This window comes from Clinocottus analis, unplaced genomic scaffold, assembly GCF_023055335.1.
Source record: "Clinocottus analis isolate CAN_PGR_092001 unplaced genomic scaffold, fCliAna1.0.p SCAF_11, whole genome shotgun sequence".
NCBI lineage: Eukaryota > Metazoa > Chordata > Actinopteri > Perciformes > Cottidae > Clinocottus > Clinocottus analis.
In genome coordinates, this window is record NW_027175832.1 from 2,401,721 (window position 1) to 2,453,724 (window position 52,004).

Sequence of the window (52,004 nt, forward strand, 5' to 3'; positions counted from 1 at the left end):
GCAGCCGTATTCACATGTCAGCCTTCACAGAACAGATAATAATATGATGAGAAGTAGTTTAGGAGTAAGAGGCTTCGCTCTCTGTGGCCACGTCCAGATCATGGTTTTCACAAAAAAAAAACTTCACAGGATGGAAGTTCACAAAAGTGCTGCTTTTCTCCTCTTGTCGTTTCCTGCCACCTCCTTCCTGTATTTCCACTGGTGAAAAAGTTCCTCTAAAGTGCATGGATGAGGTAAATGGAATTCTTCTTCTTCTTCTTCTTCTAAAAAAAAAAGGTTTGTATCCATCTCCAGCTCAGACTGGAACCATTGTGTGTTGCATGTGCTGCATTTGAGACAACATCTCCTGCTGCACACTCGCAATTACTATGTCCTGGTGCGACGGCGTCATTATTCCAAGTCTGTCCATCTCCCTGCGGGTGCAGAGACGAAGCAATATGAATGCATGACATACACTTATGTTCAAACACACATCCACAACTTGCAGTGTTCTTTCCCCCTCCACACGTACGTTACGAGCTTTTTTGGGGGTTCGGTGTCGGCTCAACAACACACGCACAACCGTTAAACCACCAACCTAACAATTATTAGACAACCCCGTCTACCAATTAAGCTGGAACCATATTATCAAGTTGTCTTTGTCGCCAGAGCCTGATACAGTCTTTGTTATCCAGAACTATTTAAACACATAAAAGAGTAAAGCATCAAAGCAAAAGCGACGTGAAGAAGAAACCACAACCCTGAGCATGCTCAGTGGCATGGGAACGGAGCTGCAAAAGCTGTTTTACATTAAATTTCAAGAGGCATATTCATTATAATACATGGATATGTCGTCCTTATGGCTCTTTTATGTGTTTTTAACAGATTTCAGATGACATGAGACTTTATTTAAATAACCGAAGACAATTACTCATTAATTAAGGGCAGGATGCTGGTTCTGGTTTCTCTCTGTAGTCCTATTGACCAATCAAGTTGGAGCAATCTTTGGTTGAACGCGAGTCAACACACAGACCGCGTAATCCTCGGGACCCCAACGGCTGTCGTCTGACTATGATTTAGCTTTTTATTGGGTTATAATTATCTCATAAAGTGGCTATATATGAGACAAACAGGTCAAACTTGACGTCTCTCAACTCCAACTGCAGTCTCGCATCTCAAGTTGCTCATCAGATGCTGAAGAGGCTTCGGTTCTGAGATTTGCTCATTGAATGAAGCAATTAGAATATATTCATGAAGAGGTATCTTTACAAATTGTCAAGGATTCAGTGGATCGTTGGATCTGATGTCAACAGGCGCTGTTACCTTTAGACGTGTTCGAATCAAATTTACAAACTACCAGCGTGTCCATGTGGGGTCTTGAGGGTTAAATTTGGGCTGCAGGTGAGGGTCCCAAGTGGGTTTATCCGCAGTTTCCACGGTGGCCTCACCTGTGTTTGGATTATTCTCCATGTAATAAACATATAATGGTGTATGAAGTCTTGGAAAAGTCAAAAAATTAGCAACAAAATTCATTTTATTGCATTAGTATGTCTCATGAAGTGTCAAATTCTCCCTCTGGACACCTTGATGGCCAAAAATGCCTCATTGACTTCCATGAAAACCACTTTTTTTTTTTAATCTCACTGTCTTTGCAGTACAAAACCATGAAAAATACTAATGCAATCAAATCAATAATCCAACTTGAAACCCATATGGTGAAACACAGGTACATGTAAACCTGAAGGGCCCCACATGGACGCGCTGTTTGTTTGAACATACTGAAAATAACATGGCTGCAAACACAAAAGACACCAAAACACAGTCAACGTTTTGCTCTTTTATGTATGCAAATAAATCTGTGTGTGCTCCAGGTGTCTCCTATTCTGACTGTAACACCAGATAAAATGTCTCTTTGCTTTAACTTGAGCATGACTGTTGAGTAAAAGGTTATTCTGTCCATGCAGCTTGTGTGTGTGTGTGTTTTTTTTGCACTGGAAATGTGACGAACAAATGCCAAAAGTCCATTTTCACATGAAGGTGCACTTACTGGTGTGTGAGAGCCAGGAGGCTGTCGAGGCCGGTGTAGCCGGCCGCCGCCAGAGTGTCTCTGTACCTCTCCAACCCGATGGACCGCAGCCACTCACACACCGACCACGCCGGCACACACACCTCCGGCAGCACTGACACACACACCTCTGATCCCACACCTGACTCCAGCATAGTGGCTGCGTGTCTGTGGAAAAAAAAACCCACACAGAGCGAGAGGTTTGGTGGTGGCGAAGTACGAACAAAGGAGCGTGAATTATCGCGGTGAAAATGTAAATGCAAATGCTAAATTCAGATTTAATGCATATGTATTCCATGTGTCGGTGTCTGGGTTTTTAAAACGTACCTGTCCCCTCCGGTCCGGCGCAGAGTGCCAGGGTTACGGATGAGTTTATCCAGCATGTTGAGGATCTGGCTGAAGGTGGGTCTCTCGGCCCGCTCTCTCTCCCAGCAGTCCAGCATGAGCTGGTGCAGAACCACAGGACAGTCCATGGGGGCCGGCAGGCGGTAGCCCTCTTCTATCGCTTTAATCACCTAAAGGAAGGGCAAGCGAAAGGTTTTCACTTTCATTTTTACCCCAAAAACCTTGGTTCCAGTTATAACCCTTGTGTGGTGTTCGGGTTTTCATTTTTCATTGAAATAATATTATTTTTTCAAACTCAGACTTATTGACCTTGGCTTATTTTCTGGATGAACAAATACCAGACAACATGTACACCCCCTCCCCCTCCGAATTTATACTACACACAGGGTGTTCGGGCTCATAAAAGTGTGGAAATTGTGTATCTGAATTAAATTATGAACCATATTTGCTGTTTCTATTGCTAGAAAACATCTGTTGAGTATTTTAACATCAAATTGTTTTGATTTTGTTGAATTAAAAACGCAAAAATACAGCGGGTCCAACAGACCCACAACACCTGCTGAGTAACAACAAAATGAACACAATACAAGGGTTAAAACTGAAACCATCCAAAACAAGAGAAGACTCTTAAACAAACTGAGATTATACCACTTTATACCGATACTGCACCTTATAACACACATATTGTTACAGTAAATTGTGTTTGTATACAATAAATCATTAGTGAAGGAAATTTATTTAAAATACGCGGCAACAGACTTCAAGCAAACTGCCACTTTGAAAAGCTCCTGCCAGTTAAAATTGACAGAAGGAAAGCAAAACCTTTCACCGAAGATTTATTGCTTTTCTGTTGTCTTCCAACATCTTTCCAGAGCTGTGTCACCAACACATTTATTTTAATTTGTTGCAGCTGTGAGCAGCTCCACTACTTCCTTTGTACATTATCCTGAGGGACAGTGCTGTTCATCGGGGGCCTCCGACGTCTGACACTGTGGCCCCAGAACGGAGTCAAAAACAATATGAATGCAACTTTATGAATAAAATATGAACAATATGAATAAAACCATGTTTTATGTTCTGGACCTACTATTTGGGGGCTTTGAGGGATGTGAACAGGAATATTTATTGTTGCCGTGAAGTCAGTGAGTCGTCGTTTTTTATCCTGTATTTGATTTTCATATTGGACCGTTGCCAGATGTGTAATTGCCTCCATGAGCTTTGAGTGCCGCTCAGCCAACATTTTGACTTTTTTTGACTGGAACGACGTCATATTAAAACATGCCTTCCTATGAAATAAAGAACTGTGTGACAGCCATGGAGTTGTATAAGAGAATAAGTTGCATTTATCTGTATTTTCCCCCGCGTGTTTCACCAAAACACATCAGCTAAAACAGACAGAGGAGCGTCTCAGCGTTTGCTGATTTGCTCAGAAGAAAAAGAAAGTAAATAAGATGGATAGAGCGTAAAGGGAAAGTTTTCTACGACTACAACCGAGCGGCAGATGAAATCAATCATGTCTGAAGAGTTCCATATGCCAGACTGTCTGTTTGACCTACTCAAACTTAACAAGCTCTGATAGCAAAGTGATTGCAAATTTGAGCTGAAATAGGATTTGTGTCTCAGATCTAAAAACTGTTCAGAATAACTGAATCACCCCGAAATTTAAATATAGCGTGTGTGCGCTGCTCGGCTGAAGGATAACACTAAGCAGCGTTTTTCCAAGTCAATTTTAATCAAGAGTAAATATTCCTCGTCCAAAAAATATCTCGTGACTGAATAACAAACATATTGGCTTTCTGCTCTTTTTGCGGATTAAGGCGAAAAAAAATCAATTTTCAGAGGTCGAGCTTCTGGGTCATTTTCCTCCGGTCCTCTCCGAAGATGTCCTCTAGAAGTGGTCGTTCATTTATCTGTTTAAATGTAGTTGATTTAAATCCAGTCGCTAGACTGTATAGGAGTGAAAGTTTAATTTGACTTTGATTCATCACAGCTCATGAATTACGTTTAAGGAAAATTAAAATTGATTGTAATGTCGCTCGATTGTTTTTTAGACCAGGAAGTTGCCGAGTTGTATTTTAATGTGTCTTATCCGTCTCTTTTTGGTCATCTTCCCAGTCAGTTATGATGACATCGTACTCGTTGCCAAAAATCTAGCTTCACAACAGCGCATGAGGGGCAACCACGAACCCGCAGACAGCTTTCAAGCAGCTTTTTGGAAATGAAAAGATCAATCTTTCAGTTATTACCGAAACCGACGTTCAGCTTTTATTATTGCATTAAGCGTTTGGCTTTGGAGTGATTTCGCTCACTCTTTTTGCCTTTGAGGCAACTGGTATGTGTAAGAGTGACTCACGTCCTGGTTGTTCATGTCCCAGTAGGGTCTCTCTCCGTATGAAACCACCTCCCACATGACGATGCCGTAGCTCCACACGTCGCTGGCCGTCGTGAACTTCCTGTAGGCGATGGCCTCTGGAGCCGTCCATCTGATGGGGATCTTCCCTCCGGGGGACAGATAAGTCCCAGTGGCTTCCTGAAAGAGCAGCAAAGGTGACATGTTTTAGGGAATAATAGTCACGTTTACACATTTTAGTTGTAAAACAAATGTTAAAGGAACTGAAAAACTGTTTCCATATCATGTATATATATATATATATATATATATATATATATATATATATATATATATATATATATATATATATATATATACACATATATATATAATTATGATATATATTTATTTTTTATTGTATAAATATAATATTTATATTTATTTATATATTTATTATTATTAAATATAATATATATATATATGCATATATTATATATAATAAATATAAAATAATATAATATAAATATAAAATAATATTTTTATATATATATATATGTATATATATGTATATATATATATATATATATATATATATATATATATATATATATATATATATATATATATATATATATATCAATCAAGATTAGGCAAATGAGTGCACTGACATATAAAGAAATAAACCTTCGCTGCTGCATCGTGTTTACTGCTGCACATCAGATGTAAGTCTGTAAATCATCTGTTGAGTGTGTTACTCTCATATATTTGTGCTTTCAGAAAATCAGAAAAATAAAACCTTTTCCCTCATAAATGGCGCCGCTGCTGCTCTGCATCTCTCTTCCACCTCCCACCTCCACATCCAGTCAGCCTGCACTCGTTTCTTCACAGTGTCTCACCCTTGTGGTGTAGGCCGCCTCCGGGTCGTCCTCCAGAACTCGACTCAGGCCGAAGTCGGACACCTTACACACCAGGTTGCTGTTGACCAGGATGTTTCGAGCCGCCAGGTCCCGGTGAACGTAGCTCATGTCCGACAGGTACTTCATCCCCGAGGCGATGCCGCGCAGCATGCCGACCAGCTGGATCACCGTGAACTGGCCGTCGTGTTTCTGGGGAGGTTAGGATGACAGAGAAAAGAGGACGGGTTGACACAGGCATCGAGTGAGCGCATGTTAGATGTGAAAGGGTACAATTTCAGTCCAGTGGGGAGAGAAATGCCACGATTTAGTGAAATAAAAATGCCTGTACCCGAAGAAGAGCGTCCAGGGATCCATTTTCCATGTATTCTGTGATGATCATCAATGGTTTACCTAAGTAAAGACATATTTCATTACAACATGTACACAACCCATGTACTACGACGACTACGAGGTCACAGGTTCTGTCGACAACTCACATCTCGTCACCACGCCCTCCAGCCTGATGATGTTGGGGTGGTCGAACTGGCCCATGATGGAGGCTTCGGACAGGAAGTCCCGCCTCTGCTTGTCGGAGTATCCCGCCTTCAGACTCTTGATGGCCACGTAGATCTCCCTCTTACCCTGAACACGCAGCCGCCCGCTGCACACCTCCCCAAACTCTCCTGCACACACAGCGGTGTCAGCGCCACGGAAGCATCTGTGTGTGTGTGTGTGTGTGTGTGTGTGCCAGGCTTACCCATGCCAATAACTCTCTCAATGTGAATACTGCTAACATCAATCTCCTTGGCAAACTCGTGGATGGCCTGATCGGGGTCTTCGTAGGTGAACGGGTCCACGTAGATTTTCACTCCTGCCATGAAGGAGATGTTTGAGAGGAGAGGAAACAAAGGAGGAGGAGGAAGCGAGATGCGGAGAAGGAGACGAGATGTGAGTTGTGTAACTGCTGCTGCATATGTTATGTAAATATCTTTGGCAGGATGTGTAAGATATGTGAAGGTGGATCCAAGAGAAAAAGAGCATCCATCTGTCTCTCTGTTTTCAGTATATGTGTGTTTGAAGTACCTGGGTTAAGATGTTTCTCCTCCTCTGAGTCCTGCTTTGTTTTACTGTACTTGCTCCTCCTGGTGAGACATAAGAAGTGATGGACATTAAACGCACAATTATAGAGAAGACACTGAAGTATGTCGGAAAATACAATTTCATTTCACTAGTCACGTGTTTTTGTTACAGTAACGAGAACTGACAAAAGTGTCAAATATTGCTTTTTTCACACACAAACACACACTATTATTCCCCCCCCCTTCCAGTAGCGCTGTGCATTTATTGGGCTTTTCCGGATTTGCTGCAAGAGAAAGAGCGATGACAATGAGAACAGAGAGCAACGGGCTGCAGGAAAGACAGAGCGAGGAGATGAAAGCATTCAGGGGAGAGAGGAGGAGGGGCGATGCCTCAGGTAGCCAAAGATAAAAGGTGTTTTCCATTAAACAAAGAAACTGTCAAAAACACCTTTGTGGGTGAGCAGGTGTGTGTGCGTATGTGTGTTTGTGGGCACTCGCACATGCTTGTGTGTGTGTGTGTGTGTGTGTGTGCACGTCAGCGGAAGCTGACAGACAAGCTGCGCTGCTGAAGAGACAGTAATGACAAGTCAGGGACAAAGGGATTATCACTGTCTCCACTCTAATCCCCTTTAAAAGCTTCAGGTAACACACACACATCATTTAGCCACACACTAGCAGGGGAGTTGTGTGTGTTGTTTGTGTGCATCGTGTGATAGTTTGCTTTAAAAGCGGTAGTTAAGGTAGAGACGGCGCTTATTTTGATGTCAGTGAAGTCCTGATGGGAAAGCTCCAAACCAACCTATAGGTGCGCCTGCATGCCAGTATGGATGCCTGTATGTGCCTGTGTGTGTGTGTGTGTGTGTGTGTGTGAGAGAGGGAGAGAGAGTGCGTGCTTACCTGCGGCTAATGATGAAGACAGCTGCAGATATCAGCAGTAAAATCCCAACCCCACTGACAGACAGCAGCAGGAAGGCTGAGTTAACTCCTTCTCCAATCAGGGGGAAAGGATCTAAACAGAGGAAAGGACGCAAAGGTCATCAACAGAAAAGTTCTGTCAAACTAAACTTCTAAAATGTTTAAATATGAGCGTCCCAATACCTGAATTGGTGGCGAATTCAAACGGGGCGCTGAACTCTCCGTACCCGGCCGCCGTGCGAGCGCGAACGTGGAACACGTACACGGTGAGGGGGTTGAGACCTGTGACATCCACGCTGCGAGAGAAGGTCCTCATTATGCGGTAGGACCTCTCTTTCTGATCCTGATTAGACGGGACAAAAACAGGTGTGGGAGGGGGTGAGGGCGGGTGGGATGGGGGGGGGGGGGGCTCTTTTCAATGCTCGACTGCACATCCCTCGTCAACATCAGCGAAACACAAACGGCGTGCCGGCGGCGTATTGGCATTCCAGACGGCCGCCGGCTCGGCCGCGTTAACCTGCGGGCGCCTCACCTTTTCGTAGAACTTGACCTCGTATTCCAGGATGACCCCGTTGGGTCGATCCGGCTGTTGCCACGACAGCGACAGACTGTGCCGGGTGACGTCGGTGGCTAAGATGGACGACACCGGAGAGGGAGCTGGGAGAGAGGGAGGGAGAGATGTGCAGGTGTGACGAGGGGGAGGATAGTCCGACTTTGCAGAATTCTGCACATTCAATTCAATCCACACATGCACGATTTTCCTCGGAGGGCTTTACAGTCTGTTCACATGACATCTCTGTCCCCGGGACCTCACATCGGATCAGGAAAAACTCCCCAAACAAAGATAGTAAAACCCCTTTTCCAGGGGAAAAAAGGGAAGGAACCTTCAGGAGAGCAACAGAGGAGGATCCCTCTCCCCGGATGGACAGAAGCAATAGATGTCATGTGACCAGATTGAGCAACGTTACATGAATATGACAGAAACTACTCAGATAATGAGTAGTATACGTATGGTACACAATCAAATTAGCCACATTTACAATGTCACAGCCCAGGATACAGTTCAAAAGATGTGTATGGTGCCGGTTTGTCAACAGTCCCATTCACCCGGTGCACCTCAGAACTGACCTAAATCTCATTGCTTCCCATCCCGCAGAGACGAGCCTCACTCATCATTGAAACGTTTCCGATTCTCCACTTTCTCTCCTTTTTCCTCCCATCCTCCCTTCCTTCCTTCGTGGTGTCTATCCTCCTCTCTGGCTGCTCATACAACACAGCGCCATATGGCGGTGCAGGTTGGACTTGACATAGTCAGTTCTCGTGCTGAGCACACAAAGTTATTTCCCCCGGGGGAACCTGGAACGAAGCAGGTGTGGTGTTTTTTTTTTCCTAAATGCCTTCGAGAAGACTTAAAGCAATGACAGTTGAGATGTAACAGCGTGCGAAAAAAAACAAAAACTAAATGGGGAGCGTTTGTGAGGAAGCGCCACACACACACACACACACACACACACACACACACACACACACACACACACACCAGCTGACGCCTTCACAACTTGAAAATCGGGGTGATTTTTCACACACTTCCGTCGTCAAAAGCTAATCAGGAAACCCCGCCATCGCGCTAATGGCCGCTCTGAGTCCACGCTGTTGTCAGTGGCCTGTTCCTCAAATCTATCATTTCCAACGCGCTCCCCCCTATTTGTATTTAAGTCGGTGATTTACATTTCCCAGAATGCCTTCTGACATCCACTTAAGAACACCCCCTGTAATTATTTCAGCTGTTTTTTTGGTGTAGGAGGACAGAGTAATAACTATGGCAACTATGAGTGATAGTAAGAGTTTCCAGCTGAAAAGAAGCTCGATTCATTAGCGCTGATGCTGTTGTTCATGGAGAAGTAGTACATTTGCGATACATGGTATTTTTTATACAGTATTACAATATGGCCATGGCTTTTATGTGGTATTCAGATTTTATGCAAATGAGCAGCAACTATATTTAAATGTTCTGCTTTTCTAATCTAATTTAGACCGTTTTTCTTCATTAAATGTATTTGAAATGTTTATTATTTAGTCATTATCTCTAAAAATGTACTTTAAGTCAGAACCGAAGACATAGCCAAAGCGCTGTTAAGATGCACTGAAAATATATTTGGAGAAATACGTATTAAAAATGCATTTCTTTAATCATTTTGAATGGGAAAAAAAACACCAATAGCTGTTTTCAGCAGTGTTTATGGTGGAGAGTTGTTTGTAGCTCCATACAAAGGATGTTCATAACATGCTTCCACAGTTTCAAACATTACCCATGGGGCTTTGCTTCCCTGGAGGCATGCAGTGAACAGCAGTTGGTATCGTGCTGACCCACTTTATGGACAACATTTTGTGTTGCTGCAATAATATGAAGGAAAAAACCCCCTCATTTCTATCACACTCACCAGCTTGGTTGGTGGTGACAGTGACGGACACACTCTGGGCCGCCCCTGCACCGCTGGCCTGGGAGACCCCGTTGCGTGCGTGGACGATGAAGGTGTAGTGCGTGTGGGCCCGGAGCTCGCTCACCACCACCCGGGTGGCCTTCAGGCCGGTTCGCTCGGGAGAGAAGAGCACATCGGCGCCGCAGGGCGGGCAGAGCTGAGCGCCGGAGCCGGAGACGGCGCCCGGGCCCGAGCCGAGTCTCGGGTAATCTCCGGGCGCCGGCCCGCTCTGGTAGACGCCCCTCCCCGACTGGACTTCAGGTCCCACGATCCCCTGGTCCGACTGCATCTCCTGGCCGCCGTGCTGGGCCTCGGGCTGGGAGGCGCTGCGGTTCCTGGGGGCGTGGCCGCGGCTCGCCGTTTGGCAAATGAGGCACTCGAGGCTGTAGCTGGTGTCGCTCCGGCCTCCCAGCCGGCGAGGGGGGGCCCACTCCAACACCACCGAGGTCTCGTTCACCACGGAGATGAGCTGCTGCGGGGACGACGGCGGCTCTGAGAGGGAACAAAACCAACCGGGTTTACGTTCTGTCCACACACCACTGCAGGGTGTGTGTGTGTGTGTGTGTGTGTGTGTGTGTGTGTGTGTGTGTGTGTGTGTGTGTGTGTTGGCACGAGTTGGAATGTAGACATCTGGCATCACACTGGAAACCATACTGTTCAGAGATGTTTTTGATGGCTGGTGTTTTTCTTCTGTGGTATTCCTTTTTTGTGTGTCTTGTGTTTGAGGGACAGGGTGTGTGTGTGTGTGTGTGTGTGTGTGTGTGTGTGTTTCATTTTTCCCAGGCCAAGGAAACCATGCGCTGTATATAGACATAATTAAGTTTATGACACACAGACCGAGGCCTCCGAGTCTGTAACACAGGACCGACTCAGCGACTTGGAGAGGACATTTATTTACTCCTCCATGTCTTAACGTTCAGACAGGATGTAGAAGGTTTTGTCATAAGCAACGGGATCATGAGACAGGCGTGGCACTCCGACACGTTTGCGTATCCCTCTGTTTGGTCGAGACAGAGATGCTGGGAGACAATGCTTTTTATTTGCAAGCGATGCTCACACATATTGTCTGCGTTTGTGTGGTCTTGCTAGTGTTTGTGTTTCTCTCTGTGTGTGTGTGTGTGTGTGTGTGTGTGTGTTCTTACGGGTGCAGGCCATGGAGGGAGGATCGGCGTCAGCGCGGAAGAATGCCGAGTGGCAGTCGCAGACGGTCGCCCCGTCTCTCAGCGAGTGGCTGTGTGGAGGACACTTTGAGCATCCAGCGTCTGAAGACCTGGCCTTGTAGAAACCAACAGAGCAGGCTGCAGAGAGACAGACACACAGATTCAAGACTTTAAATTCACAACACTGCTTATAGCAAGATACACCAGCACCAGAAAATGTCAATAACAACAGGTTACGAGAGTAGTTACTTGTTAAACGAGAGTTACCTCATTTAAGTAAGGACCATTTTGAATAGAAAATGTATGCAAGAGTGCAGAACACACTTGTTTAAAGGTGACCTGTGGGGAACCGTGGTCACCAGTGTTGCTTTGGAGCAATGCTTTAATGACGATGTCTCAGTTTTACCTGTATTTTATTATCAACTATCATATGCACATAGGCGACAAAGCAATGTTTGCCTGAGCTGAAATGATTACGGGCTCTAGACATGTAGATATTTTATATTATATATGATCTAAACGCCGTACATGTCGGACAAAGAACATTAGCTGCTGCTATTTTTATGGAACAAATGGTTCATCAGGTCGGCTGACCTTTGACCCTTAACACAGACTTTGTGGTCTTCCACATTGACAGCTTCACTATATAGTAGATATATAACATGAAGGGGACGGGCACGATGATTTCTTTATATCTTTGATTTCGATAAGCAAAGAAAGAAACACCAGAAAGAGCACTCGCTGATCCACTCCCACTCACAGAAACCAGAAACACTGAACATCCAACTGAACACATCAAAACTAAAAAACGCCAGCACAAATATTACTGACATTTAAATATATGGAGGAGAAACAGAGGAAGAGAGAGAGACAGGGGAGTGGGGGAGAAGGGAGGATGAAGCAAAATCTTCTCTCTGTATACCAAGGAATTCATGCATTGACAGAGCAACAATGCAATAAATGAGTGCCTAATTATACCGCTTGACATCAACTGGTGAAGCAAAGAGATGGCTGGTTAGCGACATTTTTTTTTCCCTCTCTTTAAATTCAGTTAAATTGTTCCCGCTGCAATCATTTTTTTTTCAACACCTTCTTTTTCATCATCACACCCTATTCACTGTACTTCCTCGATCCCAGTGGAATCCCAGTCCGCTCCTTTTTTCCCTCCAACCATTTCACATTTCCAAGGGAGATGAAGACGTCCCAGTGGGAGTGGAAAGGAATGTGGGAATGATGTGTGTGTGTGTGTGTGTTTGAGTGTCTCAGAGTGCTTTATGACACTCTCATCAGTGGATGAGAGGGAGGAAGTCTCCTCTGTAATCTCCTCACACCGACAATCCTGCCCCATCTGCGTGAGCCGCCATAGATTTGCTCTTTCACACACTCGGTTGCCCTCCCTTTCACATTTTTCACAACCTCCCTCACTCCCTCCCTGCACACTTCCTCCTCGACCTCTACTTATCCGTCTCTCTATCTCGGATAACTCCCTCACTCCTTCTGCATCTCTGAATATCCCTCTTTTGAAGTCCACTCGCACAGCTTTTTACGGCTGGATATTGATACCAATTTAAAAATGAGACCGCACACACACGCGGCTGACAGCTAGAAAGTCCAAAAAAAAACAACCCGTGAATTAATAAGCGTGTTTCTAGCTGATGAGGCTTGCTTTCATTTGCTGAATGACTTATCATAATGTGTCACCTGATATAATCAAGTGTGAGATCAAGCTAAGTATTATCACTCTCCTGCTGTTGTGCACAAGCCTTTGTTTTTAATCATCCTCGTGGGTAAGTAAGTAAGCCATGGGATGGGAAAGGGAGGGAGTTAAAGGGAGAAAGACAGCAAAGTATTTGACCTCCTGAGGACTTAAGGGTTGATTATAGGCCTAAACAAGACTCTGCCAGGGGGGGTAGCACGCCGCCTTTGTCTCCTCTATCCTTGTCTCCAACACAGAGGACGGAAGAGAAAGAAAGGAGGAAGAATTGGACGCCATAAACTTCCTTCAGCACCCTCACATGTCTCCATTCTCTGTTGTGTGTCGCCTTTTGTGTCTTTTTTAGCGCTGGTTTTTCGAGGAAGGGAGGGAGGGAGGTGTGTGAGAGCGCCGCTGACCTGGAATAAGAGCTCATGAGAGCGTCATTAACCCGACATTAACCCTACGCTGCGCCGAGATCCGCGCAGGAGCCCGGACCAATAAACCGGGAGGGATTTGGACAAACGCGCGCCGCGATAAGAATACGTGCGTCCACATTGTGCCCGTTAGCGGCTTTTTGTGTGTGTGTGTGTGTGTGTGTGTGTGTGTGTCTGCTTTGTGTGACGAGTGCGAGAAAGTGACAGCGTGTAAAGGATGGAGGGAAGGGTTGCCCGGGACAGACGAGCGAGAGAAATAGACTGACAAGGAGCGAGAAATAAAGAGGTGAAGATAGAAAAGAGAGAGCGAGCGAAAAAGAGAGGAGGAGGGAGAGAAGCGGGAGGGGGAAGGTGCCCTTTGATTACTATCAGCATTGTCGGCATTTGCATACGCATTCATCTGCTACCTCAAATGCAAATGCGCCGCGCATGAAATCCGACTAAGAGCTTTGTCGGCACACTGTATGCGGCGGGTGTGTGCGTGTATTCTCCTTGACCCCGTGTTATCTGTCAGCATCCCTTGTTCTTTCGCAGCAGAGGGGTGTAGATGGAGGAAGTACCCCCCCACCCACCCCAACCGCCCCACAGTGACACCTGTCGTTGTGATGGATGGAGGGAGGGACCGATTGACGGATTGATGGACTGTCACAGAAGAAGGAGGGACACTATTAATCACGGGGGTCACGGCCTGTTAATTAAAAAACCCAGAGAAAATGCCCGGAGATAAGATGTGATTCTTATCCTTTCACTACGCTGTATGTCTTCATTGAGAGGACAGACAGATCCCCCTCTGAAACTCACATTCCTACACAGCTTTTGCATCATCATTTCATCGCGCGCGGCCACTCATATCACTTTAAAAACCGTAGGAATGTGCTCGCAGCTTTAAGTTTTCACAAATTTTAACAGTCACGAAAAACTGGCGGGCTTGAGGAAAAAGCGTGTATGGATTTGTGTGTGCCTGCCCGAAGCCAACAGTGGGGACATTAGCATGTGAAAAGGGCTCTGCAACAATAGCCCCCCCACCACCACCAGCAGCACCACCCACCACCACCACCACCACCACCACCCCGGACTGTGGAGTTGGAGAAGAGAAAGGAGGGATAATGAGAGCAAGACAGAGAGACAGCGAGGGAGAGTGGTGCTTGTCCCGCTGCCAGAGAGCTACAGACGGACTGGTGGAGCTGGCAAACCTCCACTCCATTAACCAACCTGGGAGAAGGAGACAATAGAGACGCACACAGAGAGACACGCACACAGATAGACGCACACAGAGACACGCACACACACCGATTGTGCCGGTGGAATGCAAACCATTTCCCCCCCACCTGCGCTTCAGTCGCTTCAAACATTCACTCGTGCCATTTCTTCGCCTACTTTGTCACCTGCATACACACACACACACACATGTACACTTGTACACACAACACACGAACACACACACACACGTCCTCCCTCTCTGTTTGCCCCGCCACACTCTAGGCATTTCTGGGCAGCCCTCCAAACTGTGAGTATATGGGAGGGAGGGCTTTGTTCGGGCAGAAAATCAGAGATACAGTACCCACACATTTACATGGGTGCGCACACACACACACACACACACACACACACACACACACACACACACAATCAGCAATCCAACATGACCACAGTCCAGAAATGCGATGCAATAATTAGAGGGACTGAATGCAGCGATTACGGAGTCTTTCTATCATCCGCTCATGCACTCTTTCTCTCTTTCTCTCTTTCTCTCTCTCCGTCGTCTCTCTTTGAGCGAGGCTTTCTCTCTCTCTGACACTCTCTCTCTTCTCCCTCTTTTCATCCCTCCTGCCGCGAACGCTTTCTGCCGTTGACGAGACGCTGCAGGTGCGTTGGAAAAGAAGCACGGCCGTGAAATCTCTCTGGATGCAGGGAACACACACACACACACACACACACACACACACACACACACACGCACACGCACACACACACAGAGCAACAGTCCAACCCTCCCAGAATCAAAAAAAAAAAGGGAGGCCTGCTCAGAGAGACGGTGAAACAAAAAGCAGAAGGCTCCTCTTTCATTACGCCTCTCCGGCCGTTCACATTTCAAATTCCCTCCGTTGTTCCTCCTCCTCTTCTTCTTCTTCTCTCTCCTCCCTCGTTTCCGATCCTCCCAGACGGATCGCAGCTGTCAAACTTTTGACGTCTTCATCTACCTCGGTCATGACCCTGCACTCTGTAGCTAAACTCTCTCTGTATGAGTATGTGTGTGTGTGTGTGTGTGTGGCTGTCAGTCAGAGTTCTTGACGTCTTCATCGGGCTCAGTCGTGACCTCGGTCTTCACCGCGGGTTGAGAAAAGAAGGGGGGAGTTCCCTCTCTCTTGTGTTTCTCCCCTGGTCCCCTTTGCACCCGCTGGCGGACCCCCAGCGGGGGAGGGGCGGCGCTGCATTGATGCCTTCTGCTGTCAGCGGCCTTCTTTCAATCCCTCCTCTTGCCCCCCATTCAACGTCTAATCCCTTCTTCCTCTCCGCAGCTCGTCCTCTCTTCCTCTCCACCCCCCGTTGTTGCTGCGTGTCGACGGTGAAAATGAACTTTTCACGTTTGCACCGCGTTCGTGAAGTCGAGTCTCGTTTCAGTTTAATTCAACCGGACTTTTGGAGGAAGAAAAGCAGAAGCGAAGGGGCAGCGAGTCCACATGTCTACGCAGAAGCAAACGGTGGCTGTGGCACTTAGCATGATTAAAATAAATAATGCTACATTTTGCTGGAAATACATGTAAGCTGCACGATGTACTCTAATGCACCATGTTGTGGTTTTTCACCGAGAAGGTCTGGGTTTGCTTTTTGAGTTTTTCTATAATTTTGAGGTAAATCATAGATGGTATAGTTTGGGGAAATACATTTATAAAAAAGAGAAGAATGACGCCACGCTCATATATGTCTGTTAAATGTGAAACCAGGAGAAGGTTAGCTTCGATTAGCTTAGCTTAGTTTGGGGAGGCAGCTAGCCCTGCTTTACTTAAATAACCTGCTAAGAAACACATCATATCTAATGTGTTTCATATGTACCAAAAATAAATTAAAGACACAACAAGTTGCTGTTACAAAGGGTGTTATTGACAGCACTGTTTCTCGGCCCAGAAGCTGTCATTTCTTGCATCTTTTCACGAAAGCAAATGACTAGTTCACAAATATTGCTAGCTACTTGGTGCATAAACTGAGGCTATACATGATTTATTCTCCTCTGCATCGTCGAGTGTGAACCTACAGACACTCAGAGTCTCTGTCCAGCTATAACTAGCTGTGCAGCTTCTGTCTGTAACACTGACCGAGTGAAGTGAAGGCTTGTGAGTCTCGAAGATCCAGAAACCTTTTGACAGATCATCTAAATCTGAAGCCTGACGCCTTGTCCCTCCATCCCCGCTCTGCCCTCCTTCTCTTTCTCTCTGCGAGTGTTTCAAACTTAAAATGGAAGAGGTGTTACGGGCGTCCATCCAATACTGCAGGGTCAGAGTTTTTCCTCTCGCCGATGGAGCAGCAGCGTTCGCTATTCATCCAGACTTTGATAGATTTCCACTGAGGCAGCTGAGGCCCGGCCAATAAGCTGACAGCGAGAGAGAGAGGGGAGACAGAAAAGAGAGCCGGCAGATAGATAGATGGCACTTCACATCTGCTGGAGGTTCAACGGAGTCAAGGGGCTCTCCTAAATCTCGTCGAGGAGGAACATCTTTCAGCCTTCAGGGACCACCCCGAAAACCTCCTCTTCTTTTCAGGGCGAACAAATGAGGCGAGCGGACTAAAGGTTTTAGTGAACATTTGTCACACACAATTTTGGCTACAGCTCTTCTTATTGCACTTTTTTTTCTCTTTCCCCTCCCTGTCTTTAACACCAACTGGCACTGACCGCATTGCTCTCTTTATGTCCATCTTTTTGCCTTTCTCTCTCTCTTCTCTTCTCCTTGAGTTACGGGTCTGTTTGTTATACAATTAGCCTGCTGGGATAGGCTTCATAAATAAAATGGAGGCCGCAGATCAGTCGCTCTTGTCGCTATGTATCTGCATGTGTGTGTGTGTGTGGGAACATCTTGTGTGTCCGTTGTGTATCAGACTGAGCAAGAGGACTGCAGCCATGTTGTAAAAGTCTTCCCTAGTTTTCTCACACAAAACGCTCACATTTAGTCGTCTCCACTATCACAACAAGTCGCTTTCCAAACATCACACGTCATCGACGCCGCGTGTGTGTCGGTGAGGGGTGTGCGGTGTGAACAGCTTGCATATTTGTTACCGTAAAAGTTCAGACCAGATTTGTAAGTGATAGAATGACATTTTGCTCCAGATGGCCGTTGTTGTGTCAGGACACCGCACACTGAGACCTGAACGCTGAAAGTCTCCTTATCATGGCAGGCGTTTAAAAGAAAATAAAAACCTCTTCACTTCTCCGATTTATATGCGATGAACTCATTGTATTGAGGATATTGTATTTCATGGTTTAACGACTTATTTAAACCGATAGGGGTTACTTTTCTAAATAATCTGAGAGTACAGAGTCTACAGCACAATGTTATCCAGATTTTGGACAGAACAATTGTAATATTTGTTGGTCCTGTCTCCTTCAATCTGAACAGATTAATATTTTAAAGGATTGATATATGATACAAACTATTCTCAGGACTGTGAGAAAAGAGGCTGCAGTCAGACGATAGTTAGCTTAGCACAAAAACTGGAAACAGCTAGTCGAGCCTTTCCTTAAAGCTCACTTACATTGCATATTGTTTGATCCATACAATAACAATGTGTGTCAATGATTGTGGGTTTATGGGGTGGTGTCAGACTATTTCTTGTCCACCAGTGAAGTGTCCACAAGATATAACGTGTTCATTTGTGACCTTTAGAGGTTTTAGTCGGTGGTATAATGTGTAACTTTTGGACAGAGCTGTTTCCCCAAGTTCATATTGAACGGATAGATGTCAGAATCAAAATCAGTTTATTACCAAGTATGTTTGCACATACAAGGCATTTGGCTTGTGATTGGTGCATAGCAATACAGCACGTTGCACTAGTAGAACAAACAAACAAACAAATTAAGAGCATGTTAAAATAGGTCTGTAATTAAAGCATCGAGTGTATATTTAACGTGAAGAGATGATTAGCATGATTAATCATCTCATTGAAGTCTGCAAGAACGCAAATAACTGGCTTTTCCAAACGAAAAAAACGAGATCTGCAAAAAATACAAATGCCAACTCTATTGAAATATGTTTCACCGTTTAAAAAAAGGTACAGAGAAAATGTTACAAGTCAATATGTGTATTGCAAATTCGAGCATAGTCTTTTTCAAACCATAATGAGTGACTCAACTCACTATCATTTTGTAAAAGGTGGAAAAAAAAACTGCACTAGTTCCTTTAGGAAGACAACTATTCTAAAAATAATCTCTGTAAAAAACAATCCAACCAATAATCAAGAAGGTTTTAATTACTACACAAACCGCGTCGCTGTCACCGCGTTCTATTGTTAGCGAATAGCTCGTCAGCTCGAGCTCTCGACATGGTTGCTCGTGGGCACATGGGTCGAAGAGGTGGCATCACAAGAGGAGTGGAGAGCTTTCAGGCTCCAAAAATGGATCAGTCGGACCGCGACAAAAACCAAACAACGGCACATTTTGGCAGAGCTTCACTTACCTTTACACGTGCCGCCCTTCTCTTGATACCCCGGGTTGCAGAGACACCCGCCGATGGGAACCAACCACTCTCCGTCGGCGCCGCAGTACATTTTAGGCTCGTCTCTCTCCTCCGATTGGTTGACGCAGGACCCCCTGACCTCCACCAGGGAAGACGTGTCGGCCCCGGTGACGGTGTCGGGAAACGTCGCCAGGTTGCGAACGGTGAGCGGACACGTTTTGTAGAAAACTCGGACGGACACCAGAGCGATGCAGGCGCCGACATCCTGGAAGGCCAGGTAGAAACCCTTCCGGGTCGCGACCTTCACGTCGCGCACCTCGGTGTTCAGTTTCATGACGCGGTCGCCGACGTCCACCTGGGTGGAAAGAGAAGCCGCGTTTTAATGACACGCAGCAAACCGCGTCGGCCCGTATTCGTTCAATTTGCTCGTCCGACTTGAAGTGGGAGTTGCTGTTGAACCACGGCTGATCTCCACTTTTCTTTTCTTGGCATTTGGCTCTCAGCCAGATTGACTTGTATTGACCGCAAAGGCAAAAAGAAGCATTAATGCCAAGAATGCCAAAATCAGAAGTGATTTTTTTGGGGGGAGGTCGAGGCAAAAGCAGCCAGCCGGCATTTTCTAAGACAGCAGAATGGACATCCAGGATAAAAGTCCTTGTAAAACAAATACAAAATTACTGCTAAGTGCTGCATGTTGTTTGTTTTTTTTCTCTCGAGATAAGAGCAAATTAAAGTGAGTGGAGGAGGCAAGATAAAGAACTCAAAGTCTGACTCAGTTGTTCGGTGTTACCTGGGTGAAGCTCTCATCCGCTGCCACGGTGTCCACCTTAATGAAGCTGCTCTCTTTGATGTAGCTCTCTCTGTCTTCGTTAGACTCGTGGTAGTAGAGATTGAATGTCTCCTACGAGACAAAAGGGACAGAAATAAAGTGAGACCGAGGCATCTATTTATCATCATCAGCGCTCATCTTTTCTCTTAATATGATAATGAGTCAAAGGGAGAGGGAGGGGGGGGTGTTTGAATAACCAGCAGCTGTAATATATAATCAAGCACCATTAGCAGCGGCCTGTCCATTCACTAATTAGCATAAAAGTGAACGCGTAAGTATTTAACGTGAATCCTTGACGTCATCTGATTTTGTGACAACTTTCTGTCGCGCACGAACCAAACAATGATCCCCGTGCTGTGTCAAGACACCGTAAGTGAGTTTCCTGGTACCTTGCAAGTGCCGGTGACCCCCGGCAAGCTGTTGCAGTCCCTCAGGGTGAACTTGACTTCAACGTAGACCCGCTGAGCGCCGGACCGAGGGATCCAGTCGGTCCTCAACCAGTTGTTTTGATTGGGCTCCAAGACGTTGCACACCTGGTACGTTCTGATGGGGATGTTCTTCTCGTCCATTATACTCACCTCTTCCCACTGCACACACAACATACATGCACATATTATTATTTAAGCCCCTTAATGACTTACTTCACTTTAAAGGCCACCACTTTAAAAGATGTTCCATTAATATCAGCTGCAGTGATATAACCCGGGTTACAAACAATAGATGTAGATGTTGTGGAGAGGACGGGGATGTGGAGGCAGCTTGTGTTTAAAAGGTTGCTGACTCCAAAGTTTCCCTTGTCAGAGTTTCTGACAAGTGCACCAACCGGTAAGGAGGCGAAAAGAAACAGTCCCTGGTGTGCAACTGCAAATGATGATGCAATTTTGGCTAAAAAAGTAAACAGGGCTAAGTGTGATTTTTACAACAACTCTGTAAGAGGTGCTTCTCATTCTGCACTGAGCTGATGACATAATGTGTGTTTCACTCTAAAGTTAGCTGCACGCTTACAGAAGCTGTTACCATCAAAACAAACATGCTCCCTGTGGAGAACATAGATTGTTTTTCGCACCGTTTGACGATATATTTGAGGTAAAAAAAAAAGAACATTGAAAACGTCCCTTCTGCAAAAATTCCGCAGCGAACAGCGGTGGAGATTTGTGGCGACTCCAAGGTTTTTAAAGGCGCATTTCCATACAAGATGCGCACGCTCAACCTTCACTGCGCCATCCATCTCAATGCAGCCGACTGTTTGCCTTGTACTGTGACCCCTCAGATGACCGCTTAGCCGCCCAACTCCAAATTGGCTTTGTATCGCCGCTGAATAATAATCTGCTCCAGCGAGAGCTGTATACACGCCAAATGTGCCGTGTCGAAGGAGAGGACAAGAACGGGGAGTCAGAGAAAGACAGAATGTGTGTGTGAGTGTGTGTGTGTGTGTGTGTCTGTGTGTGATGGGAGGAGGGGGTCTGTGTTGGAGTGTGACTAATTGAGCCTGATCGATATGTCATCAGGACTGATCCTATTGGCCGATATTGGTTTATCACAAATATACTAATGAATTCATATTGGTATATATATATATATATATATATATATATATATATATATATATATATATATATATATATATATATATATATATATATATATATATATATATATATATGTATATGTTGGCAGAAATTGTAGTAAAATACATTTTTATATTCATGTACATTTGACCTAAACTTTGCATATATGAAGTTCATTATTTACGTTTCTTTGTATTTGTTTATTCAGATTTTTTTTCTCATTTAGATCGATGTTGAGTGTTGCGCAAGTCATTTTAAACAATTCATTTTAATGTTTTAAACATTAGTTCATGATTTCATCAGCAGATTTGTATCATAAAATGAGCAGGATCTTTATCGGCGAACCGGGCGCTTCAACCGGATATGAATATAAGAGTGTAACTGCTCATATATTTGTGTGCTGTCGTATGTTTGTGTGTCTTTACGGTGTATGTGTGTATCAGGACGAGAGCTGTGGAAATAAAAAGCTCTCATGGGGTATGATGCCTCCTCGTCTTGGTTCTTTTGTCAGCAGACAGAAAACACAGCTGTCAGAGGGGAAAAGAAGCTTTGCCCCAACCATACAGAGATGCTGTTGTGTGTGTGTGTGTGTGTGTGTTAGCTGAGGGATGCGGAAGGTGGTGGTGGTGGTGGAGGGGTCTGGAGGAGGGGAAGGGTGGGGGCTGTAATCAAAAGCTCAGTGCCTGCAGACCAGGACCCCGTCAATCAAGCAGCATGTGTGAGAATGAGAGCATGGTGAGTGAAGGAATAAGTGTCAAGTTCACCAATAACTAAACTAACAAAGAAGTGAGAGAGACACTGAGCAAACGGGAGCGAGAGAGAGGAAGAGGAAGGACATTGATGGATCGCAATGTACCGACAACGAAAAGTACAAAAAGATGAGGATGCAATACAAAGTAAGATATCTGCAGGATTCATCCTGGCAACTGCATGGTAGTAAGAAATCCTAAAAAATGACACCCACCACCAAGCTGGTTTCTGCCTTCGCATGTGCCAAACACGACGCCAGCTATCTCCTATTAGCACTTAGGCTCGCTGAACAACAGCACATTTCAAAATCTGTGGGATGATTATTTTCAGTTTCCAGACCAAGTGTGTGCAAGTGTGTGTGTGTGTGTGTGTGTGTGTGTGTGTGTGTGAGTGAGATAGAGTGAGTGTGGTTGTAAACAGTGTATCTGTAAAAAAGCTCCCACTCACCCCTCCCTCGGAAGGACTGGCGGCCCATTTCAGCTCTCCTGGCACTGTCCTGGTATCCAGCAGGGTCACTAAAATGCAAATGTACCAATGCAAGTGGTTTAAGGGCAAACAGCCGACATTGCTGCAAAACAAAAAATGTAATTCTTCGGCATTGGGAAAGAAGTTTTGTTTTGCAATCGGGGGAGACTTAACCACACGACACGATCATCCCTGAATAAAGGACTACGACAGAGAAATTGTCATGATTTCTACCTCTCTTGATTGTGTTAATTCCAATTACTGTATGTATTACATTACATCAGATACATTAACATCATTTTAAAACTGATTTAATGGCTTCAACTTGTATTTATGCAGAAAGAAACAACAACCAGATGTGAGCTTTGAGGTCCAACTGTTGAATAAATGAATAAAGGCCGATGTGTTGCACACGTATCAGTGCACTATACACTGAGCCTGAGCACATCATGTGGAAATATACAAGAGGCACAAATGTTTTCGTGACCGTACTGGGAAGACAGAACATGCAGCTGGACCTTTGGAGGCAAAACTAAGTGAGAAATCATGAAAAAAATCTAATAACTACAAAATAAAATGTCCCTAAATGCAACTTTTCGCCTGTTTGACTTTCATGCATCTCGCTGTTAACCTTCCAGAACGCGCACGCAGCTGGAGCGGACAACACAAATGTGTCACACACACACACAGACAGACTCACACACACACAAACACACACGCGCTCGGGCGATTCCCTCCTCGCTCACCTTCATTGGGTTGATAAATCCTCGTCCTCGAACTTGAAACCAGCGGTAAAATCCAGACGAACGTGGAACAGATTCGCCATAAACGTGCAGCCATGTGTGCCGCCGAGTGACAGCGTGTGTGTTGTGTGTGTTGTGTGTGTTGCCCGTTGGCTCCGCGCGCGAGCTGAAGCGGCTCCATCCCGGTGGGAAAAGTGTGTGTGAATGAACCCAAGTGTGAGCGCGCGTTGGATGCAGCGGCGGATACTGGGGCGGTCTCTCACGCGCGGATGCTTCCCTTCATGGTAATTCACACGAGCTAAACGAGGCTACAGTAACGTGCTCCATCATATCTACGCAAACTAACACACACAAAGACGAAGGACACCATTTACATTTTCAGCAATTGTTGATGTGTTTTGGTAGACTTTAGGTTTTATTGGGTTAAAACAAGGACGCATGGAAAGTAACAGCAAATATCCATGTTTATCTGACTGTCACTTTAAATGAAATATTGCCATTTCCTAGTCTTTTTTTTCTCACCAGAGAAACACTTCCTGGTCTCCTGAACACACTCAGGTAAAGAGGGCCACTTTGAATCCACTCATGTCAGGTAACCAGAGGACACAGTTGACTCCTTCACGTGGTGGGTGTCACATTATAACCCTGAGAGGAGGCTGCAGGCACACTCTGTCCGTCAGATGAAAACCAAAACATGCATGTGTCACAATGTCCTGAAACATGACTGAAGTGCTTTGGTTTGGTGGCTTTGAGAACAACTGGAGGTTGTTGGAGGCTCTTTGTCCTGAGGAGCTGTGTGACTGCAGTGCCACCTGTTGGTGACTGCTGTAGGGGGAAAAGAGGAGAAACCCAACGAATGATGGGATTTTTCCTAGTCTTTTGGGATATTTTAGGGTAAATATAATGAGGAAAAGGAGCGTCAATCATTCCCCAAACCAACAGGATACGACGATAGAAAAAGGAGCAGAATCATTCCTTAAAAATAAGATAGTTACAAACAAAAAAAGGCAGAGGACTCGAGCTTTGTGTAGAAGCCAGGTGGCGCGAACAAAGAGCTCGCTCGTGACCCGTCCTCCTACACGCTCCCTCTCTCCAAGACTCTGCAGAACGACTCGGATCGACGGAGGCACAGCTTGAAGAAGTGCATTCTTTAATCGAATCTGTTTGTGTGCACGTTCGACCCCGAAAAGGAGGAACGGAGATGTGCGTCTCCTTGTTTCGCCCTCGTTCAACATGTGCGACGTTAAGTTCCGATAACATTGTGTTGAAAATCGACCGACTCGGAGCACTGAATAGCGAGCGTTTGGCCGAGTGGAGCGCTTCAAACAGAGAACTTTATACTTTATGTGAGCGCATGGGTTAAGAGAGCCTCTATTTGCATGTATGTGCTGTTGTGAGTCTGCGTCCAGGCCCGTCTCCATCGCGCTTTGTGTCTTCGCAGTTGCTACGCCGAAAGCATCTCGATCTCCTGTAAAGCATCACAATGGGCCCAGGAAGAGCATCTGGCGCTTTGAGACGACCCCCCCCTTCCCAAAAAAAACGATCTCCCCGGCTTCGACCTGCCACTCTCACCATATACGCCATAGTGCCGCTTCCCCCCCACTGCGCAATCACAAAGACCCAATTAGCCGAAGAGGGGGAATCACGATTTCGCTCGGGGACCGACGGACCAATGGCGTCGCGCGCCGCGCAGAGAGAGCCTATGGGGCGGCGGGCGCAGGTGGGTGGGACGCGACCGAGGGGCGGAGGTGACACGGATGGAGAGCGGCTTCTTGTTTCTGGTCATTTGTGTCACCGAAGTTTTGATTGATGACCGTCCGGGATGTTGTTTTCTCCCCACTCTCCCATGAGAGTCCCAGCTCTCTGGAGGCGGGTATGCCAGCCTCGAACCCCTTACTTTAAGTTTGGCCCCTTCGCTCTGAACCACACACACACACACACACACACCTTTTTGTTCCCTTTGGGGCCCCAGATGGCTGCTGCCCACACATCTGTATTATAAAGCACTAAATACAGCCCCCCCCCCCCCTCCCTCCAATCCCGTGCATCTATTTTGCGTTGTAAATTTGCACACGCGAACCGGCGTTTGCGCACATACGAGGTGTCTAATAGTGATGAAGAGCACGGAAAAAGGGAGGCAGAGGAAGAAATAAAGCGAAGTACGTACGGAGACGAAGACAAGAATGTAAATGCGTGCGCGTGAGCGAGAGTGTAAAGAGAAAAGCCAGAGGGACTCGAGGTGTGTGGGTGGATGAGAGAGAGGAACAAAAGAAGCAGAGAAGAGAGATGAGGAGCAGCGCATCGCCAGTGAGGATTTGATTGGGTGGGTGGGTGGTGGTGTCGAGGAAAGGGGGGAGGAGGAGGGGGAGGCGGTTGGGTGTTGAAAAAGGATCTTCCCTCAAAGCCTCACTAAGATATTCCTGGAGTGAGTTAGGTTTTCATTTGGCTCGCAGTCCTACACAGAGCGCTCACATCGTACTGGGAGCTGCAAGCGTTTAATATTCCTTCCACTGCCACGCTGATATTCTTCTGGCTTACAGGACAGATTATAGTCTGGTTTTCCTAAATCTGATCGGTGTGTGTGTGTGTGTGTGTGTGTGTGTGTGGTTGAACTCCTCGGGTCATTAGCATGTCAGAGGCGTTCCGTCGCTACTCGGCTCTCTCCATAACAGCTGCTAGTCTGGCAAATTACTCAATTCGTGTATGTGTGTGTGTGCGTCTGTGTTTATGCACGCGTGTGTTCGGTATAAACAAAGGAAGAAGCGAACAGAAGGTTTCATCAAAAACACCAAAACACCAAACGTGTGTGTGGCCGCGCATCATTCGCTCACTTTGATGATTGAAGAAATCTCCATCAGCATCTTGTTTCTGCTCGGATACGTGTCTGTGTGTGTCCGTGTGTGTGTGTGCGTGCGTGCGTGTGCGATTGCATAAACATGGTGTCAGAGTGATGAGATGTTCTCTCCATCCATCTGTTCTGCTGGCATATTCATCTTCAGAGGGCTCCTTCACAGGAGCGAAGAGGAGACGAGGAGAGTGAAGAGATTCGACGATAGCGTTGGTTTTGTCCGTCAGTCACCGGAGCAATAACACAATAACACAATAACACAAGTAACACACTCTCAGGTCGCCCTCGGAGCTTCGAGGCTCCGTTCGGACGCCATCTTTTAAACGCGTCTGAGCGTTTTAAAAACATCTGTGAGAGGATGTGTGGACACTCTTGCAACTGCAACTGCGGCTGGCAGTTGGTTTATGGTTCCCGCCTTTTTCATACGCCAGAACAGCAGGCGGCGCAACGACCTGCACGCCGACGTTCACCGCCATCTCCCTCCAGCAATTCCCCGCCATCTGCGTGTCCTCGTACTCCGTCAAAGACGGGTTATACAAATGACCTCTTCGGCCAAACGTTCTTCAACGGGATCCACTGTTCGTGTTTCTGCTACGGCTTTTTTTTTTTTTTAAAAATGGCGGCGTCATGCTATGAAACCTGGAAATGCGAGACTCAGACAGGACGTGGTTAGCAGACCAATCACAGGCTCGCGCGGCTGCGAACGGCTCGCGGATAGTCGGGCGTTTTGGGCGACGCACGCAAGATGGCCGACGGGACTAGCGTGCTAGCGTCTCTGCGTAAAACCCGAGTGTAAAGCCGCCTTGAGAGTGAAGCTCCTGTGGATGCGGTTTCCAGATTCTCCTCGTGCAGACGCAGTCAGACAGAGAATACAGATCTCATTGTTCTGTTCCTCCTTATCTGCCGTCTCTGCAGAAAGGCCCGTGCTGTTTCCCCCCTCGGCGATGTGACCCGGTTGTGATACCACGCACCGCCCCCCCCCTTTGCCTCTGAAGATAACAGACCACCCTAAAAATACTCCTCTTTCTACCGCTCTACACTCTTACCCTCTTGTTCTCCTCGCCTCTCTTCTGGCTCACCGTATCCTCCGGAGTCTCCCCGGCCAAGAGTTGGCGCTGCCAGACTAAAATACCTCTGGCGCTTCCTAATGTCACGAGGTCCTTTAAGTCTATATACCCCCCCTCGCCCCCCCTCTTCCATCTTTTCGTCTTCTACTACTCATCCTCATGGAGGCCGTGGATGTTACAGTGTCGGCTCGAACAGTAGAAGTGCAATTCAGACTGTTACATCACACGTTTTCTTATCATTTTCCACAATAATTCCTCATCCACCCCCCCCCCACCCTCCCCTCCTTGCAGCTACTTCAGTCACCCACACTCTGGACACGCAGGGCAGATGGGATGTAGGAGGAGACGGCAAAGGACAGAATCACCCGGGCTCACATAATTATACATCAAGTAATTTCAACACAACTCCTCAGTAAAATATGAAACGGCGCATTGTTTGTCCGCGCCTCGCGGGTTTGACAGTCTGGAACGACGCTAATTATGATAAACTCGGCATGTTTTTTGTGAAGATCGCGCTCCAGCCGAATGCTTGGAGAGAGCGGTTTTCTTTTTTCCATCTCTCTGGCGATGCCCCCTCGCCGTTGTTTTGAGGAAGTTTCTCGCTAATTTCAAACACTTTCATTCCAAGGCCCCCGTTTGCCACGTTTGACATTTGGGGTTAGCAAAGCTGTTGTTGCTGTTTTCTTCTGCCGTGTGCGTGCGCGTCCACGTCTTTCTGTTGGCCCAAACCCACGCAGGTGACCAGAGGGGGCCTTGTGTGGGTGGACAACTCAATGGTGACCCCCCCCCCCTCCCTCTCTCTCTCTTCACCCTCCCTTCCCCCTCTTCCCTCCCCTTCCCTCTCTTTCTTGCAGTCCATCCACCAGTATGCAGTTTGAGCGTCTGTCTCGGTGAGACGCAGCGTGAACAGAGGCGGTGAAGTAATGAAACAAGAACAATCTGTGTGAATGAAAGTGTGCAGAAAATACATCAATTTAGTAACTTTTACTTTTGTAACAAATCTATTCAATTTGCTTTATTTGTGATTGAACGTTGCAACAACAATATTGCCAAAGCATCAAGACACACACACAAAGACACAGAATAATAACAACAACAATAATAAAACATATTAGGAGCATGTCATATGTCTTTTTTAGGTACAAATTACTTTTTACAAATCAATTTTTTTTGACTGATAATTTGACTCATCATAGTTTCGAATATATTTTTCTTGTATTTTGTATATTTTGTTTCCACTGAAGTCTAAATATCTTCACATTAAATAAGCTAAAACTATATTCTTCATGTTATGCTTAATTGTGTTTAATACAAATACTTAAACCATTATCATGTATATCTTATATTTTCTGTGTCTCATCTAAAATAAAGGAAACAACCGCTTGAAGCGTCACCTCACAGTCTTCCAGTGAGGAAACTCAAGAAGACGATAAGAGGCCGTGTTTTACACGGGATTAGCGAGGATTACGCCGTCAAGCCAGATGTCCAGTTTATCATGTTACCTTTTCCTTTATCAGCGGTCGCAACAGGTCACAAACACACACACGAGGAGCGAGGATGACAACCTGTGAACACATTGTCGTGCACGGGGACACAACAGTCTTGGTCCGGGGGGAGAATGTGTCCTACAAAGAAAGAATAAGCTTGATTTTGCATTTCACGCATGAACGAGCAGTTTTCTTCTGACGTGATGACAGATATTCAGGTGGTGTGTGACGTTCACGTCCTTTTGCTTTGACCGTGACGACACTGCCCCCCGGTGGACGACTGAAGCGCAACCGGCTGCAGGACACGTCAAATGTGGCGTGAGCGTGATGTGCTAAACTGAGACGTGTGCGTGCGTGTGTGTGTGTGTGTGTGTGTGTGTGTGTGTGTGTGTGTGTGTGTGTGTGTGTGTGTGTGTGTGTGTGTGTGTGTCAGGAGGAGGAGTGGGAGGACAGAGGAGGCTTCAAGGAGGACACAAGTCATAACGAGAACATATCCTGAGTCATGATCTCTGAAGCCGTCACCAAATGACAAAACTCAGAGCTCCTTAAGAGGCTCGGATCAGACGAGGGGACGCCTGCAGATAAAAACAACACGGAAGTTTGGACTTTTAATAATGAAATAATAGTCAAATCTGGCACAAAAACACAATAGCAGCAGTAAATTTGTCGACGCAGCTCATTTTGTTTCTGTCTAATTAATTTTCCGTGGATTCTCAAAGATCATTAAAAGTTACTCCGGTTGTTGAGTCATTGGACTTAATGTCTGTGGGCACAGGAGATGAAAAAGAAACAAATACACACGCTTATTAATCATCGCCGCGTGTGGAGAGACTCGTACTTCAGCAGCGTGGTTTCCGGCATCCGCTTCTCCAGGACTGCCCTTGAGCAACGCACTAAAGGGACATGGGGATTCATCCGCCGGCGTGGCACTCGTCTGTCGCTGACCTTCACACTCTTCAGGGTCAGAATCAGGACTATTTGTCGTCACTGTGTGTGTTCACGCAGAAGGAATGTGTGTTGTAACGTGAAAGAATCAACACTTTGTTGTCTGCCTGCTGGTCAAACCTGTTGTTGTGTTTGTGTGATGACGTGTAGAGTAAAGCAGGTGTGTCTATGTGTAGATGTACTTGAGATATGTGTGTCTGTAGGTGCGTGTATGTGTAAACCCGAACTCTCCTTTTTGTGTTTATTTTCCTGTACTCGAGGTGTGTGTACCAGTATGAGGGGTGGGTGTGTTGTGTGTGTGTATATGTCAAGAAAAAGATAGAAAACAATGGAGGCGTCAGTTGAAATGCATGTTTTCTATGTTATGTGTCTATCGAGATCAAACAAAATACACAAAAATAATTAAACTAAAAACTAAAAAAAGTCAATAAACAGTGTGAGAAGAAATAGGAGCATTAGATTTACATTTAAAATGTTATTCAAATGAACAGATGACAGTTCTTCAGGGCGCAGCAATGAGCAGTGGGTACGTCCTTCAATCGGAGGCTCGGTGGTTCGATCCCCGGCCCCCGCTCGCCACGGTCGACGTGTCGTTGAGCAAGACACTGCACGGTAGCTCCTCTCATCAGTGTGTGAATGATTCCTCTGTTTGAGGAATCAGAAAAGAGCTTTACAAGCACAAAGTGAGGGATGAAGGGATGTCTGGTCCTGATGGAAGAGACACCGACGCTCTCACTGTGCATGTATTGGTTAGATATCCAGACCTGATCCCGTGTGTGTGTGTGTGTGTGTGTGGTGTCTAAATGTGGGAGCATGAACTCCTGGTGGCGGTGCTGCCTTCAGGTTCCCAGTGTTTCTCAGCTCTGGAGCTGCCTCGTCATTCACCGCTCGTGCTTTGAGACGTGCAGCGCGCGCTGCTGATGTTGTGCTTATGTAGGTCAGCTGAGAGGATTTGGAGTTGTCAGCTTTCTGCACACTAAATAGGTCACGCTGACGAAGAGGAGGGGCTCTGACAAGCCTCTCGTTCTCCGTCAGTTTTTCGCCACAAAACAATCTCAAGATTGCTGATTATGTAAAACAGCCTGAAATCAGCTCCGAGCCACGATGTCAAAATTATGACAATGGATATTACGGTTTTTTTTTGTCAGCACTGGAGAATGTGTAAAGCAACACCAGAGCAGTATTTTGTGTAACAAATTCCATTTAAGTGCAATTATTCAGGCGTGTGCACGGAGAGCTAAATGTGCAGCGACATGCTGTCGCTTTGGAGGAAACTACAGGAAGCAAAGAAAGTGTGATGATGAGAATCTAATGTTTCACTTTTAACGTTTAATTTACTGCTTTCCACTTCTTGTTACATTGAGTCTGGATGAGAAACTCAATAGTTAACAATGTGACGTGTGTGTGTGTGTGTGTGTGTGTGTGTGTGTGTGTGTGTGTGTGTGTGTGTGTGTGTGTGTGTGTGTGTGTGTGTGTGTGTGTGTGTGAGATAAGATAAAATCAGAATCAGAACCATTTATTGCCAAGTGAGTTTGCACAAACAAGGAATTTATCCTGACAGAAAGTGCACAAGATTTAACAACAACAACAACAACAACAACAACAACAACAACAACAACAACAACAACAATGAACATTTAACTATATAAAATTTAAAATAAAATATCTACACATAATACAAAATGAAAGTATAATAATTTAGATACAACAAGTAAGTAAAAAGCGAACAAAAAATAAATAAAATAATAATAATAATAATAATAATAATAATAATAATAATAATAATAAGTAAAGAAAAGTAAAGTGCACGGAATATATAAATATGAGGTGTGGAGGGATGTGCAGGTATAATAAATAAAATAATCCTTTATTAGTCTCTCAGTGGGCAGATTAAATGAGATTAGAGGATTACAGCATCATTGCTCATGAGTAAAAAAAAAAATCTAAAAATCAAGCAATATAAATAAACAGTAAAACGGTAATAAAACAAAATAAAAGATGAAAAGTAGAAGAATATTAAATATACAAATGGAATAAAAATGTGTATAAAGTACTTAAACATAATAGATATTGCACCAAGATATGATTTACATGACATGTGCATTCATTCCAAAATATCCCAAATTAATTCAAATTATATTCAAAAGACACTGGTGTGTGTTTTTTCAGTTTTTTGGAAAGTTTTAATGTTGTCTCTGCAAAATGTATGAAAATAATCATCTAAATCTAGTCTCTCTCAATATTTTACTGTCAAAACTAATTACTGTGGATTTCATGACTCGAGCTGTTTGATCTGCTCCATATCTCCATAAATCTTGTTCATAAATGATTTGTATGCGAGATGTCGAGGATTTAAGACGGAAAAAAAGCCCAATTACACAACTCTGAATCAAACCTCAACACTTTGTAGAAACCGATCGAATCGTACCGAAAGCAGTGACAGATTATAAACTCAAAGTTCACGTGTTACTGATTACTGATGCAAAACATGTTGTAGAACTTTTTTGTAGGATTTTGTTAGCTTTTTCCAAAACAAGCTATTAAAGCTATGTTATGTATCAGTACTGCAAACAGACACACCTCCAGTATAAACTGAATGCCACTGAACGCCTCTCCATGAGTGTTTCTCCATCTTGTAGTTTCTAGACAGTGAAGAAGAATGCCACATGTGCAACACGCAAAGATGAGAGGGTGAGGAAAACTCTGGATTTACTCAGGTGTGAGACTTCTATACTCGCTATTAAATGCCAACTTTCAGTTTCATTAGGACCTTGAAATTCATTGTTTTGAGAGCATCGTGAATAAAAAACTATCATTTCCAAACAGTTCCAGACTGAAGAAGATTTCCAAAACCGTCTCCGCTGCCAGTAGATCTTTCATCAGCACCACAGAAACCTTCCCGAACGGCACCGAACGTTTCTATTAGCAAACAAACAGGTTTTGGTCTTTTGGAATTAAAGAAGTTGTGTTATAGAAATGCTAATTTGGGAGAAAGTTTCAGAGGAATTGAACCGACTGTAATCCAGTCATGTTGGGGACATTATTGCTTGGAAGAAATAAAAAAGCTCATGACTTTAACTTGACTAAACAGATGCAGATGCAACAACTTTGAGACGATGGATTTAGAGGATGTATTTAGCCGCTTAGCAAACGTTAGCGATGCTTTTGTGTGTTTGCTGTGTGACTCTGATGCTAAATCAAGTTGTGCTAAAACGTGCTAAAACATCTAAATAAATATATACATGTATTTCAACACTGTTGCCCAAGTTAATTTAATGAAACACACTCAAATGGAGACACAATGAATATAATGTTCAAATTGAATTCTACATTTGTAATTGTTGTGCTTTCGACCATAAGGAGCATTTAAAAACCTGACATTTGAACATTTAAATGACATATTTCCTGGATAAAGGGCTCAGCGCTGCGCTGCATGGTGTGTGTTGTGTTGTGTTGTGTTGTGACATATGTGTCTATAGTGTACTTAGAAAAAGATGCTGGCAGCTCATCTGCTGGAAGGTGTTTAAAACACTTTTTGATGAGCTGTCCTGCATCCTGCTCCCCCCGAGCTCGTACACATGCACGACTTGAGTGACAGGCAGGCGGTCTCTCGTGCTATTTCAGATCAGCACCCCCAAGGGCCTGCACCCAAGGGTGCTCCAGCCAGACAAGGTGACTCCCTCAATGACACGCTGCTTCTGATCTAAACTGTGCTGTAGTGATGTCACGTCTCCACTAGGTGGCGGAATTGTTCTAAAAAAACAAATCACGAGGTTGTGATGATTTAAAAATTTAAAGATCTGCAGCTGAGGTTGATTTTTAAATATCACCGAATAATAACGACGAGGACGCGAGTGGATGGAGGACAAGAAGATTTATTTTGTCAACGTGAACAACAGCCCTCTGAGTTGCATTGCTTTGGATGCTTTTTGTTTCTTTTTCATCTCTGTTAAGCCGTATGTTAGCTGAGATAAGACATAAATAGCACTGCTCATAAATATTAAATATTACAGAATAAGCATTTTAAATATTTTTTAAATTAATTCCAACACATTGGCTGTAGAGTTTAGAGTTCTAGGGGCTGGAAGTTGTCGGAGCGGGAGTTGAGATCTTGGCTTTGCGGATTTGCCTGAAAGACACAGAAACAGGAGAAAGGGGTTAAAGTAACAGTTATGTGCTCATAATCATCACGTCAAAGCGCTTTAACACGACATGACGTCATTCACCCGTTCACACACTGAGGGGAGGAGCCACCATGCAAGGTGCCACATCCGTAATATCAACCATTCATACACTGTCGGCGCAGCTATTTGAGCAATTTTACACCCTTTTACGCCCTACAAGAGGTCTGGAGGTCAACTCTGGAGACTTTCTACTCACTCAAGCTCCTTGATCTTCCCAAAAACCCACTCTTCTTTCCAGTGGCTGCAGACTTCTCCCTTTGTGGTCTTAAATCTTTGAGAAAGAAACAAAAAGGAAAAGCTCAATCACAATCTCCAAATCCGTTTTCCCTGAGGAAGCGTTTCAACATGTTTGATGCCCTGTCTGAAGGAGGTGATGCTTACACGACTGCGCGGACACACGGGAGGTTCTTCCTCTGGATCCTGTAGCCCAAGATGGGGTCGGTGATCTTGGCAGCGCTGACCTGAGTGCAGCACCCGATGATCTTAATTGCTGTTTTTTTTTTTTCAGAAGACAAAGGATTGGTTGTTATGAGCATACATCGCTCACATCCGCAGCACGACATAGGAATACATATCAATGGTGTGTTGGCCTAGATCATCAGAAGTCAAGCGTGCATGGCGAGGTACAAGTTCTCATCTTATCTCTGACGAGTGACTCACGAGCTGTCGCCGTCATGGCCAGAACCCCGAAGAGGAGAGCCAGGATGGCCAGTCTTCTGATGCACAGCTGCATGGTGCTGAGTGAGATGGTCCAGAGGTTCTTGGCAGAAGACGATGGGTTCAGTCGGGCCGACAGAGACAAGTGATCTCCTCTGACCAGACCTCTTATTTATACTGTGGAAAAGAGGAACTATATAGGGAAAGCTAACCGGATGATCAGGGCTTTCTACATTCTGTGTGAGGGTGAGTGTCGGGGGGATGCTGTCATCCACCGGTTCCTTTTTTTTGGTGGGATTTCATCATGACATTGACTGAGCTGAAGAAATCTACTTGGATAACGGCTCCAAAGCAGAAACTTGGCTCTTTTAACTAATATAGTTTGTGTTCAACAGGTTTGACCTGTATTGGATATGTTTATATTCATGATTTGTGATGTTTGTGTCATGATTTGTAGTTTTCTGTTTTATTTTGTAGTCTTGTGTCCTGTGTGTCTCTACACCCTACACTTGTCCGGGATTGTGTGTCCACCTGGTTCCTGGTTGTGTGTTCTCTTCACCTGCGCTGCCCTCGTTGTGTCCACCTGTTGCTCGTTACCTCCCTCTTGGATTTAAACCCCGTTTGTCTCTTTGTCTTTTCGTAATGTGTGTTTTCTGTCTCTCTTCCTGTTTTTTTCTTCCTGGTCTGTTTTTGGGAACCTTTTTTGTTTTATTTAAACGTTCTTGGAACTGTTTCGGCGTTCGGGTCCCACTTCCTCCATCCCGTTCTGTGCTCGTGTTGGTTTTCTCTGGGTGTCTCTTAGACATGCTTATTAAGGTCAATTTGGACATTTGGCAACGTGAAAGTCAACATCTCTGGAAATGTCAGCGTGGGATGAATGAAAACCCGTGTCCAGGTTTCTTCCAGCCTCTGACACGATGCCGGGCTGTGAAGCAGGTCGACAAGAGAAAGAAACGGGTTAAACCTGTTGGATGGATGGACATTAATATCATTCTGCATGAACAGTTAATCTAGTTGACTATCAGGCCTCTTTCTTAGAAATCCTGCTGATTTCAGCATCATGTGCTGGTCACTACCCAAAATGTCATCTTCTCTCTCTCTTTCTTCCTCCTCCTCCTTTTCCTCCGGTGCTGACAGTCATGGTCAGTCAAAAAAAAAAAAAAAAAAAAGGGGGGGGGGGGCTAGAAAAGGGGAAGGAAGCAGATCCCAGGGCTTTCCACCGCATCCGATCTTCCTCCACCCAAATTTAGTCATTTGACCTTGAGGTTTCCGTTCTTTTAGGGACAAGTCTCAACTTGTTATTCGCACAATCCAGATGCAGAATATAAAGGATCAAATGGCTTTGCAAATCCATTCCTTTCTAAATTGAATATCTGATTTATCACAAACTAAGAGGGTTCAATAAAAAGTGCAATAACAAGCTGCCAAAGGACTAATAAGTTCTTTGCTACCAGTAAAAACAGCTGTCCCACATGACACACATTGCTTCCAAGTGGAAATATATCTGTTTCTGACTGGCCTTCATTTGACATTATCATTCATACTTACTGATTGTTTTAGATTAATGCTTATTATATGTATATATTACAACAATAAATATGTTTAAATCACTTAAAGTAAAAGGACAGTACGTCCTCTATAATTCCATATTGCCTACTTTACCAGATAAACAGTATTTGAGTCCAAGGAAAGATTATAGAACCATCAGTGACCATTTTTCTGAGTTTTTACTGAATGCACCAACATGCAGGATCCTGGAGATTAATGTGTCGTTGTTCCAATATCAAGACTTTTAAAAATGAATTAAAAAAACAAGCCTCCATGATGTCCAGAGCTTCTCAAGAAAGCCTTCTCTGTGTCTCATTGTCCGTGTTTATTCTTGCAGGGAGTCTGCTATGCAAAGAGCATGATCTTTTGATAAGAAAAGGCTAAATAAAGAAAATCCCCACATAGTTTCTGTGCACAGCGAGTACGCTGACTGAGCATCGCTCCACACTGCAGACAAGCAGAAGATAACAAAGTGGATTTTAACCTCTTTAAATATACAGTTGTATAATCTTTAACAAAGAAGACTTCACAGAAAGTTAGCGCTGACACTTTGTCTCTCAAAACTATCTTCTCAAATGTTTCAGGTATTACAGAAGGACTCTTTTTTATTAGTTAGGGTGTTTGTACTTAATGTGCTTGATGATAATAAAACAGTAAATCAACAGGAAAATTTCATTATTATGTACTGAGAATGTACTAATGGTTTGTGGTGACACATCTTAAAGCGAATAACTTTAATCATTAATGGTTACGCAATCAAGTCGCTGAGTCAGCGGCTGTGAACTTGAACAGACGTGAATTTACTGGATTTGATGAATGAAACATTAGGATTCTTTTTGAATGGAAAGCGGAAACGATTACTGAAAATGAGGAAGGAAGGATGATCGGCCTCGTTCAAACCAAGATGGAGTTGTGAAATATGCACTTTCTGATTTGAAAAAGAAAGTTCTCCATTTTATGAGCCTCACTCACAAGTTTTTATTTTACATCACGGCTGTTAATCTAGAAGATTAAATTCTCTCATATTATTATCATTATGGGCTCCAAATGCACATACAACACGTAGGTCTTAAGGTGAATGAATCAATGACCTGCAGGAATATATATTATTGATTATTCCTGAATCATACTTACTGACCATCAGTGAGAAGGGACAGGACAGAGTCAAATAAACATAATAATCTAAAAAAATTCCACCTATTCTATAAATTGACAGCGCAGGTTTTTTTTTTTTTTTAGAGCAAAGATTTGCATGATTAACTTTGATTTACAAGCTTTTAGCTAATTTGCATTTATCTTGAACTTCTTCTTAGTTTTCTTCCCATCTTCCCACCTGTTGGACAACCTGCACTCATTTCATGTACAGGAACATAAACTCATAGAAGTTTAATAAGATTTGAATGTTCAAACTATTCTTTTATCCAATGGATGGAGGGTATCTTTGGTGTAAGAAGTAGTTACATGTTGGTCTACTATGAATGTCTTCCTTACAGACATATTAATGATGCATTGAGTTAATTATGATGTCATTTTTACTGATTTTTTTTGGAGTAATGAGGATCCATTTTGCAGGAATTTTGTGACTTAGTTTTGTTTAAGGATGTATTTATTACTTTTCATCGCTTGTCATTGCTTCCGTTCATGTGGGTTTCAGTAGAAACCGGGTTTGATATATCGGTCCATGTGTGTGTGTCTGTGTCTGTTTGTATAACCTGCTAATGCTGAGCAGCAAAGAGGAAATGGATTTCTCCCCCTGCGTGCACTGAGCAGCCGGCATCAGCAGCACAGAGAGACTCACCTCAAACAAACAGGAGAAAGCTTCTGTTTTATAGTAATGTGACGAAATGAACTTGATCTTTGTGGTCTCGTGTAAGGTTTTCTTTCGGTGTGAGTCTTGTTTTCGAGGTTGCATTGAGTCTCAACCGTTCCAAACATAGCAAACAACTCATTTGAACTGTTTACACTGACCAACACATGTAAAAGCAATCTGAGAAAACCCCAAAATACTATGATAATACATGCAAAGAGCGAACTCTCCTCCAGTGGAACATGCATCGACACCTTCAGACCAGCAGTAAGGAGGTGAGAGGCGAGAGCCGCGCGGCTGCGGGAGGAAACATGCACTCTACTTTCCGGCCAAGCGCATATCTGTGGGGGGTGCAGCGCGATCCACTTTCAGGTTGCATCAACGAAATGTGGCAGTGGGCTTAAAAAGGGCGCGCAGGGGCGACGCGCGCTTCACATCTATTTTAGTCGGAGACCAGCGATGACACGTCTGGCTTTTGTCCCGCTTCTTCTCGTGACTATCATGGTGCCCGCGGCCTCGGCTCAAGGTAAGAACGACGAGAAGACCTTTGTGCGTTTTGCATTTATTTATCGTGACTTATTATGCCGTGATTATTGACAACATGATGATGATGATGATGATGATGGTAACAATGGAGTCTTGTGTCTTTATTCAAAGGCGGGATAGCCAGTTGTTGTCGAGAAGTTTCAAGAACTCAAATCCTCCGATTCAAGCTGAAGAGCTACTACCAACAGTTCACGCCGGCGTGCCCGATACGCGCAGTCGTGTAAGTCAACCCGACGCAGTGGATCAACGTGCATTGCTTCTCAGAGTTTAGCACTTGTATGCTGCGGTGCATTGTATTCAAAACATAAATCACAATCATTTGGGATCTTTTCTTGCTTTCAATATGTCACTAAATGTGTTTTTTTTTTCTTTGTTGTGATTCCCAACAGATTTAAAACTCTGGAAGGCAAGAGGATCTGCTCGGACCCCGACAGCCTGTGGACGAAGAGCAGCATGGCCTACCTGGATGGGAAGAAACAGAAACACGACCACGCCGCCCACAAACACCATCGCTCACACCATTGAATTTCTCTTGAGCTCCACAGACTTTTGAATGTTTTCATATTTACTGCAGAGTCCTTACCTCATTTTAGTCGAGTGAAATGACAGCTGTTATTACCTTTTTGTGTTTCATTTATAATTATCTGTTAGTTTGATGACTGTAAATGTGTAAATAGAGCGTTCAGTGTGCAAGTGAGCGTATTAATAAAAACGCCCCACAATGACACAGCTACGTTGTATTGATTGTGTGTTATAGATAGATCTGAGCGTCTAGAGGCGCCTTCTTCTCATCTCCTTCAATTAAAAAAAAAAGACCACAAACACAACAATTCACCATGTGAACATAGTTGAGTGTTTGTGTAGTAAAATTATAGGAACACCGAACTGTTAAGAATACCCCACACATGTTTTGTCTTTTCCATATCGCACAAACAAACAAACACAAGACAGAACAAAACAAAACACATCAAACATTTGAACAAAAGTACATACAAGCATTTCAGATAAAGATATCAATGGCTTCTTATTTTTGTGAGCATTACTTGCTATAGCTCAACAGAAAATAACAGCATAGAGGTTGACAGATATGTATATATGCAAGGATAAATACATATTATACTGCTCCCACGTTCCATAAATGTGACCAGTGAGAGAAGAAAGAAAGGGGGGAAAGATTACGACCACAGGGTCACAACAAAGTCGACCCCCTCCACAAACTGAGCCCCAAATGTTGGCGAATGTTTCCCTTTAACGACATAAGGAAGCTCCTGAAGGCACCGCGGCCGTCCCTCCATCCACTGATTGATTTCCAAGACAATGCAATGTTAAGTTTAGCCTCGAGAAGGGAAAATAGGACCATCTTCTTTTTGCTTCATTGTGAAGTGTTTGCTGGGAAACACCCAAAGAGACAGAGATTTGGAGAGAATGGAAGTTGTTCATGACACGGATTAAAACAATTGTAATAATCTCTTTCTAGAAATATTGAATGATTGAATGTATATGATATATGTGATATATATCTATATATATATAGATATATATGATATTATATATAAGCCCAACCGTCACTGTGCTCCACCTTCACTCACTGTAATAGTGTGACATGGTGGGCTTCGGGTGGAAGATTTAGGGGCTTTCGGGGAACATGTTTCCATCATGTGGTGGCGCTAACACGAGGGGAAAAAAAAGCTATGAAGCTAACTGTTGCTAACAATGCGTAGGAGGGAAGAGAAAGTGCACCTGGAGCTCAGCGCTGCTGCAGCGAGAGGTTTGGGGGCTGCGAGTGGAGAGTGTTTGTGGTCAATGCAACGGTTGCTCGACACACACTGTGCAATGGGTTTTCCCCGTCCCTCGCCTTCATCGTGGTCCACCATTGTTGCCACATGTGTGACTGAGCTGTTGAGTGCATGAGCAGTTACCTGTGACTAAATACAAGCGTAAATATGAGTGTAAATGTTTTGTCAGTTGGATTTAAATGCATGGCTGTAACACTGTTAGTGCTGTATTATTCATTATGCATTTGGTAAGGAAGGTGTGTGTGTGTAGGTGTAGGTGTGTGTGTAGGTGTAGGTGTGTGTGTAGGTGTGTGTAAGTAAGTAAGTATGGGGTAGGAAGATGACAATGAATCTCTTCCTATGAGCATACGATTCAGTCGGAGGTTGCATGGAGCCAAAAAAAGCATCGTGAGATTGCACTTTTCTCCTGATGGGTTAACCACTAAATACCTCTCCAGTTCACACACACACACACACACACACACACACACACACACACACACACACACACACACACACACACACACACACACACACACACACACACACACACACACACACACACACACACACACTTGGTCTGGTGCTTGTTTCTTCAATTCAATTCAAAATGTAATAATTCAGCCTAATATCACAAATCACAAATGTGTCCGTCCATCGCATCAGAAAAGGATAAAAAAAAAAGGAAATAAATGGAGAAACTCCAGATGGAGGTGGACAGAATAAACAACATAATCAGTCGTATCATTCTACATCAATCCGTCTGACAGAAATGAAACATATAATGGAGCTATGATTAATAATAATAATAATTAGTCATAGTTATGTTATGACTAATAGAAGTTTCCGTCCAGCATTCCCTCATATTACATCACAGTGTTTCCTCAGATAAAATGTAATGGTGCTCCATCTTCCTTTGAACATAATTAGAAAAATGTAAAGAATATTTTGACTGACATGTTCCACATTATTGATTATATAAATCGGTTAAGATGATAATGATGATAATCAAAGTGGGTCTCCACCAACTCCTGAGGGAAATATGTCTCTTAAGTGTTTAAATGCACAGCTGTGTGTGTCAGTCTGCGTACAGTTTCTTTGTATGTTGTGTGTATATTTACATACTTGGTTCTGTCATACATGCAAAGTGCTGCGTGACCTCTTTTAGGTTTTGCCGCATTGTTTTCATTTTTCTTAGAACACAGGAAGCAGTCTCATGAAACTCTTCTGCTGAATTTCATGACCGGACACATTTACCAACGCAGACACTTGCTCTGCTGAATGTTCAGGATGTGGCGCTTGTGGTGGCATGTAGCAACCCCACAATGCCAAACAAAACCGAACACATCCCTGACAAAGACAGCAACAAAACAATCACAAATATCACACACATACCACTACAGCACCATGAGACACAAAGGCACACACTTACAGGCCAGACAAGACATGTGCTAGTAGTTGTTTGAGTAAACTAATTGACCCATTTAAAATTATAGACACCCATTTTGTCTATTCACTCGGGGCCAAATGCTTGACCGGTGCTCATGCAAATTACTGAGAGCGCTAACAGCGTTAGCTTGGGGGGAAGCGCTAACTCAACCGCGGTACGAGCGCAGAGCGGCGGCCATTAGATAGCGGGAAACACAAAAGGCGGTCGGGCCAGGCTATGTGGTTGGCGGCTACCTTATTAGCGTCATGTTTACGTATGGAAAAAACCATATAGACTGTATGAAAGGCCCCAAGAACGTACACAGTTTGAGCTGCAAAGTCAGCGTGGTGTTGCTCTTGTGTAGATCATATGTTTGAGCTCAGTTATGTGAAGAAAAGTGTAAAGTTATCCAGCGTCCAGCTGCCAAAATGAAGCAGGATGAGCGTCTGCTGTGAGTCCCATGCTAGCCGGCAGACAACAGAGACTGTTGCCTGGTTTATTCAATGTGCATTAATAATTTATGTGTTTGACACAGCAAGTAGAAGTTGATCTGATGAGCTGTTTCTGAGATGTGTAAAGAACATAGACAGAAAGAGATTCTGCTTTACGGTTCAATGAATGATAAGAAAAGTGATATATTTGATTATTTTCAGGTTTTCGTAAAGGTAGAAGGTTATTTAATATAAAGCAAAACAACATGTTTGTATGCATGCATGTTGTGTATTCATAAGTATTGCAGTACTACATCTCTATTAGGGCATATTGTTCCAACCAACTACAATTTTTTTTTATGTTTTTGGCGGTGGCATTCAGTTCTGTGGCGTTTTTTGTGGTATTTCGTTTCCGTAATGAATCGTACTCAGCGTCGTATGACGTCATGATATCAGTGTCACATTTACAGCGTAAAGGTGAACGTAGGATCATGTGCGTGATGCCCTTTGTGTGTCTTGTCCTAAATACCCAGAAAGCTACCAATAGTGATGTAATGTATTAAAATCCAAACTGTATGTATTACATTTTCTTTGCCTTAATTAACACGTGTATCTTGTAGCTACAAACCAGACCACAGTATATGCATTTATTTTGTGTACATCTGTTTGTCCAGCTCAATCTATGCTGCTCATCTGTGTTGTTATCTCTTGTGTCTTTCCTGTACATTAGTGTGAACACAATGAGAGCTAACAACATGTACTGTATTTGTCATATGTGTTTCACACTATGCTCCATTTTTTGTTCTTAACAAAAACACCAAAATTGCTTGAGAAGAATTTATTGGCAAATGACTAGACAAAGGTCAAACTTTATGCTCTTTTGACACATTTATGACAAAAAAAAGATCATATTTAAATACACATTGCAAATTGAATCACATACAATAAGATATAAAGGTATATTTTTGTTCCACGGCTCCACTATTCATAGAATATAGCAGGCCAAGCCCCACGTTTAAGTGTCTCCTGATTCCTCACACACATTTCTTCAGGCCCTTCCTCCCTCGCCTGGACTTGTTCTTCCGGCCTTTCCGTCCATTTCGGTTCCTGCCTTTCTTCCGTGGCGTGTTCGTCAACGGGAGGGACGCTGTTGGTGTGACGTCGCTCGTTAACGCTTCTTCATTCTGTCCCATCTCTTGCGAGGCCATTTTTAGTTTTTTCTCCTCGTCCACCTTCAGAATGCCTTTTTTTGCCCAGCCGGTTTTCGGGTCGGAGCAAATGGTTCTTCCACCCTTTGTCTGAAACCTGTAAAATGATTGTGATCTATTAATGGAATCGTAATGCCGTTTTTTTCATGTCAAAAAGTAGTTTTCTTACACATTTGTTGAGTTTCTTCAGGTTTTGAGATATTTAAGCACAATGCATTGCAAATTGGTAATAAAAAAAAACCCCAACAGAACCCTGTTACTCTGAATTTCACTGTGAACTGTTTTTAAAAAGACTATTTTCAAGTGTTGACAGTTAGATTATCCCAAACCCACTATATATACCTAATCGTTCCAGGTTGAGCTATGGCTTCATGACATTGTGAACATGCAGGACCACTCACACTACGGCTTCGAGTGAACAGGCGCCTTCAGTCTGAAGGGTGTAATTCACGATACGTTTCACTGGGACTCTTGTGGTCGACCACCCGAGACAACAGCTGGACACCGGTGCATGCGCTGAACAGGACAGACATCGAGAAAACACAGATTAAGCACTCCTCTCGTTCCCCTGCCGAATGCTCTTTGGAAGAATCTGTGCGGTACTCACTTGCATGGACAACGCCGACCCACGTGGTGAAGCAGAGGAGAGCGGCTAACACCCGGCTGAAGCTCATCTTCTGTCCTTCAATTGCTGAGCGCAGATTAAATCCCCCACGTGAACGTAATCTCGCTACTCGATTGAGTAGTTATCAAAGCAATGAGACGATTAGCAAACTTCTCTTTGTCTTTCTGATGATTCAAGGTTGGATCTCGGCTCTTTTAAAACACAATCTCTTTCCGCCTCCCCCCCCATCATCACACCCCCGACCCGTCACCGTTCTCTCTGCGGCCGCACGGCGGGGAGAGGAAAGAATTAGTTCACCTTTCACGAGTCAGAGACGAACAGACCCATCACCACAGCCCTGCCCACAATGCAACACGTACACAACTACAGCATCACTCAAGACTACAAGACACAGACAAAGAGAAAGACTCTTACTTTCCTTTACACTCACTACAAAAGCCACAAGCAGCTTCTACTTTAAGAGTCACGAGAAGGTCGGTGTCTAAAAGAAGCATTGCATTAGTGTCATCATCGTTATTGATATTCTTATTATTACAAGTTATGTTGTATGTTGTGTTATAGTTTCTTATAAAAAATGCTTCTACCAGGTTTAACCTGAATTTCCCTTTGGGGATCATTAAAGTATCTATCTATCTATCTATCTATCTATCTATCTATCTATCTATCTATCGATCTATCTATCTATCTATCTATCTATCTATCTATCTATCTATCTATCTATCTATCTATCTATCTATCTATCTATCTATCTATCTATCCATCTATCTGTCTATCTATCTGTCTATCTATCTGTCCATCCATCCGTCCATCCATCCATCCGTCCATCCATCTATCTACCTGTATGGAGGGGAAGTGATACCCAGGATGTATCTCAGGCAGCAAATCATAAAACATCACCTGTGACACCTGATTGGCCGTCCGTCTGCAGTCAGGATGGAAAGCTCATGTTCGCTTCCCGCCTTTGACTTCTTCATTCAACAACACGAATCCCCAACTGGTGTCCTGTCACTGTAATCAATGAAAAGTGGGGCTGGTGTGATGCAGCATACACAAACACAAATGCACATGCAAGCATGAACACACATAACGACCTGCCTGAAGTGATGCATTTGGAACTACACACACACACACACATTTCTCCTCCCTGTGGCAACCTGTTTGTCAGGAGAGAAATGCCTGGTTGGATTATTCGTTCCTCTCGTGCTCATTAGCTGTTGTCCTGGGCAGCAGCCCGTCGGTTGGCCGACAGCGTGGCTGATGGGTATTTGTCTCCTGATAAAGCGAGGGAGCGGAAGGCGGCGTCACGGGAAATTACGATCAATACCGCTCTCATATCCTCATCCGATATCGACCGCAAATGGGAATGAGGAGCACATTGTCGACCCCGTAAAGCGTGGACACGAGGGCGCGCTTAAAAACACATTTACATAGGCTTTGCATGCATGTTAACACACACACACACACACACACACTTAAAGGCTGCATTCAATGCGGTTATTGTTTTACAGAAACCATTTTTTCACCATACACAGAGCAAATGTGAGAAAAGCTAGAAGGAAACCAACCTCCTCTGCCTCAAACCACAACTTTCTGATGTCTCATCTCACACCGTGTGCATTGACACACACTGATGCGTGATCCACGTACCCTGAACCAGTGGTTGTGTCCTCTGTGTAATCTTTGTACAATAGATTTGAAAGGTTTAGGTGTTTAGGACAGTTGGCTGAGGCGGCGAGGTGTGTTTCCTGATGTGAAACACAAGAACACTTAGTTAGTACTTGACTGAAAGCAAACACACACACACACACACACACACATGCAGGCAGAGACACGTGAGTGGCGTGTCGCAAATGAAAGCAATTATTAAAGAAGTGTCTCATCAGATGGATATATTTGGCTGTCTGCTCTCTGTGTTTAATGAAGTATCAGCTCCAGACAGATCAAGGTTTGATTGTATCCGTTATCTCGCGCCGAGGAATCGTATTGATTCATTTTGGAAGATTAAGATGTGTGATTCTGTCGTCTTTTCTTTGGCAGAATTATAATAATCAGACGATCAGATTAAATCCCTCCACCATCTCCTTCCTGTCTGTGTACACACACACACACACACACACACACACACACACACACACACACACAAAAGGATAAGTTCATTTCGAGTAAAGAGAAAGAAAAAGTGCTAGAAAAAACTTCTGTAAAGGCCACGTATGCTGTAACAAAGAGCTATGTGTCTGGGTTTGAGTCCGGCGTGACAGGCCGGACGGCCGTCTGGGGACAGGCCGCTTGTAAAGAGCATTGTACTCGGGGTCATCTTGAGAGAGAAGCGCCGAGAAGAGCAGAGATGTTTTTGATATGTAACAGCGGGAGACGTACACGCCGATCGATACGCCGACCTTTCCCAGACTGATTGCATGACGGTCTGCTTCAACCCCCCCAGCACCAGCACCAGCACCCACCACAGGTCCATCAACCATCAAGCGTTGTTATTCTCGGCTTCAGCCACCAAGGTACGGCCACTTCTCTTCTGGTGCTTTGCTCTTTTTTTTATTTTACCTCAGGACTTTCATTGCGTTATGCTCTTTCATTTTTATATCTGTTTTTTTTCTGTCACTCACACACACACACAGAAAAAAGATAGATGAATGTGTCAATGAAACCAGTGAGAGGTTGATCCCCAACAATTGAGGGTCTCTGACATCCCCAAGGGTCTCCATGGATGGATTTTGTATATATTTCTGCACGAAAACCAGGGGATGAAAAGAAATCCCTCTTGGATTTGCGAATTCTCATTTACTTTCCCATTAATATTTCAATTAACAAAGTCATTCCCGATTCATTTCCTGGGTTAAACATGGAGCTGACCTCCCGTCTGGTATCAATCTCGTCGCCGTTGACCCCCCCGAGCTTCAATTGTGGATCAACCGTCCATTTAGGGAACCCGTCAATAATCGACTCAAAAGCCGTATTAGCATACGCATTAGCATAGTGAGAGCTACTGACCCGCCCGGTGCTCACGGTCCAGAGGACGCAGGAGCACGTTAAAGTCTAATCAATAAACGCTTTAATTATAATGGCGTTTGGCCCCGCGAGCGCTCTTCACGGTTGGGAGACGCGCAATACCACAGCTGATCCGGCACGATCGTTTCACACAGAGTGGGTTTTCACCGCTCCAGTAACTCGTCTGCTTTGGCCGGCGCTATTATAGACAGCAAATTGTCAACTTCTCTCTTTAGATTTGCTAAAAACGGGTGGATTAGCAGCCGCGTTGTTCTGTTGTGTGGTTGCTTTGTGTTGTAGGAGTGGAATGGGCCGAACTTACGGCTGATTCATGAAGGCCTTTAAACTTTAAGGAGCGTCTTAAACTGCCGACTGCAGACACAGTGTTCAGAAACAGGATCGTATAACATTCATATTGTTTATGACTAACAATAGGAAGGGACAAACCAGTGAGAGATGTGGACTAAGAGTCGATCTCTGCTTCTCTTCGTGCAGCTTTTGGATCGTCTTCATAGCCTGAAGTCCAAGGGAAAAGTCAACTTTGACAGGATTGGGGTTGAACAAGCTCCTTTTATCACCAAATCAACATTCAGATGTTGTTTTTGTCCTCAGATTCATAACTATGTTTTTGAATTCGATGGCAAAAGAGATGATGCTATCAGACAGAAGTCAATGTTCGTCCACTTCAAGCAGAAATGAGCCCTGAACATATCGGACCAAAGCACATTTGACCTGCAGCCGCTTCTATATGATGACAGATTAAGAAAGATGCATTATAATGGAATTTAGTTGAGATAAATAGTCATAATTATGAGATTTAAAAAAGTCAGCGCCACTGAAGCACACACACACTTTCTATCTCATTATTTCAGCTTTCTATCTCTAATTATATGTATTTTTTTTCTATTTTACTAATGGAAATGGGCTTCATAACACCTCACTAACACAGCTTTAAAAAGCTGAGTGTTGTAACGTTCTTAGAGGACGTATTGCAGGAGTGCATTAGTTTTAGCCAAGTGTACCTAATAAACTGACAACTGTGTGTACATCATAACACATAACCATCTCTATCTGACTTTCTTAATCTGAATGTGACTTAAAATGTGTATTTGACGGCACGGCGCTCACTGTGAGAGTCCACGATGTCACTTTTTAATTATAGTGAAGCTTCCTTTCCTCCCATTAGCTGTCTGACGCACTAATGCTCTTCTTCTCTGTATATAAAGTCTCAACACTAGATGGCGTACTTCCCCTGCAGTGAGTGAATGGGAGCTTGACAGCCTCTGAGAGAGTCATCCAAAATTTAGCCCAGTAGTCAAAAAGGGGCAAAAAATACAAGTCCTGCAACCCCCGAGGCTACAGCTGACATTATTCTGCTCTTCATGACAACACAGTGAGTTGTGCGGATAAAGAGATAAAATGTCAGCTGGCCTTAAATAATTTAGACTTCCCACGCTGGACTTACAGTGCTTGAATAAAGCTGACAAGTTTGATATTGTGCTTTTAAAAACCTTCTGTGTGTCATTCCCACCGGCTGATGAATCCACTGATTGATTTTTTTTTCTGTGTCTCGTCGTCGGTCATTTGTCTCCCTTTGGTGACGGTGGCATTTTAAATGAAGATGTGCTTGAGAAATATGATGAGAGGAGATCAAAGTGCACGGGTTCCTTTTAGACCGCCGAGCTCATTCATGACTCGAGGTCTCCCTCTCGCTCTTGATCTCTCTGTTATTTGTCTGCTTTGATCATACCGTCCATTCAGTCCACATCTCACCCTCTTGCTCCTTGTTTCTGTCTCTGATTTTGCCATATCCCATGATTGCCCTTTTCATCCCCAACACACACCGCTTTTCTGAGTCTTTCTGCCCACATAGACCCCCTCCACCTCCCCCACCTTTCGAAACTCTCTCTTCGCCCTGTGACACCCCACCATGCATTACTCTGTTGGGTTACGCAGGGTCACATCAAAGCCCTAGTACCTAAATGTGTGTTTGTGTGTGTGGGTGCATGAGAAAGCAGGGTCCCTCCAGCTGAAACTCAGATTATTCTAAGTTCCTGACCTCTGGGTGGCGAGAAGGGCCCGCGTTTGGAAAATACAGGCGCTTGTCTTTGTCCGTCCAGCCCGGCGGGGGGCCTGCACCAGGGGACCTGCACCAGGGGCCTGCACCAGAGGCCTGCATCAGGGGCCTGCATCAGGGGCCTGCACCAGAGGCCGGCACCAAGGGCCTGCACTAGTGGGCCTGCACCAGGGGCCGGCACTATGAACCTGCGCCAGGGGCCTGCACCATGGGCCTGCACCATGGGCCTGCACCATGGGCCTGCACCAGGGGCCTGCATCAGGGGCCTGCACCATGGGCCTGCACCATGGGCCTGCACCATGGGCCTGCATCAGGGGCCTGCACAAGGGGCCTCTCTTGCTTGGAGGAGTCCATGGACTCTGTTGGGCCTGTCCTCGGGCTGCTAGTCTGTCCTCTGATCCTCGCCACCGGCCATTTTAATATGAATATGCCGTGAATAAACAGACAGCTGGCGAGGCAGGCAAACACTACCAGGACACACACACTCAAACACACACACACACACAAAGAGAACAACAGAATGAGTTTGGCTTGCAAGCACAAACATTGATCCTGAATCCCCTCACTGTGAGTCAATCTGGCCCCAATAGCCATTCAAGTGTATCTGCTTGATCTGATGTTTCCCGATAAGAGAGATTCCTCCCAGGGCGTGTGTACGTCTGTGAGAGTGTGTGTGTGTGTGTGTTTGAGAGATATTGATTGTTGAGTGACATGGCACTATAGATCCCAAGCAGCTGCAAAGAGTGAGGCCTGTAGCATATCATTAAATCTCTTTCATGCAAAAAAAAGAGATGTTTTTTTCCTCTTTTTCATCCTCTGTAGTGTTTGTGTGCATCACATTGCAGGTTGCATCCTCTGTCCAGCTCTCATGACGTGAAAAAACATCATGCAAAGGTCAGAGGTTAGAAGGCCAGAGGTAAGGAAGTCCTCTGATCGAGGATCATCAGATCAATACCCTCGGTGATTGGGGTACAGTGGCCTCGGCCTTCAAACTCAAAGTTAGTTTTTCTTCCTACATTTAACCAAATAATTGCACATGAGCAGAAAAAAAGTCAACGGTAGGGAACTCAAAAAACTTCCCTCAGTCCTCTCACAGGAACTGTGTTTGTGAGCTTTACAATGAATCTATATTGTTGAAGTTGATGTGCTTATATGATTGTCTGTGAATTTAAAAGGTTGAATGCACGTATTGTTTTGTAATTATATTGTGCAGGTCTTTCAAAAAGCCAGCGATAATTCCATGAACCCTGTGAAACTATTATCATATATAGCACTGAAATGCATCAACCCTCCAGTAATTACTGCGTGGAAAATCTTTTAGCTCCTATAGTCCATTCACTTTGACCTCACAGGACATGTTTTTATACATATATCTATGGAGGATATTGTACACACACACACACACACACACACACACACACAGTGCACTTCCACGGCGGAGGTGCTGTGGTTATGAGTGGAGTTACCACAGGTAATGTGATTACGGCACAGAAGGAATGATGTGTGTACATCAGCAAGCGTGAGGCAGGATGGAGTGAGGGAACACGACATTAAGAGGGGGATTTGACGGAGGTGAAGTGAGAGTGTGTCAAAGGTACACAGGAATGTGCACAGCGGGAGGGAGCGGCAATAAAGTGGGAAAAGAAGACAGAGAAGAAGAAGAAGAAGAAGAAGTGGGAGTCTGCCTGCCAATCAGATTATGAACCAATCATTTGACGGAGGACGGCTTTGACCTGAAACCTGCCGGATCTCATTTGCTCCTGCAGACACACACACACACACACACACACACACACACACACACACACACACACACACACACACACACACGCACACACACGCACACACACATTTGCACAGATGCACTCAGTATCGTTTCCACACACAGTTGCATGGAGATAAATGTGTCTCACTCGCATCCAGTCTGGTGTTAAGTGCACGTATTAGCGCGTATCAGCATTCATGTATGTGCTCCGTGTGTGTGTGTGTGTGTGTGTGTGTGTGTGTGTGTGTGTGTATTTGTGTGTCTGAGTGTAAGTAAGTAAGTGAATGAGTAATGTGTGAGTGATGGATGGATGATAATGCACATTTAGCCTCTCTCACGAGGGCTCGAAGTGCTTAGACGTCTAGCCCGGCTCACACACACACACACACTCAGTTGTGTTGGATAAAATGACTTCCCTCTTCAAAATCATGCATAAATCTCATCTCCCCTTGCTCCTCTTCCTTTTTATGTTTGCCTCTCGCTACATTTATCCCCCTCTGCACACCTTGTCTTGAACCTTTGCGTCTCTCTCTCTCTCCCTCTTCCTCTCACCTTTGCTGTCTGTCTCTTAGTAATGGAGCTAATTTGTTTAGCACACAAAGAGTGTCTGTCCATTAGCTCCGTGCCAAGAGGGATGGTGACAAATCACGCCAACATGTGTATCTGCTCTGTGTACATAATTGTATTTGCGTGTATTTATGTGTGTGAGGTGAAAGAATAAGACACACTTCCCGGAAAAGTGTTCATTTCCAGATCAGAATTATTCGAGATTTCAACTTTGAAATGTGACGTAACGTGAAAGCGTCTCCACATCTCTCGGCTGCTCTTTTTGGTTTGTTTGACTTCAACAGAAATTCACCAATATACAGATTTTCTCCACACCTGCACTTCACTTTATTGAATTAAGAGAGCACAGCAGGACATTTGGCTCTGTGCTGCCAGCGAATGTGATTATTTTTCTTTTGCTGCTTTGCCGCCTTTTGGCAGACAAAGTGGCTTAATGCAAACCTTTAGCCTGCTTCCTTCTCGCAGGACAAATATTATCTGAGGCCAATATTTTATAGTCTCAAGCGTCAGCCCTTTAGCAATCAAAGGCACTCCTGTCGTATTTATTTTATATCATTTATTCTTCTTTTGTTACTGAAGCAGGAACATGTTGAATCCAGGATGTCTTGGGTTTGTACATGCTCTGCAAACCACTTT

General features: G+C 44.4%; 4 protein-coding genes across 4 annotated transcripts; 1 reads left to right on the forward strand and 3 right to left on the reverse strand.

Annotated features, from left to right (window-relative positions):
• Positions 1 to 261: 261 nt before the first annotated feature.
• On the reverse strand, positions 262 to 23,619 carry LOC137802026 (ephrin type-A receptor 4-A-like). Its single transcript, XM_068599544.1, has 19 exons — positions 23,406 to 23,619; positions 22,642 to 22,709; positions 20,266 to 20,463; positions 19,838 to 19,948; positions 19,048 to 19,402; positions 11,234 to 11,389; positions 10,053 to 10,583; positions 8,144 to 8,268; positions 7,795 to 7,954; positions 7,594 to 7,705; positions 6,701 to 6,759; positions 6,375 to 6,488; positions 6,115 to 6,300; positions 5,967 to 6,028; positions 5,618 to 5,827; positions 4,743 to 4,919; positions 2,372 to 2,559; positions 2,027 to 2,212; positions 262 to 413 (listed from the first exon to the last, which is right to left on the reverse strand). The coding sequence occupies exons 1-19, from the start codon at positions 23,581 to 23,583 to the stop codon at positions 296 to 298; spliced, it is 3,294 nt and encodes a 1,097-aa protein (XP_068455645.1). The 5' UTR covers positions 23,584 to 23,619; the 3' UTR covers positions 262 to 295.
• Positions 23,620 to 33,823: 10,204 nt separating this feature from the next.
• On the reverse strand, positions 33,824 to 34,706 carry LOC137782174 (C-C motif chemokine 8-like). Its single transcript, XM_068571329.1, has 4 exons — positions 34,594 to 34,706; positions 34,315 to 34,423; positions 34,130 to 34,204; positions 33,824 to 33,878 (listed from the first exon to the last, which is right to left on the reverse strand). The coding sequence occupies exons 1-4, from the start codon at positions 34,664 to 34,666 to the stop codon at positions 33,824 to 33,826; spliced, it is 312 nt and encodes a 103-aa protein (XP_068427430.1). The 5' UTR covers positions 34,667 to 34,706.
• A 3,686-nt stretch (positions 34,707 to 38,392) lies between these two features.
• Positions 38,393 to 39,218, forward strand: LOC137782280 (monocyte chemotactic protein 1B-like). The gene is made up of 3 exons (XM_068571497.1): positions 38,393 to 38,471; positions 38,603 to 38,711; positions 38,881 to 39,218. Exons 1-3 carry the CDS (start codon positions 38,405 to 38,407, stop codon positions 39,014 to 39,016), a joined length of 312 nt encoding a protein of 103 aa, XP_068427598.1. The 5' UTR covers positions 38,393 to 38,404; the 3' UTR covers positions 39,017 to 39,218.
• Positions 39,219 to 43,160: 3,942 nt separating this feature from the next.
• Positions 43,161 to 44,109, reverse strand: LOC137782113 (regakine-1-like). The gene is made up of 3 exons (XM_068571224.1): positions 43,942 to 44,109; positions 43,736 to 43,850; positions 43,161 to 43,431 (listed from the first exon to the last, which is right to left on the reverse strand). The coding sequence occupies exons 1-3, from the start codon at positions 44,006 to 44,008 to the stop codon at positions 43,161 to 43,163; spliced, it is 453 nt and encodes a 150-aa protein (XP_068427325.1). The 5' UTR covers positions 44,009 to 44,109.
• Between the last annotated feature and the right edge of the window lie 7,895 nt (positions 44,110 to 52,004).

What these genes read in the sequence shown, in the direction of transcription:
- LOC137782174 (XM_068571329.1), bottom strand. Translation starts at nt 34,666, where the DNA reads ATGCAGCTGTGCATCAGAAGACTGGCCATCCTGGCTCTCCTCTTCGGG. An exon ending in GGCCATGACGGCGACAGCTC is followed by an intron (nt 34,424 to 34,593) that starts GTGAGTCACTCG and finishes AAAAAAAAACAG; the next exon opens with CAATTAAGATCATCGGGTGC. An exon ending in GGGAAGATCAAGGAGCTTGA is followed by an intron (nt 33,879 to 34,129) that starts GTGAGTAGAAAG and finishes TGTGTCTTTCAG; the next exon opens with GCAAATCCGCAAAGCCAAGA.
- LOC137802026 (XM_068599544.1), bottom strand. Translation starts at nt 23,583, where the DNA reads ATGGAGCCGCTTCAGCTCGCGCGCGGAGCCAACGGGCAACACACACAA. An exon ending in GAAGGGCGGCACGTGTAAAG is followed by an intron (nt 11,390 to 19,047) that starts GTAAGTGAAGCT and finishes GTCTCTCTGCAG; the next exon opens with CCTGCTCTGTTGGTTTCTAC. An exon ending in TGAGAGAGTTATTGGCATGG is followed by an intron (nt 6,301 to 6,374) that starts GTAAGCCTGGCA and finishes CTGTGTGTGCAG; the next exon opens with GAGAGTTTGGGGAGGTGTGC.
- LOC137782280 (XM_068571497.1), top strand. Translation starts at nt 38,405, where the DNA reads ATGACACGTCTGGCTTTTGTCCCGCTTCTTCTCGTGACTATCATGGTG. An exon ending in GCCCGCGGCCTCGGCTCAAG is followed by an intron (nt 38,472 to 38,602) that starts GTAAGAACGACG and finishes CTTTATTCAAAG; the next exon opens with GCGGGATAGCCAGTTGTTGT. An exon ending in TGCCCGATACGCGCAGTCGT is followed by an intron (nt 38,712 to 38,880) that starts GTAAGTCAACCC and finishes GATTCCCAACAG; the next exon opens with ATTTAAAACTCTGGAAGGCA.
- LOC137782113 (XM_068571224.1), bottom strand. Translation starts at nt 44,008, where the DNA reads ATGAGCTTCAGCCGGGTGTTAGCCGCTCTCCTCTGCTTCACCACGTGG. An exon ending in GGTCGGCGTTGTCCATGCAA is followed by an intron (nt 43,851 to 43,941) that starts GTGAGTACCGCA and finishes TGTCCTGTTCAG; the next exon opens with CGCATGCACCGGTGTCCAGC. An exon ending in TGTTCACTCGAAGCCGTAGT is followed by an intron (nt 43,432 to 43,735) that starts GTGAGTGGTCCT and finishes ATCATTTTACAG; the next exon opens with GTTTCAGACAAAGGGTGGAA.